This window comes from Chenopodium album, chromosome 21 (assembly GCF_948465745.1).
Source record: "Chenopodium album chromosome 21, dcCheAlbu1.1, whole genome shotgun sequence".
Classification (NCBI taxonomy): domain Eukaryota; kingdom Viridiplantae; phylum Streptophyta; class Magnoliopsida; order Caryophyllales; family Amaranthaceae; genus Chenopodium; species Chenopodium album.
In genome coordinates this window covers 26,066,213-26,138,301 of record NC_137854.1, presented here as the reverse complement: position 1 = coordinate 26,138,301, position 72,089 = coordinate 26,066,213, and the positions used below count along the sequence as shown (strand labels likewise).

The window sequence follows — 72,089 nt, the reverse complement described above, 5'->3', positions numbered from 1 at the left end:
GATGCCAGGCGTTAACCCGGATCTCGTTGTCAACAAACTCGTCGTGGATCCCAAAAAGAATCCCATCCGGCAAAAGAAAAGAAATCACGGCGAGGAAAGAAGTTAGGCGGCAGCTGCCGAAGTCAAAAAGCTGTTAGACGCCAGGTGCATTCGGCCTTGTAATTTCCCCCTGGGTGGCCAATGTTGTTCTTGTAAAGAAGCCGAATGGTACCTGGCGCATGTGTGTTGATTACACAGACCTCAACAAGGTGTGTCCAAAGGACAGTTACCCGCTACAAAGATCGACAATCTGGTCGACTCTACAGCCGGTCACGCCTTGATGAGTTTTATGGATGCCTATTCCGACTTCCATCATATGCCCATGTGGAAGAAAGATCTAGAGAAGACGCCCTTCGTCACTGACTTGGGGTTATTCTGCTATACTGTGATGCCGTTTGGCTTGAAGAATGCGCCTGCCACTTTACAACGGATGATTAATACGGTCTTCATTAATCAAATTGGGAGGAATGTGGAGGCATACATTGATGATAGTCAAATCCAGGCTTCAGGCGGATCATCTTGTTGATCTCCGAGAAACGTTCACCACCCTCAGGCGACATAAGGTCATGCTGAATCCTAAGAAATGCGTCTTTGGTGTTGAGTCTGGGAAGTTTCTCGGATTCTTGATTGATCAAAGGGGGATAGAGGCTAACCCCGAGAAGATACAGGCAGTGATTGACATGAAGTCACCCCGCACTATCAAGGAAGTTCTGAGAGTTATCGGTTGCCTGCCTGCATTGGAGAGGTTCCTCAGCCGGTCAGGTGACAAATGCCTTTACTTCTTCCAAGCAATCAGGAAGAAGTCTAGGTTTGAATGGGGGGGATGATGCTGAGACGGCCTTCCAGATTTTGAAAGAACAGTTGCACTCTCTGCCAAGGCTTGTTAGCCCTTTGCCCAGGGAGAAGTTGTACATGGACTTAGCCGTCTTAGATTATGCTCTCAGTGTCGTTCTCCTTGCTGAGCGAGACGGTATTCAGCTTCTGGTTTACTTCATTAGCCATGTACTTAAAAACGCTGAACTCCGGTACCCCATGGTTGAAAATTTTGGCCTTGCTCTATATATGGCATTCAAAAAATTGAAGCCTTATTTTCTGGCACATCTGGTGGTGATTTACACCGACCAGCCACTCAAGCGGCCAATGTCCACCTTGGAGTCATCCGGCAGGATGTTGAAATAGGCTATTGAAATGCAAAGTCTTGAAATCATTTACGAACTGAGAAAGGCAGTGAAAGGTCAGGAGTTTGCCGACTTCATTGTTGAAATGACCCGTCCGGTGGCTCCACATAATCTTGACTAGGTTTGGAAAGTGTATGTAGACGGGAGCTCTACCAAGAACGACTGTGGTGCAGGCGTAATCTATGATTCTCCTGAAGGAGACAAATATGAGTATGCCCTGCGGCTCAAGTTCCAGGCCTCAAATAATGAGGCGGAATATGAAGCCCTGCTAGCCGGGATCCGCATGTGTAAGGCGGCAGAGGCAACAAAAATTGACGCCTATTCTGATTCACAGTTGGTCGTTAGCCAGTATGAGGGAAAATATGAAGCAACTCATCCGGCTATGATCAAATATCTCCAGGCGGTCAAAGAGGAGGATGGGTCACTTGAAGAGTTCCATTTTAGTCAAGTGCCCAAGTCTAATAACAACTAGGCGGACGCGTTGTCCAAATTGGCATCTTCCGCCTGCTGTGACACGCCTCGGTCAGTCTTTTGGGAAGTTCTTGAAAAGATAAGCATTTATGAAGAGCCTATTGGAATTTTAGACCTAAGTTCCACCTGGATGGATGGCATCCGGGCCTATCTTGCAGACGGCACACTTCCTGATTCGCCACAGGAGGCAGCCGTCATGAAGAAGTGAGCTGCAAACTTCGAGTTGAGAAACGGAGAACTCTTCAAGGCAGGGTTCCTGAAGCCTCTATTGAAGAGTGTTACCCTAGAGAAGGGGAAAGAAGTTCTCGAAGATTTGCATGCTGGATACTACGCCTCCATCATAGGCGGCAGGTCTCTAGCCGTCAGAGCCAGACGACACTACTTTTAGCCTACTCTCAAGGCACACGCCAAAGAGTTGGTGAAGAAATGTGACAAATGCCAAAAATTTGGCAAACTTATCCATCGCCCGGCTACTGATCTGACGGCCATCCACAGCCCAATCCCGTTTGCTAAATGGGGCATGGACATTCTAGGTCCTTACACGGCCGCACCAGGCGGAAAGCACTACATTCTAGTGGCTGTGGATTATTTCACCAAGTGGGTGGAGGCCGAGGTGGTCAAGAACATCAAGACAAAAAATGTCATCTCTTTCATTTGGAAGAACATCATCACCCGATTTAGGGTACTTATGTCTACGGTGTTTGATAACGGCCCTCAAGTTAAGGCTCCTCAAGTCAAAACTTGGTTGGGAGATCAAGGGATCTCACATTGTTTTGCATCAGTCAACCGACCCCAAGCAAACGGCCAAGTTGAAGCCTTCAACAAACTTATCTCAGACGACATTAAGAAGAAAATTGAAAGAGCTGGTGGTTTATGGGCAGAAGAGTTAATCCATGTCCTATGGGCTATCTGGACAACAGCAAAAGGGGCAACCGGTGAAACCCCATTTCTCAGGGTTTACGGTGCTGAAGCCGTCTTGCCCATTGAACATTACGAGCTGACCCTCAGAGTCATGCTTTATGATGAAAAGGCAAAGTGGGAGGCCATGCGCCTGGCATTAGACTCACTCCCAGAACGCAGGGGCAATGCCGCCTTGCGTCATGAGATTTACCGTCTGAGAATGACGAGAGCCTATAACAAAAAAGTACACAAGCGTCCTTTGAAAGTCGACGACTTTGTGTTACGAAAAATGGAGGCAGCCGGTAGGGCCAATGAGCTTGGAAAGCTAACTCCAAATTGGGAAGGCCCCTACCGAGTCTATGAAGAAGTAAGAGACGGCACCTACCGCCTGGAAACTCCAGACGGCAGGCGCCTGCCTAAAACATGGAATGTAGACAATCAGAAAAAGTACTACTTCCGAGATTTGTAATTTTTATAAACAGGAAGTCTATTAATGAGAAATTGCTTTTTGTTTTCAATTATGTTTGTCTTTTTAAATTTTATACAGTCTGAGCAACGCATAGATGGGCCATTTGCTAAACCGCTTAAGTTTGAAACTTGGAAGCAAATTCAACGTCCAAGTGGCGTGAGGCCAATGGTCGGATAATAAACTAAGTTCGAAGCTTAGTAGCAGATTTTACGTCCGAGTGACATGCAGCCAATGCCCAGATAACTAAACTAGGCACAAAACCGCTTAGTGGCTATACAGCCGGTCTCCATCTAGACCAAAGGCCAATGGCCGGATGGTTGTTTGTTTTATAAATTCGCCTGTCCCAACATGGACAAAGGCGTCCGGCGACACCCCTCCGGGTGCGATCGTCGCAAAGAGAAGCCAACCTGCTTGCTCTACGTACCCATGCAGACGGCCAAGATTGAACGACGAAATTGGTCAACTCATAGTCGTCTAACCAGAACAGTCTAAAGAACGATCAAGTTTTTGAATTACCGGATGTCCTGAGACATCAATCGGTGACCGACCGAAGTTCTTACTTGGACTTTTCATTCCAAAATTGCACAAACTCTCCCGGTTGGGGTAAAAGAGCTGTACAACGGCTATGGAACCTTGCCATGCGGTCAATTACCGTCTGGTTAGTTGGCTGGAACGCCTGTTGGATGAACGGCTGTGCACTTGGTTTGGGGCAATCACTACTATGGTTAATTGACTTACAAACATATCATGCTTTTTAAAGCACTAGACGTTTCCAAGTCAATCAATCAACTTAATTTGAAACCAACCACACGGCCGTCCAGGGGCAAGGACAGCCGAATTGTCAATCGCCGCATGCTTTCTATAAGTTAGATAGGCAAAAATATCAAGCATACATGCAAAATTGAAAATGCAAAATTCAAACACTAACGCAAAATGATCAAAACCAACTCAGTCGGTGCTTTCATAAAAGTTCACCCAACCAAACGGTTGCGGTGGAGCAATGTTGGCCAGACCCCATCCGGGAAAAAGAAAGTGAAACATACTGTCAATTAACTCGGCTCCCTAGCCGATAAACACAAGAAATTCGGCACGCAAGCCGGAAAGAAAGTTAGGTGGCATACTGCCGCAGAAAAAAGATAAAAAAAAAATGGCATACTGCCAATGAAAATCAAGACTGAGCCGCAGACGGGTCCTCCTGGTCATCTTTCTCTTCATCCTCATTTTCTGAGGGAATCTCGTGTTCTTGACCAAGGGCGGGAAGATCAGGCTCTGGCAGCTCCGTGTTGGCCCAGACCTCGAATGACTCTGGCACCGGCTTGCCCTTCTCTTGCAATTATACCACTTCTTAAGCATACTTGTAAGCCAGTGCCCAGACTCCATACTCCTTGTCTGGGTACAAGGCATTCCAGGCACTCATCATCTGGGCATCATTGTCAACATCACTCTCGGAGACCAGGCGGTCTTGATCCGCCTTCAGGGTCGCCGCAAAGTTTGTCTAAGCTTTGGCAGCTTCATATTCCAGACGCTTGACCTTAGCCTTTAGATCGGTGTTTTCTTGGGAGATACCCTGAAGTTTGCTAAGGTCTGTCCGGGCCCGTTTGAGATCCGTCTGAGCCTTCTTGAGCATTGTCTCCGCCTCAGTCCTCTTCTGCTTGGCCGCCGACAAGTACAGCTTGAGCTGCTCAATCTCTGCCGCCTGCGTCATTATGGTGGCTTTATTTTCAAGTTCATCCATGATAGAGGAGTATAGAACAACGTTGTCAGCGTCTCTAGCTAACTTGTTGGCTTGCTTTACCTCTTCCCACTTGCGAGTGCAAGGACGCTTGAGACCGTCCACTAGCAGCAAAGTCTGGAAAAACAAATCGAGTTAGTACTTGTAGACACCTAAAAATGTCTCCCCAAAACCAAATCCGATGATGAACAACTTTTCACCGCCATTATTGGTCGGGTTGAGTATGTAATCTTTAGAGTGCTTAAATCCATTTTCATCTCGATACATTTCATAACCCAACCCAATTCCTAGCCCATTTCTCCAAACCATAACTTAATTTTCTCGTTTCGTGCTTTTAAACCGAAAATAATTCATTTCGTGTCCATTAAAATCATTCATTTCGTGTCCTTTTTATAAAACGTTTATATCAGTTTATTTTGGTCCATAATCTGGGTCCAATTGTTAAATATTTGGATGGGGCTTTAAAAGATCTTTCCAATGATATATTATAAGCCCAAATCCAAGTTATAACGAATAAGTTATGGCTAAAACACTAGACTGGATCTAAACCGAACCTAAGCCCACCTTACCTACGACCCAATGATCATGTGGAGGGTCCAAAGGATTTAATACCACTCCTAATCCAATTAGGATTAATTGGAAGCTTCTATAAGTTTCTAAAAGATCCTAATTATCCTTTTTGAAAAGATAAGATTAAAGAGTTTGAAATAGAATAAAACTTTTCTTTTTGAAAGTCCTAATTCTATTCGAATTGAAAGACGTTCAAAGATTGTCAGAAATTGTTTTCGTGCCACACTGTTTTTATCTAATTTTTAGATGGTTGGATAGTTCTTGAAATTATCTTTCCAATGATATATTATAATATTAATTCCGAGCTATAACGAAAAAGATATGAAAGAAATACGAAACTCTATCCAAAACTGACACCGTCCCACTATTAAGGAAAAAAGAGGGGTCGAATCAAATCACTCTCTCTTCCTGTCTTCTACACCAAAAATCATCCTCTCTCCCTACACCAAAAATATTCTCTCCTCTCTCTCTTGCTCTAGCCTAAATTCTAGCCACCCTATTCTCTCATTTTATATCCCTTAAGCACTCTAAGGAGTCCATACAATACCCGAAGTTCTATACTTAAACCAAGGCGTGAAAGGTAGAATTAACTGAGGGTTTGGACCAAATTATTTCTAAATTTATTTAATTTAATTTTAATTTGATTTATTTTTATTGAAGTTACTAACAATTTATTCATGATGTAGCAATTTAAAGGAACGCGCGGAGTGTGAGTAATTAATTTAATTACTTATATTATTTTATATTGCTAATATCATGATTATTATTATTATTATTTGATTTGACTAACGCTATTATTGTTGAATTGCTTTCAATATTAATGTTTATTCTATTATTATTATTATTATTATGATCACCATATTGCATGTTTAAAGGGAGTATGTAATTGAAAATTACACTTAATAAGATAATTTGGACAACCGGTTTAGGTTCCTTTTTAATCTTGTTGTTTAATCAAGTGATCACTAATATTTTAGAATTATGTGTGCATTAATATTCAACCAATTTAGCTTAATAATAGTTTGGAGCAAATTGAATATTTTTTTTGTATGCCTTTGAGATCACAGGAATACTTTTCACAATAAGAATCGAGTAGAGGCCAATACGGGCGAATGTGACTCCATGACTCACTTCGTACCATCATCCCCGATCCTCCTTTCGTGGTTCCGAACCATATGGAGTTAGTAATCTCATGGATTATGAATGGGGTGTAACCTTCACGGGTCAATCGTTGTTGCCTATCGTTGTCCCTTTTCGTGGTTGCCTTTTATGATCCGTGAACGGTTTACAAGTTCCTTAAAAATTTGTTGGCGGCCCCCTACTTTGCTTTGTCCCTAATCGTTGTCCCTAATCGTAATGTCAATTCCCACTTCCTATGAGTGCCAAGCATACCACTACATGCTTTAACGTAGGCGCACTTCAAACGACACCTACAGTACTGTAGGCGGAATAAAACACTTAATAATTTATTTTGTTTATCTCACCTCAGCTAGAAGGGACAGGATCCGTTCCTGATTGAACGTCTCTATCCCAGGGATAGCATCCTTGTCCTTCTTGTTACCAACCGCCAGCATCGCCTTGGCATGTCTTTAGACATCTGGCCAACGGGGAGATTGATCTGCACCATAATCAACATTTGATGAGTGCGAAATTAAGGCGGCACCAATTCGTTGCCGACCATCTGAGGATGAAGTCTGCTGGGAGTGGGATTTCACTCACAAAGGCCACCCCAGCTCAGGCGGGTATTCAAAGGGGTTTGCCTTACCTTCAGAGGCGGCTTGCCTAGAGCCACCAGCAGGCGTGGAGAACCCCCCGGTTGTGGATAGGGGGTTGGCGAGGTCAAGACCTAGGCTTTCGCCTATGTTCTGGTTCTTCCCCCCAATCCGCATCTGAGTCTTCCCGGCTGAGGCGCCAGGAGTCATTGTCAAGGAAGATTTTTTGGTTTTGCCGGGTGTGGAGGCGGAGTCCTCCCTAGCCCGTTTAAGACCCTTCTCAAACGTCTTGCCTATCTCCACCCTGCAAAATAATTCAAGTTAAAATCATATCCAAAAAAATGAAATTGTGAAGCCTGCTAAAAGAAAAATGTCAGGCGTTTTTACCTTGGCCCTGATCTCGACCGCCTACTTCTCAGCCAGCTCCTTGCGGCTGGTGGTTGAGGATCTCCTGGGTGTCTTGTCTTCCGGCAGCATATTTAAAGCTTCTTCTGCAAAAAGTAAAGAACAAAGTTAGTATTTGTACAAATCCAACACAAAGGCATTACAGACGGTATAAATGCTTAGACGCATACGTTTGGTTAAACATGTGCCCAAGCCCGCAGGCGGACAAAAAGCATTCATCCCTAAAGCAGGAGCTTTTGGGGATCCAGTTCTTAGGAACTTTTATTTTCTCCCCGGTTGAGATGGTAGCATCGACAAGTTCAAAAAAGTTGGACTCAATTATTTTTTCGTTATCCTCCTCAGGAATCCGGGGAAGGACGCATTTTCTGCCCAACAGCTCGGGCTGTTTATTATACCGGCGGAGTTTAGCATTCTCTCGCCGGGTGGGGGCAGACAGCAGGTAGAAGGGGTTCTTCCAGCCGTCAAACTTGGACACCTTGTCCAAGGTCATCATGTATTGGGGGAGAGTGGTCGAGGTGTAACACGCCCTCCAATCGCCTGGGTTGCGAATCAAATAGTGCATATGGGCAAAGACCTCCCAGCCGGGATGCAGCCCTTGAAACTCACAAGCGGCTACATACCCCAGAATGTTTACCCAAGATTTGGGGGTAAGTTACCACACTCCGATAACCTCTCAAAATTGCCTTCACCGCCTCATGAAGGGGAAATCTAAGACCGGCTCGGAACGCCGCCTCATAACAGCCAAAGTAGGCGTTGGCGTTCCGTTCCTCATCTTTCCAGGAGACGGTTCGTCACCAGCGGCACCCGGATGCTGTACCCGTCTCCCAGCAGGTGCATGAGTTTAAACTTCTCCAAGTTGTCATCCATGTATGCCCTATCCTTGGCAGAGATGTGGATCTTGAAGGGAGCGTCCTTATCTTTCCATTTCTTCCTCTTTTCCACCTCGCAGTCCTCAAGCGGTGACATGGGCTCGTCACTGCTCTCGGAGCTAGAGGCGGAGCTGTCGCTCCCAGATAACCCCTCATCTTGAGAAAAGGGTACAGAGACGACTTCCTCGCCGTCTTGGTCGCATTCCTCCAAGAAGGAATCCGCCGGGGTTGAAGGGGCTCTAGGCAAAGATCTTTCAGCTACAGTCTGGTTTTCCCTACAAGACGTCTCGCGTATGACCGCCTGAGCCCTCACTCCTAAAATCTGGATCTGGGGTCGTCTGCATTGTCCGAGCCATTGTATCCTGCACAGACACATAAATGGTTGGATTCCAAGCATAAGGGTGGTCCCAACAACCCGAGGCAGCACTCCTAGTCCTAGACTCAGCCGAACCAGGAGACCAACTAGACTCTAACCTAGGCTCTGCCGTGTGTGTTGGTGATGCATCCATTTATTGCAAGAAATATGTACAAGCGGGAAAAAATGAAAAGAGCTGAGAGAGACAGAGACAGCACCTTGAGATTTGATATCTGAACGTAGACGAGACCGGCTGTGTAAGGCAAGAACGAGCTTGAGGCTTGTGCTTGACTCAGACGGAAGGCAAACTCTCTCTCTCTCTCTCTCTCTCTCTCTCTCTCTCTCTCTCTAAGTTTATCTCTAGTGAAAGTTTTTGTAAGCGTACGAAAAAATGAGGGGTAAACGGCTATATATAGAGGGTAAATTCGGGGGCATCCCCATAATTTTCTCGGAAGGTGAACAGTTAAATTTTGGTGGTAAAATTACCACCAACCGGAGCGTGACGCGTGTCACAGATGCCACGTGGCGTGCCACGTCCCATCTGTGAGGGGCAAATGTTTAGGGTAATTTTACCCCGCCATGTGGCCCAATCAGAGGATGACACGTGTCAGCCCTGGGTTAGTCCAAAGTGGACCAATCCCTGCTTGACACGTGGCACTCTAGATACATGGGAGAAAAGGCGGCCTTCATGGCCTAAATCCCGAGAAAGCCGCAAAGCGGCGCAGCCCACCAATGATTAGGGCTTGATGACCTAATCAGGGGCACAATTCCCGAAGACCCTATAAATAGTGAGATTCCCCCTCTTGGAGGGCATGTTTTACCATTTATTACACTCAGACTCTTTGATATAGACATCTCGAGCTTGGAATCCGAGCAGATACCCACCTAAATTTCCGCACCTTTTCACCCCTTTCAACTTACTAACTTGATCGTCGGTGGCGGAGCTCCAACCACCCGGGGTCTCTGTTGTTTTTGCAAGTACAGCTCACGCCGGACCAGTCGTTGTGACATAACTCTCCCAAGGGACAAAAAACACCCAAAACAAATTGAGTCCAACTTTTTTGGTCTCGATGATGCTACCATCTCAACCGGGGAAAAAAATAAAAGTTCCTAGAAACTGGATCCCAAAGAGCGCCTGGTTCAGGGACGAGTGCTTTTTGTCCGCCTGCGGGCTTGGACATATGTTTACCAAACGTATGCGTCTGAGTATTAACACCGTCTGTACTTCCTTTGTGTCGGATTTGTTGTGCAAATACTAATTTCTTTTCCTTACTCTTTTGCAGAAGAAGCTTTGGCAATGTTGCCTGACGACAAGATACCCAGACGGTCCTCCGCTACCATCCGCAAAGAGATGGCGGAAAGGCAAGCGGCTGAGATGTAATACCCCGTATTTTTATACGTATTTTATTTAAAATATGTATTTTATGAAGGTATTTAAATAAATTTAATATTTTAATTATGGTATTTTAACCACTTATTCCATGTAAGTTGGAAATATATTTATAAAAGGAAAGTTTATTTAATTATTTTATTTTATAAAGTTGGGGTTTTATTTTAAGAAAGTATGGTTTTGGCAAATTTTATTAGGGAATGGAAGAAGAGGAAAATTTAGGGAAAAAGGATTGGTAGAGAAGGGGTATAAATATCCCTCTTAGAGGCAAATAAACTTTGCCTAGAGTGGAGAAAACCCAAGGTAACTTCTCTCCCTTTTCTCTTTATTTTTCTTTTCTTTTTCTTCCTCTTTTCCCTTCCCCTTTTTGCACGGTCGGACCACCACCTCACCAACGCCCACCACCGGCGCACTGCCATCAGTCGCGGCGGCATAGGCAGGGGCGGCAACAGCCCAGCCCGTGCCGTGGTGGCTGCTACCGCCACTTACGGTTCCCGGAAAAAAACCCTAAAAATCTAATCTTTCTCGCTTTAATTTGATCTATGCTTTAATCTAATTGTAAATTATGAGTTTTGGGATTAAATTTTGATGTGTGATTATAATAATTATGTTGATTAATTTTTAGATTTGGTTTTTAATTAAAAAGCCCCAATTTTTAAAACCCTAGGTTCTTGATTGATGAATTATTGAAAGAGTATGATGTATTATGGTTTAGATCTTTGATTAAAGTATTTTAAGACTAATTTACAACAAGTTTTAATTAAAATAAAGTGCTGAAGTTTTGTGTAGAGCACTTAATATTATGTTTCTCGAAGAATTTTCAATTACCCATTAATAAGGACTTAAGTATGGTGTTTTAAATATAATTTCAGCTAAACGAACTAGCATGATTCACTCTTCACTCATGTGTGTGACGTGGGGAAAACTATGTCGTTGAACTAATCCTCCCTACGGTCAAACAAATTTATAATCACTCAACTACCTAAATACAAGTATAGAGGTAAGTCAAGGGTCAAACCACTAGGAACGGTTATGTTCAAGTATTTCTAATTAACGCCTAAGCTAGGTCGAAGTCCAAGGTGAAAGTTAACGCTATTCTACTTCCTAAATCAAGAACCAAACAAATGAAACACTAGGGAATGGGGATCAACATGCATTCATGATAACCAAGGTAATTAGGGAGTCAAGCAATCCAAGCAATGCAAAGACAAATAGTAGGAGCAATTAGGGGCATTCAACTAATCAACCTCACACTCTCTAACATAGATTTCTCTAGTGCTAAACAATATGAAGAAACATAATCAAATACTCAACTAATTATGATCAAATCGATATCAAGTGGTCATGTCAATCAATTCAATCATGCAATCAATGCTAGCAATCATAGTTAGCTACTCCAATCAAACTTATGCAACATGCAAACCTCTATGAATCAATTTAATCACAACACAAGAACTACTCAAATTCCCAAATCAATCTCAATCCATCAATCACACATGTTTACCCAAACCCTGGCAAGTAAACTACTCAAGAAACATGATCAAATCTACTATCAACTATAGAGAACAAAATACCAAGAACAATTACTCTAATCAAACATCAAATAACAAAATCAAACCAAACAAACATCAAATTAAACAAAGCAATTAAATGAGATAGAGTTTAGAAATGCTCATTGATAATAGAGAAAATCTCAAACACAATTGTCACACTTGCATCTTCAATCTCTCAATCACCATTGAAATCTCTCACTTTCTCTCTCTAAAACTACTCCTAAAATAGCCTAATTTAGAGAGAGAAGCTCTCAACCTAAGAGAGAGAAAACTAAGCTAATTCAGAAAATAGAATAGAAGTTGGTCCCTAATTATCCCCAAAAATGGGTATTTAAACTAAGCTAAGAAAAGTAATAAAAGAAGGAAAATAAATAAATAAACTAAGAAAAGGAAAAATAGAAATAAGAAAGGAAAAATAAATCAAGAAAAGAAAATAAGAAAAGAGAAATAATAATAAAAGAAAAAGGAAAAGTAAAAATAAAGGTTAAAAGAAAAGGCAAAAGAAAACAAAAATAAATCAAAGGAAATCAGCTTTGATTTATTTCACTGCTCATCCTCCATTGAAGGTCATCACCACCATCACCGTCCACCAATCATCATCAACTTCAATCACCGCCACTCATCTTCATCATCTATCATCAAGCATCAATCAAGGCCGTTGGATTTTCATTAAAGTCACGTGAGGAGCTTGTGATACGCTTCAAATTGAACCCATAAAGTCGCGCTCGCGGTGGTCTAAGCCGCGCCCTCTCCATAGCCACCGCGTCCGCGGGAAGACCTCGGGACAACCGCGGCTACTTACTGCCTGATTTGTGACATTGAGCCCGCGTCCGCTCCTCTCTCACCCGCGTCCTCGGGGAAATCCAATTGAATTGGGGGAATGATTGATGTTTGCGTGGAGAAATAGGGAAGTGCGAAGGTGGCTGGTTGTGGGTGGAATTTATGGTGCGAATTGGAGTGTAAGAGGCTGAATTTCGTGGTTGTTGGTGGAGGAAATTGGTGGCGGAAATAAAGGGCAGCAGGGGCTGCTTTGTGTGGCTGTTTTTGTGTGGTGGAGATGGAGCAGGGGCAGCAGGTGGTGGCGGTTTGCTGGTTGTTTCGTTGGTGATTGGAGGTGGAAGGTGCGGCTGGTGGCTGCGGTATTTGGTGGTGCAAAGGTGTGGTTGTTGCGGGATGTTGGTGGTGTAATTTAAGTGCGTGGCTGCTGCTTGTGTTGGCTGGGAGCAGGGGAGATCGGTGAGTGGTAGTTGTTGTTGTTGGGGTTGGTGTTTGCGTGGTGATGAGTGTGTGTGTTGTGGGGAAGGTGCTGCCAAGGGAAGTTGCTGCTGTGTGTTGTTGGAGCAGGGGAGCTTGGAGTGGTGAAGGATAAGAAATGGTGGTGTAGGTTAGGCTAGTAGTAGGGGTTGGCTCAAAGGCAGCAACTTGACTTAATTCTCGGACGTTGAACTCGATCGACCAAGGACCCGAAAACACCTACAACCAAAAAAACACGAGGAAAGGATCGGGACATAATAAAATAAAAATAAATAAAATAAAAATAAATAAAGTAAAATAGAATATAAAGGAAATAAAACTAAAACTACGAATTATGGACTAAAAAATGAAAAACACATAAAAACTAAACAAAACTCAAAATGAGTTATTAAAATGGAAAACCAAATAAAACTAAGAAAAATATAAGAACATAATGAAAGAAAATAGAGAAAAAGAACCTAAATCTTATTCTTTTGAGCGCCATAAATGACGCTTATCAGTGTGGTACCTGGTTTTTTAGTGGACAAAGATTAGTCTATAAAGGTTCCACTAAGGTGTCTGATAAGACTTATAAACAAAAATTAGAGTCGCCACCTTATTTTTATCCGAATAAGGACGGATTTTAAAACAGTCAATTTTAAGAAATAAAATTAAATAAATAAATAAAATCAACTGCTAACTCCATAAAAAAAGGCACAGGGTTCGGGGTTTAAGTTAAGAGAATCGAACGTCTGGAACTCGTCTTCTCTTCCGTTCTAAGGAACGGGCTCTTACTATTGCGTTGTTAAAAAAAATAGAGTTTTAAGACATATCAACCACAAAAAAATAATTAATACAAGGTAGGTTTGAGCACCAAAGTTGCACTACGTACCGATCATAGTGAGATTTTGAATTTACTCACGGATCAAAACCTTCGTAGTTCGGACAGATGTCATGTTTTAAATAACCAATTCCATTGGGTTTTTAATTTGGGTTGTTGACATAAATGTCATTTTTGTAAGTGGGGTTTTAGTGATCTTTGACGAATTCACTCATAAAAGTAAAATGAACCACCTTGGTTGAGGAAAATCACCCCGATTAGTGATCACCAAAAATGTCTTTTGAACAAGACAATTCAACAAATGCGTCCCAATTGACGACTTTTTAGTGGGTCAAGGTATTTTTTTTGGAGCGAAACTGTAAGGGTTCACTATATAATCTCACTTTGGGTTTAAATTCACTCAAGGTTAATTTTTGTAAGGTTTTAAGGGTTATGTGTTTAGGCTTAATGGAATTGACCAAGTAAAACACGACACCTGTCAAGGCCTTACTTCCAAATAAAAGGGAACAACAAACTATTTAATTATATCCGATTGTCAATTAATCCATCGGGTAATTATAATGGGATGTAAGCTTATATTCATGAGGATGGATAATTGTTACAACCTTATATGACTAAATAATTAATCTTAACCTCATGTTTGGAAATGAGGCCATAACCCCATATTAACTATTATTACTTATTAAAAACAAACAATCAGAGTTATGATTCATTCTTGTTCACAAAAGGGTTTGAAATAAGAAGGTTCACAAAATTATAAAATAAAAATAAAATTTGTTAAAACTTTTATTTCTAAAGTCTTAAAAGAAAATTAAAATCCTTAAGACACCATTTATTTCAAAAGTCATCTTATAATAAGATTAAAGTTTTTTAAAAAAAACAACATTTAAAATTAAAGACTCTTATTTCTGAAGTCATCTTTAAAATAAGATTAAAGTTTCTTAAAATAACATTTAGAATTAAGGCTTGTTAAAACTCTTATTTCTAAAATCATTTTTAAAATGAGATTAAAGACATTTTTATTAAAACTTCATAAGTTAGGAAGTATAAATATAATATAGTGTAATATAGGTTTCATACCACCATTAATAAAAATTTTAAAAAGCAATTAAGAGAAAAATGTGCATATTTCAATTTTTTGATAGTTTAAACTAAAAAAATCATTAAAAATCATAGAAAAATCAAAAAATTATTGTGAGATATGATTGGAAAGCTCTTGAAAAGTTCTATCATTTGAGCTAAAGAACTGGAACTGATTCTGGTTGTAAAGGTTCTTTCATAGGCCATCTTTGGGACGTGGTAAGTAACTCACTACTCTTGAACAACCTCTACATAGACTCTTAATTCATTAGGTCTTTAAACTCACTTTAAGAAATAAATCATCCTGAAAAATATGCTTTAGGCAGACAAATGAATGTATTAATCTTTCATATTTAAAATGCATTAGAAAGAGATGCAATGCAAAATGCAATTACCCCCCTCTTTTAACCTATCACCTCGCCAATAGGCTTGGCTTTCTAATGTGGAGTAATGAAAGATTTAGGGCTAATTTAGCACCTAATATCATCATTACCCCTATTGGTAACATCACATGGAAACAAACATGTTAGTTAGCATAATAATAATAATTAAGGAAATTAAGAAAAGATTGAAGATAATACCTTGAGCTAGATGTAGCAATTTTTGGATAACCACTTTGGTTTAACAAGGATGAAAATATGATCACTCCTTAGTTAAAATTAAATTAAAGAGTCTAAGTAATTTTTTTTTGAGTTTTGATATATTAAAGAAACTAAATCAAAATGAAGCTAATGAACTCTTTTTTTTTTTTTTATTAGAGAAAATAAACTTGAAAAATAAAGCTAAACTTAAGAAATAAACTTTTTTTTTGGTTTTAAGATAGAATAAGAATACTTAAGCAATTAAACTAATATTTTTAACAAAGATAATAATAACAACAATACTTGAACTTGAAATATTTTTGTTTTTTTTTTATGGGAATTAAAGATAATAACAATACCTAAATAAAAATAACAACTTAATTATTAGATGCTTTTTAATAAGCTAATAACTTAATAATAAAGCTAAATTAGAGAGATTTTAACTAAAATTAAGATTAAAGGAGAATTTTTTGAGAGAAGAGTTGTAAGAAATTTTTGGTGTGTTAAAACTTGAGAATTAGGGGGGTATTTATAGGTAAATAAAGGGGTAAATTTATAAATAAAAAAAAGTAAATAAGTTAAAATTCAAGGATTACTTTGGTAAATATTAAGATCTTGGTAATAATGAGAATCTTGATATTAAATTCTCTTGTTTTACATGTAACAAACTTGCTAATCGGTTTTGCAACGCTTAAACTGATAAAATAAAGAAAACCGTAATAAAATCAACTCTAATATTCACATAATAAAAAGGTTCTAAAATGCCATGGTATATGTATATATAAAAAAATATGTATGACCAAGTCGTGTCATAACTCAAAAAAATAATAATAATACTCACATGGTATATAATAAAAGAGCATCTAAATTTAATTAGTCACTATTATACTTACCAAGGTGTTAAAACAACACTTATATAAAAAAAAGTTAGCTCTGAGATGTCAGCTCTAAAAGATATACAAAGACGTTAGGTTACAATACTAAAAGGGTTGGACAAAATATCTCAGAGTTAGTAAAAAAAGTAAAAGAGAAATAACCCCTACCCTTATTAGATAGTACATACAAATTTACCCAAGAATATCTGAACATACGACAAAACCTTATACATACGAGCATTTCAAATAATAACCCTTACTAAAAAAAGTGGATCATATAAAATCATAAGATTGACATGGTCAACGTGAAAATACATCATACAATACTAAGTTATACAACATAAATTTAAGGTGGTCAAGAGTAAAATATATTCCCTTAACCGAATGACCTTAAAAAAACGTGAACTCTTATCTTGCTTTACTCTACTAAAACGCAAATTTATATTTACCATAGTCGTAAAAAACAAAGACAAAAGATACAAAACTAAATCAAAACAACAGGAAAACAAATAAAACAGGAGCCAAATATATGTCGGCAAAATAAAGTATAACAGAAATTACTATTTGGAATAGTGACAAATAGTGTTTGCATAGTGTTAAATAGTGTTTGCATAGTGCCAAATAGTGTTTCGAATAGTAAAATACAATACATGACGCGTATGAAATCCTGCTATCCCAATTAGCGTCGGATAAATATTGATACAATTGATCCAAACTGAAATTTATTGGCACCACATTTACCGCAGGGGATAAAAAAAAAGGTAACGTTTACTTACTATTGACAATTGCTTATCAAAATTGAAGAATGAATACACAAACTAGATTGAGTAAACAAATCTGAGAAAGAAAAAGGAAAGAAAAGAAAGAAAAAAATAATAATAATAATAAAATAAACAATAAAGAACACAACAAAAAGAAAAAAACAAAAACAAGTAAAAGAAAAAAAAAACAAAAAACGTAAAGCAAGTAACCAAATTGTCAGATTGAAATAAAAACTCAAAGACATGATCCGTAATATACGCTGCATTCAATATATGATTGCTTCAATATAATTGCTAAAATACGTATTGCACCATTCATTGTACGCGTAATATTAACCATCAAAATCCCACTTACTCACATCCACGTATCTATCATGTTAGATAAAATTGGTACAATTGGCCTGAATTGAAATTTATCGGATCCAAAATAGATTAAAGGAATATAAATAGATTAAAAAAAAAAGTGGTATTATCTTAGTCCACAGCTCATAATGGTAAAAAGTGCTCATTCAAGAAAGAGAATGTTTGTCATTTCCCTACCTTGGTCGAATATGAGTCTTTAGAGTATTGGACTTTATAGCTTAGGTAAACTGGTCATATACTAGGGTAGTGCACAAAACACAACAAAAATACTAGATAAAAATAAAAAGGCACTCTAACAGTCTAAGTGAACATATTAATATGCTAAGTATACTCTAAAGGGTTAAACAATGCTTGTTTATAAGGAAAATGACATATTCCCCTGTCGAGACAAAAAATATTGTACTTTATACTATACGATTATTATACATATACGTATAAAGATACGGTCTAAAATACTTACTTTTACTATAAAAAGAAATTACCCTTATCCAAAATCTCCACTCACCACTTAATTCTTATCTTCTTCCATCTTCCTCTTTACCCGAAAAAATCAAACAAAAACCACCATTAAACTCAACCACCATGTTTCAAGAAAACCAAGAAGATCAGCCTGTCTTTACATTTGAGGATGATAAGGGTGTATTTCATGTACATTGTGGGGTTAGTGGTCTTCCTAATGGCCATATTAATTTACTTGTTAATCCACAAGTAAAAACCCGAAAATTACTTCGGTGGAGCAGGGTAATAATGCATGTAATGTGAGCTTGTACTGCAATATTTTGTAATTTAGTAATTTAAAAGTACAAATTGTAACATGTATTTTGGAAATTATTAATAAAATCATTATTACTACTCGTTTCCTTCGTTTTATGTAATAAAACAAACACTATTAAGTTTATAAAAAATAATTAGCAAAATAATAATTATTATTTGCAAAAAAACAATAATTATATAAAAAAAAATTATTAGTGATAATTAAAAAGGTAAGATCAAAATTTGGTGTCTACATCATGCCCCGTCATAAATATGCTTTAATACTTGAAAAGTGTATCTCTACTTGTCCCTACTACTCTCCATTAAAAATGGGTCATCATAGGGCTAAGATAAAAACGTGGTCAAACACACACAATCAGCAAAGCTGAGTTCATAAGCGTAATTAAACACACTAACATGCTTTCACCTATCAACACACGCACTTACCTCACATGTTTACAAGCACTCACAACAATCAACAAGACACTTTAACTAGACACTAAACAATTTATTTAGCGTTGATTACGCATCGAACGGATTTCCAACTCTACCTCCCCCAAATAAATTGAGGTTAACTAACACGAGAGCTAACCGTGCCAGCGACAAAACCACTCAAAGGTGGCGGAATTCCTGCGCATAATAATAACTAAAAAGGAATGTACAGCGTCCTGTACTCCATTAGAAGTTATGGTTAAATATAAAACCCAATAACTCCCCCCATTGTTCATACTCAAGGTATACACGTTCCAAGAGTTTTAGTGCGTAATCTCTTTCACTTTACGTTATTTACAAGTTATTGGACTTGGTGATGACTCTCAAAGCATAATAAATCAATCAACAATAACTATTAAATCAATTAAACATGCCAATTTAATTCTTGGATATTTAATGACCACATAATATTTAATGTTGAACCCTTTTTAATTCTACCTCAGTGTCAAAGACACCTTAAACACATAAAGCGTCAAAAATCATATCCCTCGGTGTTAAAAACACCTTAAGTGCACAAAGGCACCAACATACAATTTATTCCTTGTGTACATAGACACTTATATAGCTCCTTCCTCATGCTTAAAGCATCAACAAAAATTATTTGAACCATAATAAAATTCTTTTTCAATATTCCAAACCAAATTAAACAATTAGTTTAATTAAACATGCTCTCTATCATTCCAATAATAAATATGTGGTTCATAAATAATATTTCAAGCTATTATTTTCCATTCAATAATCCATCACAAATAATTTTTGCACGGTGCCGCGCAATTGTTGCATGGTGCTGCTGTTGCTGAACTTCCGGACCCGAGTTTCTGACCTACCGCGCCCCTCCCTCCGGACCACCTGCAGTGGCAGCCGCCGTGGCTACACCACCCAGCCGCTGCTGCTAAAACCCCCCCTTTTTTATTGATTTTAATTAAAACAAAACCCTTTTGTTAAAATTAAATTAACTTAATGTGGTCCTTTTAATTTCAAAATTAAATCATATTCAATTTTAAAATTAGGGTTCTTCATAAATTTTAATCCCCAATTCAATTTAATTCTTAAAATAAATAATTTAATCATGGAAAATTCATAATTTATCATGAAAACAAATAGATTAAAATCATTAATTACATAGTTTACGAATTAAATCAAAACCAAAACACAAAATTCATAATTTAGGGTTAGAGTTTAGGGTTTGGGGGGGTTCGAAAATTTCGAATTAATTAGGCAAAAATCGGATCAATTGAAGGCTAATTCGGAGCATATTAAACAACTTTTAATGATTCTATATTGTTAAATCACATTTAATATAATAATTGATCCATAATTAAATTATTCTCCCTCCTAATTGAATTAAAATTGTGGATTATCAAAGAATTGATACTCAATATATGTACAAGCAAGAGGCTAACTGATACCACTGTAGGAGATTATAGGTACTAATTGCGGAATAAACATGAATCACATTCTCACATTCATAAAGCACCTAACTAAGAATCTCAATTAAGAATTAAACCTTTGAAGCGTGATTCCACGTGTGATTGAACAAGAACAAGGGAGACAAAGAACCTCAAACATGATTCCTCTACTTGGTCCACAGGCACGGATTAAGACCTCCACTAATGCTAGTTAGTTGCAATTGAACCCTTCAATTGACCTTCTACCGAGAAGAACGAACAACGAACCAATCACAAACCACCACGAACCACCATACGCGCCACTAGGGTTGGCCGACCGTGAGTCCAAAGGGGGGGGGGAAGAGAGTGTCGTGAGTTTAGAGAGAGAATTAGGGCTTTTTGGGATTTGGTTGCTTAGATTCACAATTCACTGTAAGTTAATTGTGACTTAATTAATCAACCCTAGGCATGACTCTTATTTATAGATTTCATCTCTAAATAAGAGTCCATGACAAAGCCCAAACCTAATTCTAATCAAACTACATTAGCCCAATCCTTTTCATGATTAGTTAATTGCTCATAAGGCCCATTTTATGGGCCTTTAACTAGCTTAACCCAATACTGATATGTCTATTTTATATAGTGATTTACCCCCGTCCCTTGGTCATAATTAGTAGTGTTTTTGGCTCTTTCGAGCCACTTTTATTACTGATTGGTGTTTCCTAGTGTTTTCCTAGTTTTGGTTGAGTTTTGTAGGAAATTGTGCTTTTGGAGCATTTTCCCGGGTTTTCATGGAGCGAATACGGAAATTAGAGGAACACGACTGTAATCCCCCATATTTTAATTTAATTATAATTTATTTATATATTATTCTTGTAATTATATTTATGGTAATTTCATTAAATAAATTATTTTATGGAAGGATTTAAAATAAACTAGTGTATTTTTATTGATTTACAAATAATTCTAATCTAATTAGAAATACTACTCCTAATCTAATTAGGAAACTAAAGCCCAAATTAAAAAAAAAACCCCAAAACCCTCAAACCCTTCTCCTTCTCACGTAAAAAAAAGAAGGGGCTTTCATATTTTCTTCCTCCTTTCCTCCTACTGCTTTCACGAAGAGAAGAAGAAAAAAAAAACCACAAACCTGCTGAACGTTGTTGCCCCTGCCGCCGTCCACCACCACCACCACTGCCGCCAGCCGTCCACCACCACCGCTGCCGCCAGCCGAGCCACCTGCTGCCACGCTGTTTGCCTCCTCCCTTTCTCCTTCCCCTTATTTCTCCTTCTCTTATTCTTGTTATTTTTATTTAAAGTTTTAATTTTTATTGGTTTTCAATTATGAAATTATTATTATTAGGCTTTGATATTATGTGTAAATTACAAAAGCTTATAAATTTATGAGTTTTATTATGTTTAATTTATTGAATAAAATTTCAGATTTGGTTTAATTAAAAATTAAGGGTTTAAATGTTGATTTTTCATGGTTTTAGAGTTTAAAACGTGCTAATTAAGTTATCTAATTATATTATGTGTAAATTATGTTTAAGTTCAATTATTTTGATTATTAATAAATTTTCAGATTTTGTATCTTCTATTTTGAAGCCTCTAATTGCATTGAATTGATGTATTTTTGGGTTTTTAACACTCTAAATTGCTATATAATGACTATTTCAAATAATTATGCTTATGGGATTATTTTATATGCTTAAACCAAATTTTCTGATTTATTTAACCACTTTAAAGTTTCTGTAATTTGGTATAAAACACTATATTTTCATGATTTTAACACATAAACTTGTAGTTGGGATGTTGTACTACTAGTTTTGGCTAATGGGATTAATTTAAGGGCTTTATTTTAATGGTTTGAGAGGTTTTTAAATGATTTAGTATTGCTGTAATTTTAATTGTTTTGGTATTGATTTATTCCTTATTATTTGGTTTAGGAGAGGACTTTGTAGAAGGTGATTTCTAGTCTCTAAAGTGGCCAATCGAATTGTTTACTCAAGGTACGTACAAGTTACAAAACCTTGCTTTTAGGTGCATGTTTAAGGATGGATCGAGAACTTAGTATCATGTCTAGGGATGACTGGGTTAAATTGTTTGGTTATACATTGTGAGTTCCATTTGATGTGCACTCCTTATTGCGATTATTGGTTATGTACTAATTATGCAAGGTGCGCTTAGAGGCAAAGGTATGTGATTGGTGAAATGATTTAATTATTACTCATTCATGATTTAATAAAATAGGATGAGTAAAGGAATGGTTCATGTCTTATAAGACAAGGTTAAGAGTTTGGGGTGCCTTATGCACTCAAGGTGTTTATACACCGAGGTAGTAAAGGAATAAATAATAAATGTTGCTTGCCACTAATAAATCAAGAATTGAAATTGAAAAGTTGTTTTACTTGATTGAATTGATATTGGATTGATTGAATTGATGTTGGATTGATTGAATTGTTATGCATATGAGTCATCACCAAGTCTAAACCGGTAAATCACGTAAAGTGCAAGATGGATGAGCAATAAAACTCTGGATTGGTGCACTTCTGGAGTAATGACAATCAGGGGTTGGGATACATGGGGTATTAGCCGCGTACTTTTCTCGAGGTCGTCTGATCTACGAGTCTCTTATTTCAAATATTTTTCAAAACTAGGAGTTAGGTGAAATCTCATACTAACTACGGTCACGGAGTCGCGCCCGTGGTCGTTGGATGTTTATTGATGTTTCCGAAAGGAGGCATGGGGTTTTCTCTTTATTGATGTTCCAAATGGGACATGGGTTGGACAACCTTGTCTATTGCTAAATCCAATGAATAAATTGAAATGAGTTAGCTACTATTAACTAGTGGAGTCTTAATAAATTGGATAATCGAGTCGTGTGTTGAGTTTGTTATTTAATGATGCGTATGATTGATTATTAGTAGCATGTTAAGTATAGTTTGATTTTATTTTAACTCGATTTTATTTGACACTATTTCTTTTGGTTAAGTTTGTTTAAACACTGAATTTAAGCACTTACTATTTCTTTTGGGTTTGAATAAGGGCCTTAATGGTTCCAACTTGTAATACTTATTTTGATTTAAATACTTTGTCTTGAGATTTATTTAAAACTGTTTTCGAGGTAGTAAAGGAATAAATAATAAATGTTGCTTGCCACTAATAAATCAAGAATTGAAATTGAAAAGTTGTTTTACTTGATTGAATTGATATTGGATTGATTGAATTGATGTTGGATTGATTGAATTGTTATGCATATGAGTCATCACCAAGTCTAAACCGGTAAATCACGTAAAGTGCAAGATGGATGAGCAATAAAACTCTGGATTGGTGCACTTCTGGAGTAATGACAATCAGGGGTTGGGATACATGGGGTATTAGCCGCGTACTTTTCTCGAGGCCGTCTGATCTACGAGTCTCTTATTTCAAATATTTTTCAAAACTAGGAGTTAGGTGAAATCTCATACTAACTACGGTCACGGAGTCGCGCCCGTGGTCGTTGGATGTTTATTGATGTTTCCGAAAGGAGGCATGGGGTTTTCTCTTTATTGATGTTCCAAATGGGACATGGGTTGGACAACCTTGTCTATTGCTAAATCCAATGAATAAATTGAAATGAGTTAGCTACTATTAACTAGTGGAGTCTTAATAAATTGGATAATCGAGTCGTGTGTTGAGTTTGTTATTTAATGATGCGTATGATTGATTATTAGTAGCATGTTAAGTATAGTTTGATTTTATTTTAACTCGATTTTATTTGACACTATTTCTTTTGGTTAAGTTTGTTTAAACACTGAATTTAAGCACTTACTATTTCTTTTGGGTTTGAATAAGGGCCTTAATGGTTCCAACTTGTAATACTTATTTTGATTTAAATACTTTGTCTTGAGATTTATTTAAAACTGTTTTGGTTTTCCGCTGCTAATTTCTGAGATAGCCTTAACGTTTGAACACGTGGCGGTAGCACACCAGTAATTCTCTTGAATTTTGTTCAGGTTATATACAGGTTTCTCACAGGTTTTTAAGAGAGAATTATTGGGGTGTTACAACGACCATCTTTGAAGCCCAAGGCCGGTTAGTGTCATCAAGCCGGTGATTAAGGGCTCGGTAATCGGAATACCGAGGTATTTAGACCAAGTATGCAAGACCCGAAGAGGAAATCCGGATTGGGCCGAAGAATCGAGCCTAATCGATGTCCAAGCCTCGAGGTGAAGCAAGGGCTTGATCGGGCAAGCTTAGCTCGATCGGGCGTGGTGTGCAACAAATGGCTGGTGCGTGGCCATAGGCGCGCCCGATCGGGTGAACTGCTAGCTCGATCGGGTGTGGCTGTTGTGTAACACCCTAGAAATTCCTTTCCTTTAAATACACACTTTACTCTTTTAAAATACGTTTTAAGAATATCTAAGACATTACCGCCACCGTGAAAACGGCTAAGGCAACTATCAAAGATACACAGCGGAAGACTTAATAATCAAAACTATTTAAATAAATCAATTCAAAAGTCAAACCAACAAAAGTAAAGTTGAAAACCAACAAAACCAAAGTCAAATAAAATCCACTACAACTTGGAACCATTTAAGGCCCTTATTCAAAATCGAATCAAACCAAACTTTTTCGTTAGTCCATAAAATAAACATCATCAAATAATCAAAGCATAAAACACATCGTAACCTAATGGAAGCTAGCATGATTCTCTCTTCACTCATGCCCCGTCATGAATATGCTTCAATACCTGAAAAGTGTATCTCTACTTGCCCCCACTACTATCCATTAAAATGGATCATCGTAGGGCCAAGATAAAGACATGGCCAAACACATACAACACACACAATCAGCAAAGCTGAGTACATAAGCGTAATTAAACACACTAACATGCTTTCTCCTATCATCACACACTTACCTCATTGCACCTGTTTACAAGCACACACAACAATCAACAAGACACTTTAACTAGACACTAAATAATCCATTTAGCGATGATTACGCATCGAACGGGTTTCCAAGTATACCTCCCCCAAATAAATTGAGGTTAACTGACACGGGAGCTAACCGTGCCAGCAACAAAACCACACATAGGTGGCGGAATTCCAGCGCATAATAATAATAATAATAATAATAATAATAATAATAATAATAATAATAATAATAATAATAATAATAATAATAATAATAATAATAATAATAATAAAAAGGAATGTACAGCGTCCTGTACTCCGTTAGAAGTTATGATCAAATATAAAGTCACATAACTCCCCCCATATGTTCATACTCAAGGTATATACGTTCCAAGAGTTTTGGTGCGTAATCTCTTTCACTTTACGTTATTTACATATTATTAGACTTGGTGATGACTCTCAAAGCATAACAATTCAATCATCAATAATTATTCAATCAACAAACTTACCAATTTAATTCTTGAATAATTAGTGACCACATAATATTTAATGTTGAACCCTTTTTAATTCTATCTCAGTGTCAAAGACACCTTAAACGCATAAAGCGCCAAAAATCCTATCCCTCGGCGTTAAAAACACCTTAAGTGCACAAAGGCACCAACATACAATTTATTCCTCGTGTACATAGACACTAATATAGCTCCTTCCTCATGCTTAAAGCATCAATAAAAATTATATGAACCATAATTAAATTCCTTTTCAATATTCCAAACATAATTAAACATGTAGTTTAATTAATCATGCATTCTAACATGCCATTAATAAAAGTGTAGTCCATATAATCATGCCAAAATATAATTTTCCAATCCATAAACCATCACAAATAATTCATGCTTCATAATTCAATTTTCAACACCAATAATTCACAATTCCATACATAGACCTTAGCATGATACTACTTGTAATTGATTGAAACCAAACCTAGCATGATTCTATATCATCAAAATATGCTAAGTACGTGAACGTACCTTGAATATGATCTTAAAATCGCCACGACTAGTAAAAATTGCTCACTTTGAAGTCTCCTACACATTAAAATTATAATAGAGCATTAAAATCCACTCTAAACAAATTTCTAGCAATATATACTATTTTAAAACCCCTCATAAAATAATTAGAGTAAGCTGAAATTATGATTAAAACACCATAATTAAGTCCCACTTAATGGGTAATTTAAATTTCCTTCAAAAACATAATATTGAGTGCTCTACATAAAATTCCAGCACTTTATTTTAAGTTAAAACTTGCTGTAATTTAGTCTTAAAACACTTTAATTGAAGATCTAAACATTAATACATCATATTCTTTCATAATTTCATAAATCAAGAACCTAGGGTATCAAAAATTGGGGCTTTTTAAATTAAAACCAAAGCTGAAAATTAATTAGCATAGTTACAACATTCAAATGTCAAAATTAAATCCCAAAACTCATAAATTACAATTAGATCTAAGCATAGATTCAATTAGAATAGGAAAGCTAAGTTTTTTTATATATAGATCGAAAAAGGGGAACAAAAAGGGGAGGAGGAAATGGCAGCCACCGGCTGCCGGCTGCCGGCAGCGGCGGCCACCAGCTGCCGGTGGTTGGCAGTGGTGGGGGAAGGAGAGCAGCCGAAAAAAATAAGGGGAAGGGGAAAAAGAAAAATAAAGAAAAATAAGGTGGAGAGAGAGAGAAGTTTACCTTGGGTTTTCTCCACTCTGGGCAATTTGCCTCATAAGTGGGATATTTATACCCCTTCTCTACTAACCCTCTTCCCTAAACTTTCCTCTTTTAGAATTTTCTAATTCCTTCCCTAATAAAACTTGTGAAAATTAAACTTTCCTAAAATAAAACCCCTACTTTTAATTAAAATAATTAAATAAACTTTTCTTTTATAATAATAATTAAAATACTATAATTAAAATAATTACAACTATTTAAATACTTTATAAAATACATACTTTTAATAAAATACGTATAAAAATACGGGGTATTACATGTTAAGAAAGGGATTGCGAGAAAAAGGCGCGCCCAATCGGGCGACCTTTAGCTCGATCGGGCGCGTGTTTCTGGAAGGGCTCCTTAGTCGAGCAGTTAGTTTCTAATTAGGAAGTTGTTTTTAGTCTTTGTTTAAGCACGTTTTTAGGATTATAATTTTCACTTACCTTCTCTCTTAAACTTTCTCTCTCTACTTAGTTTATTTTCTCTCTCTAGATTTTCTCTCAACTCTTTTCCTTGTTCTTAACTCCACTTTGTAATTCCGTCGATTCGGTAACGACTTCTTCCTTATTTATTTCAGTAATTTTATTCTTTTAATTTCTTATGGCTTATTTAATTGCTTTGCTTAGTTTAGATTTAATTATGTCTGAGTAGTTTAATTCTAGGGTTTATGGGGATCCATGATTAATATGAAGGGATAATTTGTTATTATTGATTATTGATATTGCATGATAATTTCTTATTGAGTTGTTTTAATTCTTTGCAATTAGATTATGAATCGAGCAGATGTAATTTGATTGTGAATGTTTAGCAATATTGAATTGATGAATCGAGCAGATGTTAATTTGATATTAAAGGCTATTTTCAATAGGAACTTAGATCTAGTAAATTGCGAGAGCCTGTTAGATCTATGTTGATTAATAAATTGCGAGAGCTTGTTAATCGTGTTATTTGTGCAATGTTGATTATTGATTGTTATGTTTTATCCCGGAATATTAATTATTGGTGAACCTGTGACCCTAGTCCTCCTTATTATTATTAATTTTCTCCCTAAACTTGATCTCCGTAGTATAGTTCCTTTTTACAAACAACAAATTGGTTACTTTAATAATTTAGATTATTTTAATTAATTAGGAATAGAAAGACCAGTTTCCCTATGGATTCGACCCTACTTCCCTATCTACTTTATTTAGAGGACTTAGGTATTACTTTTGATTAGGGGATACGACTTTACCCTGTCAAATACCCTTGTGTGTGACCTCATAGGATCCATTCTAGCGGGTTTGGACTATTTGACTAGTCCAAAGATCATCGCTCATAGTCTAGCAACATATGATGGCGACCCAAGAGAATGAACTTATTATTTCCATAATAGTGATCCTTGATATATCGAGTAGTTGCACTTATCGAAGACACAATTTCTTCATTTAAGTGGTGGTAAAAGCCAATTTTTAAAATATTCTGTGGTGTTAAATATTTTTTTTTTTTTTTTTTTTTTTTTTTTTTTGTAGTGTTAAATCCATTTTCAGACTTTTTATGGTGTTGAAATTCCAAATTTGCTTATTGTTATGAAGAATTAGGGTTCATATGTACTTTGGGATTTTCTTTACTTCAATCATTTTTCTAAATTATGATCTCTAATCCTAAATTGAGCTTATATATTAGGGTTTTTTTTTTTTTTTTTTTTTTTTTTTTTTTTTTTTTTTTTTACATTAGTTCAATATTAAGTTAATTAATGTAAATTACGCTTACTTTAGAATATTATATCAATTTGAAAAATTCCCCAATTTGAGATAAACCCTAAACTAAATTTGGAATAAACCCCAAATTATCTCGTGTGATCTTGAATTATGTTGAATCGACTAACAAATGATTTCCTTAACCCAATTTTAACGTTTGTTGAAAGAAAAAAAAAGAAAACACTCGAACATGAGAATCGAGGCCTCAATGGAGATGAAAACCACAATGATGTCATGGGTGAGGGATTGGATAATTTAATTTAGGCTTTGTTCTCTTCACCTTAAAAAAAAATTAAGTAAAAATAATTTCAGTTTAGTAAAAATAATTTCAGTTCAGTAAAAGTAATTTCAGTGTAATTTCAGTCTAGTAAAAATTAATTTAAGTTCAATAAAAATTATTTAAGTTCAGCAAATATAATTTTGTTTCAATAAAAATAATTTCAGTTTAGCAAAAAAAAGTGAAGAGAACGAGTCCTTAGTGTTTTTAGAAATAGTAGGTGATAAAACTCAAAAAATTATCGGAGATTATTTCTAAAACGAGAAAAATAATTAGTACTTATTTATAAAAAAAACCCTTAAAATACCAGTGTTATTTTCACACGGCTAAGTTACCTTAACGGCTTAACATAATTAGCAACCCTGTAAAATAAGATCTGCTCCGTCAGCAACTTGGTGTTGTTGTTGGGTATATTTGATCACAATCACCGCACCTCAAAACTCTTCCATCCCCACCCCTTTAATCTGACTGAAAAACTTCAAAAAAGTTTGAAATTCCAAAACCCCCAATTTGAATTTTCTCTCTCTACCGATCTCCTCCTCCAAAATCAAATCTCCCCCCATTAGGGTTTCTCTCTCCCCTCTCATTTCTGGATCTACTCATTTTATTCGATCTCTTCAACTTTGCTTTTTCTTAGATTCGATTTTATTTTATTTTTTGTTTTAATTTGAAGAGGAAAGAAAAAAACTCCAATGGAGGCGATCGAAGAATTGTCGCAGCTTTCTGATGCGATGCGTCAAGCAGCTTCTGTGCTTGCTGATGAAGATGTCGATGATACTTCTGCTTCGGCATCGTCGTCTCGTCGGAACTCTACTTTCCTCAATGTTGTTGCGCTTGGCAATGTCGTAAGTTGCTATTCGATTTCTTCGATTTGCTGCTTTTGGCCTCGCTTTTTACTTGCTAAATGCTTGAGATCTAGTTCTTGATTTGCCTTTTTGGATTCTGATTTGAAAAAAGTGTGATTTTGATGAATTAACTGTCAGTTTTTTGGATTTTTTTGATGATATGATCTATGATGATGCTGACACTATGATTTCGTGACTGAATGCAAGATTTGAGATAGTGTCGGTGTTTATTGCATTATGCAAATTGGTTAAGGATTAATTGGCTGTCTTACAATTGATAGAGAATCGTAGTTAGGCATTGCGTGCGTGCTTTATATCGTGTCGAATGCAAATCATTAGTAATGGATAGTAGGCGGCTTATCGGCGTTAGTGTTTATGATGCTACTTCTGTTAGCTGAACACGAGCTTTAGTTTAAAGTGATTCAGCTTTTGATCAAAATTGCCTTCTCTTTTAATTCATCAGAGCTCAATCTATTCTCTATACTATAGAATTATAAAATGTGGTTTATGATTTTGTTTCTGAACCATGGATCCACTTGGCTGCACTAACATAAGTGTTTATAATTTTTGGCATTGGTTATATATAGCTTTTTTTGTTTTAATTTTTGTTTAATCCTTTTTCCATTGTTTAGAGCTAGGAATAAGAGAAATATCTGATTTAGGATTTCATTTAAAAATGGGGTTATGATGAAATGGGGTGGAAAAGGCACATGTATGTATATGTTTTTTTTTCATGTACTACCTCTGTTTCATATTATGTGCAACATTTACTAAAAATGGATGTTACACATTATGTGCAACAAATGCTTTCTTTCCTTTTTAAGTTGTCATTTCTCTCCATCTCTCTCCTCATCACATACATATATATATATATCTTTCTCTCACCATCTATCACTCACAAACAAATTTTGCCTAGAAGTCAGCGTAAATGCCTTTGTTGCACATATGAAAGAATGAAACAGAGGTACTTTATCTTGGCAGTGTACAGAAGTATTTTAGTATATTCATCTGGATCAGCCAGTAAATAAGATATTTAATGTTCCTAATAGAATGGATCATCTATGTTTCATAACTTAATTAATGTTGATTTGCTCCTTTCGGCGAATTTGTATTCCTTCCCAAAGTTGATGGGCATTTCATGCAGATACGGCAGGAGATTATTGTAAGGAATATTTAATCCTCATTAAAGGGACAAAGAACATTTGGTTGAGTGGTAGGTAGAAACTGGTATTTGTATCGTCATGATGGTCTGACTGCATCTTTATCCTTGAAATTCAAGCTTAGAAATTATTTGTAAAAATATAGATAATTGTAGCAAAGGTTTAATAAAAAGCGAGTGACTTAAGATGCATAGTTGATTTTACATGATTATTTTGAAACATTGCATGCGTTTTTGTTAGAGATATGAGATATCGGAAAATTTATCTAAGGACTTTGTATTGCTTAATTATTATTCATCAATAGGTAGATTATTTATACAAAACCTAAGATCATAAGATAGGAAACAATATTCCTAAAAGATATACTAGTATTACTATATATCCTAAAGATATATTCACTTAATAATATCTTAATAATATATTCACTTACAAATATCGTAACATAAATAAACCTAAATTTATTATATTATCTTACGGATATCTACGGAAAATATATCACACATATATTTTACGATATCCCATACCTCTAATAGTTTTGTTTGAGGCATAATTAAACAATTTTACTGCTAGCATTGAACGTGAACTTATGATATATGATGAAAATAAATGAATCCATCACCTATTTGATTCAAAACACTAGCACTTGTTGCCTTAAGTTATTTATTTTGTTTAGTAGCACCACCATACATTGGCTTCTACCACCTTATGTTATCACAAACTTTCACTAGTTCAGAATCATCTTCTTAAAACTCTATTAAAGTTTTTGCTTTTCATCTGCTTTAGTAGTTTTTTGATTCTACTCAAGCTGATGTCTCTATGAGTGTGACTTGTTACAATATTTGCTATTTCGGGTCTCATGTTTTTTGAGATTCTAGAATTATAGGAATTTAAGCCTTAGATGCTGCCCTTAACACTAATGACAACTCGTCTTGCTCAATGGATTTCAAAAAGACCTCAAATTTAGTGAGGACTGGAGTACCTTTGGACTTTAATCGAATGCTAATGACTCCTGTTAATTTTAAGTAATTTTCATTGAGTGTGAATGTTCCCGGAATGAGAAAATGAAATGAATGCGATAATTGAATTAGGAAACTCTGTATCAAGATTTCCATTTTATCTTTCTGCACTGTGTGATAGAATAAAAATCTCTTTTTATTTATTTTTTATTTATTTTTATTTTTTTTATATTATTAATTACTTGTGAACCACCATATATTAGATGCTTTTTAATTATTTTTTGCCAAGATCACACATGATGATTTTGATGTTAGTATTTTGATGGTTGAATAGTTAAATTTGTTGCTGGTTTTTCCCTTTTCTTTTGGGGTGTTCACTGAGTACAGATTTTATCTTCTTATAATTGTCCAGGGCGCAGGTAAATCAGCAGTCTTGAATAGTCTGATTGGGCATCCTGTTTTGGTAAGAAATTTCAGTAAGAAGTGATTTATTTATTTAATTAATTTTCCGTTCAAAACTAAGTGCATGTTTGTTAATCTTTATATTTATATATATATATTTTTTAATTTTTGGATAGCCAACTGGTGAAAATGGAGCTACACGGGCTCCCATAAGCATTGAATTAAATAGAGATGGTTCTTTAAGCAGCAAATCCATTGTTTTGCAAATTGACAATAAAACTCAGCAGGTGTCTGCAAGTAAGGCTTCTCAACCAAATAAAACCTGATTGCTTACTCTAACTTATGGTTTTAGTATATAAGTCATTATAATAAACAAAATTCTTGCAATTAACCTTTTTTTTTTTTTAACCATATTGGTTCTTAACAGGTGCTCTTAGGCATTCTCTTCAGGATAGGCTCAGCAAGGGCTCATCAGGAAAGACTCGTGATGAGATTTACTTGAAGCTGCGTACGAGTACAGGTTATGTTTACCTTTGGCCTCATCTTCTGGTTGGTATCGAATGTGTGTTGTGTTTCATGGCTTTTGTAATTTTTAGGCTACCAGCCTGGAATTGTTTTAGTATTTTAGTTTTCTGTTTCTTGGCTTTAGTCCGTGTCAAATTTGTGAAGGTGAACTTTATTCATGTGGTAATAGAGGCCCTTAATTATAATATATCCTTTGGGCCTATGTTGCAAGTTCAAGAGACTGGGCTACTGAAGTATGGAGATAAGACAGTTTTGATGTCATGGGGATTGTCCTTTGGTTTTTTCTTGTTGGGCGCCTTTTGACGATTTTGTATTTATTCGTTCAGCTCCACCTTTGAAATTGATTGATCTTCCTGGGTTGGATCAACGGATTGTGGACGATTCTATGGTGAGTCGTGTAATGTTTAAAATTATGTGTTTGAGCCAATAATTAGTAGTACTATGCATCTTTTTCTAACTTTGTTACTCTGTATTGGGTGAATGGTCTTAATCTCCTGATCTATCTTACATTAGGTCAGTGACTATGTGGCGCACAGCGACGCAATTTTGTTGGTGGTAATTCCTGCTTCTCAGGCACCAGAAGTATCTTCAGCAAGAGGTCTTAGACTTGCCAAGGAGCATGATGCAGAAGGTGAGTTTGAGAATAGTGCTGCATTAGACACTTACCTTTTATGTTGGTCTTTCCTTGTTATATAGCTCAGTCTTTCAATTTTAATTGATTGTAGGAACGAGAACTATTGGTGTAATAAGCAAAATAGATCAAGCTGCCTCAGAGCCTAAAGCCCTTGCTGCTGTCCAGGCCTTGTTGTCGGGTCAGGGACCAAGAAGCACCGCTGATATGCCATGGGTTGCTTTAATTGGTCAGTCAGTGTCAATAGCTACCGCTTCTGGAACTGCCGGGTCCGAGAACTCCTTAGAAACTGCTTGGCGAGCTGAAACTGAGAGCCTCAAGTCTATCTTAACTGGGGCTCCCCAAGGCAAGCTTGGTAGAATAGCTTTGGTAGAATCTTTGGCTGCACAAATACGCAACCGTATGAAAGTCAGGCTTCCTAGCATTCTTTCTGGGTATACTCTTTCAACCATTGCTTATGGTCCTCTTTGTTAAGGAAACAAACTAGTTTCTTAATTTTCAAATACTAAGGGATCAGTTAAGGTTAAAACATCCAAAAACAGAAAGTGAGTACAATATTTAGGAACTGCAGAAGTAAATAGTTAAGTAGTTACAAAAAGCTGCTTTACCTCCTGAAAGTTGGCCTCTGTATGAGGGTAAAAAGCTAAGGAGGACTGTAGGCAGTTTTTTGTTGAATAATTTAGAAAGTTGATTATAGCGAGTACATAGAGCAGTGATGTTATCAACAAGTGCCTCTTAGAGCCGACTAGCAGTGGAGCAGTTCCATGCCTTAATTGACCCATTATTGTGTTTATTATTATCTATTTATTTATTATTCTGGTTTATTAAATTTCATAGACTTCAAGGCAAGTCCCAGATAGTTCAGGATGAACTAGTGAAACTTGGTGAGTCAATGGTTTCTAGCCCTGAAGGTACGAGAGCTTTGGCACTGGAACTTTGTCGTGAATTTGAAGAAAAATTTTTGAGGCATGTCACTGGTGGTGAGGTATAATATAATTTTCATTATGCTGGAGTCAATTGTATTGCATGACATCACATCCCTTGGTATCTGTTGTGTTGACACAATTTCTGACGTAAATATTGTTAGAGCTGCCTTCTAATTCAAACTGTGTTGTTATGTTCTTAGGGCAATGGGTGGAAGATTGTTGCCAGTTTTGAGGGAAATTTTCCTAACAGGATAAAGCAGCTTCCATTGGAACGACACTTTGATATTAACAATGTCAAAAGGGTATTGCCCTTCACTTTAATTTGGTTTACCAAAAAAAAAAAAAAAAAAAAAATCTTTTAGTGTTTTTATTTTGTGTAGAATTTAGATATACTAATTTGTTTTTCTTCTATTATTTCTGTTCTATCAGATTGTTCTAGAAGCAGATGGTTACCAACCCTATCTTATATCTCCTGAAAAGGGGCTGAGATCTTTGATAAAGAGTGTCCTTGAAATGGCTAAAGAACCATCACGGCTGTGTGTTGATGAGGTGAACATGCTCATGAATATTATGTATTGTCTCATTAGTGCTAGGCAACATATACCCTGTTTACTTCTATTTGAATAGGATTCACTTTAGTTTGAGGTTTTCTATATGAATTGTCATGTAACAATTCCCCCTCCCCCCCCCCCCATTTCACTTTCCACCTATCCATTCTGTTTTATTGATTCATTCGTAATATTTGTATTCAAAGGTGCATCATGTACTGGTGGATATTGTTTCTCAATCTGCAAATGCCACACCTGGTCTTGGAAGGTACCCACCATTTAAAAGAGAGGTAATGTGTGCCTTTGTGTTTTATTATAATTTAGATTTTTAGACATTCCTAAATTATGTGGAAAATATGATGGGTGTTAACAATTTTAGAAGTTATAGGAATTGACCCACACTTTCTCATTTTAATAATTTTGGAACAGGTAATCGCTATTGCAAGCTCTGCACTTGATGTGTTTAAAGGCAAAGCAAAGCAAATGGTAGTTGACCTAGTAGATATGGAGCGTGCCTTTGTTCCACCACAACACTTCATTCGTTTGGTGCAGAGACGGTATATTCATGACATCAATATCAGTTTCATTCTAAAGACTGTCTAAACATAATGTTGAGAAAAGTGTCTGGGCAATAAAGGCCCGCTTCTTGATATGGAGGTTGGGAGGAAAGGGAAGTAAGGGGAGAAAGCACTGAAATACAACCCTTGGATGAGATAGCTTGGCTGTATATTGTTATTTCATTGCAAGGCTCTATAGGCTATAGCTATGGGCACAAACTATGAGAACAAATGATCAGTGTTGAATCCGTTTTTATTTATTTATTTATTTTTTAATTTTGCAAACTGTGTGGTATGGCTCATATGCATGGTTTTGAAAGAGAACTTCAAGCTATATAATATGACCATCTTTATCTGACCAAGTGCTAAGACCCTTAATACCCCATCACTACCTTCATTATAGAATTTCTCTTGAAGCCATCAAATTGTATTGGGTCTATAGATTAGCCACTAGTTAATCACTGTTCGTATGGGTGGGTAGCTTTTAGCTGATAAGTGATTTGCTCTATACCCTATCCAGATGTTACGGTCATAACCATTTACATGATTTCAGGCTAAGATTTACTAATGACCTTATTATAATTTGAATGTAGTTCTGGTCACTAAAGTTGAGCTGATATTTGCATCCACACATTTTAGTCTATCTTGACCCATTTCTTTGATTCTTTTGAGCTGCTAGGATGGAGAGGCAGAGACGTGAAGAGGAGGTAAAGAGCAGATCTTCCAAGAAAGGGTCGGAAGCAGAGCAATCAATGTTGAATAGGGTAGGAACTCTATCTGGTTTGATTTTTCGTTTTGTATTTTATTTATTTATTTTAAAATTTTCATGATATTTGAGCACAGATACATGTTTTGTTAATTTAAGTGTGCCAATTTTTGCCTTAACATTCTGAAGTCTTTTCTTATTTAGGCAACAAGTCCTCAGACAAGCAGCCAACAAAGTGGAAACTCTAAATCAATGAAGGATTCAAAATCTGATAAAGAGAAAGACAAAGACAAAGAGGGACAAGAGGGTTCTGGTGTGAAGACTGCTGGGCCTGAGGGAGAGATAACTGCAGGTTTGCCCCGACATTTATTTTTGAATAAACTTGATTAGCATGAGTTCTCGAGGTGTTCACTTCAACTAAAATAAGTTATATTGAACTGAAATTATTTTTGCTTTACTTAAATTATTTTTACAGAACTGAAATTAATTTTTACTGAACTGAAATTATATTTGCCGAGATGAAATTATATATTTTAGATTCCCTATTAAATTTCTTCTTTAAAGTTGCTGGTTTTTATTGAGCTGAACTTAATTTTAAGTTTTTAACTGATATTGTTATCACTGAATATTGTTTTTAAGGTTAACTGAAGATGGCCTAAGTTTAAAGAACATTTAAGAATGGTACTAGTAGTGTTTAGGGTAAGAACTAAGAAGCAATTGTTTGAGATTAGGAGGTTGGAGTTGGAAAAATTTGATAGTACTTAGGGGAAAGCAGTAAGTTGTTAATGGAGGTGTGTGTGTTGGGGGGGGGGTGGTTTGGCGCTTATTTTAGGATTTGATAGATGTGCAGAGGCAAGGCAGAAGGAGAAGATGGAGGATGAGTGGATGATTTTTATTTTGGATTTTGATGTTTTACGAATGTGGTTGGGTGGCAGGGTTGGAGAGATGTGTTAGGAGGAGGGCAATTTGGTTCCTTGCATATACTATTTGATGTTCAAAGGCCTTTAGAGAATAACTTAATTCTGCAAAAAACAAATTAATAAATAAAACAGTGTAAGAGGACAGCAAAGTTCATTCTATGTTTGGTTATGTTTAGTTCTGCTTATATAAGCTATTTATGCTTATTTTCATAAATTATTGGGTCAGATCAGACCTGATTAATTCTTTTAGTTTGTGTTAACTTATTGCTAAATATCTTTTATTCCGTGAATAAAAAAAAATTGAAAGGTACACCATACATGTTAATACAAATTTAGACTTCTTATTTGACAATATTTTATTTTAAAAATTAGTGTACATTATGCTCTAACTCAAAGTTTAGTCAAATCTGGAAAGTAGATCATGGCAGAAAAATTCAGATCATGATCACTGAACATAGCCTTTGGCCAATCTAATAGTTGAATGCTTGGAAGATAAAGACATGTTGGATCAAGTTAGACACTTTTGGGGGATTAAGAAAAGAAATTCTAAGAATTAGTTCTCTTTTTAAAAATTAAAACCTTTCTTGAATGCCATACCATTTATACCATTGATCATGAAGAACATGCAACAACTTCAATAGTTGAATTATCTTACATGATCATGACACTGTACCCATAGCATGCATGCACTCTGTAATGCTTTAGATTATATAATGTGGTACTTAAATTAAATTGAAATTTCAGGTTTCTTATTAAAGAAGAGTGCAAAGACCAACAGTTGGAGTAGACGATGGTTTGTGTTGAATGAAAAAACGAAAAAGGTTGGTATATCCATAACTTCTGTCTTTGTTGCTGTAGTGGTCTTTTTTTTTTTTTTCTTTTTTTTTAATTATTTTTATTTTTATTTTTTTTTAAAATCATGGAAATAATCCTTTCTATATTTAAAGTAACCTTGTGATGCTAAATGTAATTTGGTTTTCCAGTTCTGGCAAATATTTAATGTACTTTATTTTTGTATCTGAAGTAGCTCTTTTCTAGCTTTAATATTTAATCTTTTATGTTCATTTAATGTGACCCTATATCTGTTTAAAGCGCCCATTTTCTGGGGTAAGTAACATTAACTCATATTTCCATAAATGTAATTCATTGTAAGTTGGAATTTATCTTTTATTCAGTATATGTGATCTTGTTTACAGCTTTTAGTAGTAGGATAATTTTGGTGAATCTTGAGTGTTAGAGTCTTGATTGCATACATATGCACATATGTTAATTCAATGAATGGGCTGATTGATATTTTATGTCTATGTCTTGCAGCTTGGATACACAAAGAAACAAGAAGAAAGACATTTTCGTGGTGTGATCACTTTGGAGGTAAAAGAAGCACTGATACGATTATTATGAACTGTTAGTATTTTTTATACTTTTGGGTAGGAATCTGCTTTTGAATTTTTGTGGTAGTCTCCGGGCTATTTTTTTTTTTGCCTAATAGCTCCTTAATGGATAGTCTATATATATATATATATATATATATATATATATATATATATATAGAGGAAGGCTCATGTAAGAACCCTCCTCTATATAAGAACCCAATCTTATATAAGAACCAATCCCCTGGGGAGGGATCCGGTGAGAACCCCGCCTTATATAAGAACCCTTTCTTATGTAAGAACCCTAATTATGTTCTAAACTTTTTCCTATGTTCTAAATTTTTTTCAACTTATGTTCTAAAGTTTTTCCTATATTCGAAAAATTTTCTTACTTATGTTCCAAAAATTTTCCAATGTTCTAAATTGTTTTTTAGATTATGTTTTAACTTTGTTCCTATGTTCTAAATTATTTTTTTCAGCTTATGTTCTAAATTTTTTTTTCAGCTTATGTTCTAAATTTTTTTTTTAGCTTATGTTCTAAAGTTTTTCCTATATTCTAAATTTTTTCTACTTATGTTCCAAATTATTTTTAATGTTCTAAATTGTTTTTAGATTATGTTCTAAATTTGTTCCTATGTTCTAAATTATTTTTTCAGCTTATGTTCTAAATATTTTCTATGTTCTAAATTATTTTTTTCAGATTATGTTATTAATTTTTACCTATGCTACGATTATTTTATTCGACTTATGTTCTAAATTATTTTTTCTTATGTTCTAACTTTTTTGGTTGTTTATGTTCTAAATTTTTGCTATCTTTCAAATTATTTTTCTTATGTTCTAAAATTTTCTGCTTATGTTCTAAACTTTTTCTACTTATGTTCTAAATTTTTTTTCTATGTTTTAAATACGAAATTTTCAAAATTACAGAAATGCCATTACTAAAGGATCATTTTAGATGGTTAGATCAAAACTAATAAAGGGCTGAGATTGGTTCTTATATAAGATTGGGTTCTTATATAGAGGAGGGTTCTTACATGAGCCTTCCTATATATATATATATATATATATAGGGGAGGGATCCGGTGAGAATAACTTCTTATGTGAGAATTCATACTTATATGAGAACTGATTTAAAATTTAGAACATGTGAGTAAAAATTTAGAACATGTGAATAAAAATTTAGAACATGCGAGTTAAAATTTAGAACATGCGAGTTAAAATTTAGAACATGTGACTCAAATTAAAATTTTGAACATATGAGTAATAATTTAAAACATTTGTGTGAGTAATAAGTTTAGAACATCTGATTTAAGAATTAGAACAAGTGATTAAAAATTTATAAAATTTGCTTTATGAAATTTTAAACATACTAGTAAAATTTAGAACATCTGATTTAAGGTTATGAACATGTGAATAAAAATTTAGAACATCTGATTTAAGATTATAAACATGTGAATAAAAAATTAGAACAAACTAATATAGAATATAGAAAGTGTGAGTAAAGTATTTAGAACATACGAGTAAAAAAAATAGAACATATGCTTTGAAATCTGGAACATATAATTAAAATTCTTAGAACACACGTTTTAAAATTTGAACATGTAAGTTAAAATTTTGGAACAAGTTATTTAAAATTTATGACATCAAACTTAACTAATTTATGGTTTTGAACATGTGATTACTAAATTAGAAAATTTGATTTAATTTAGAACACCTAAGAAAAAGTTTAGAACATCAGATTTAAAATTTAGAACATATGAGTAAAAATTTAGAACATAAAGAGTGTTCTCACATATGAAAAATTCTCGCATAAGAAAAATTCGCATAAGAAAAATTCTCACGAGAGCCTTCCCCTAGTACCGCCAAAAGCATTGGAAATGTTTTAAGTAATTTTTTAAAAGCCATCAACATTTGTACATAGTACATTGTCATTCCTAAAAGAGTAAAGACTCAACTAAAAGTCATATTTTGTAGAATATACAATTTTTTGGCTATGGTGGTTGTTGTTGCAATAATGGTTGTTGATGGGTGAAAGGGATTGATGTGGCAGGGTAGTGGAATTCATGGATGAGCCTGCACTCTCAAAGGTAGCTAATTACATAGGTTTAGTTACATAACTTAGGTTGAGACATATAGTGTTAGAAATGAAGGCAATAGTGCACTATTATTGAAAGCATAAAAAACTGTGCATACAACGTTTTACTTTAAGAATTAATTCAGCGCCTTATAGGGTTTTGAACCCAATACTAAGGTATGGGGTTTTAAGGTGGAGTTGGATATGCTCATACCGAAATTCTGGATATCCAATATAACTAAATGTTACAGATCTGTGCTTATGATTTTGTTTGGACTTACAATGTATGAAATTGATGTATTATTTCAAGATGCAAATTGTATTTTTATATATAAATTAATAAGGATAAAAGAATTAAAAGTAGAGACAATAACAACGATGAGGGTGAGTTAAAGTAGTACTAGAATCTAGAATCAAGACACCCTCATAAATGGAGGTAAGGAGATGTCCGAAATGCATTGACGCTGCTACTAACGCTTCTAGAGCACCCCCATCTACCAAACAAACAGGCCAAAAGGCTGCAATTACTATATACATAATAAAACGCAAAGAAAGAAGGAAAATAATAGCTTTCAAATTGGAGGGTACATTAAGCTTCAATTAAATTGGCTTGAGTAATTTCATTAGAAGATGTAGAGACCATCACTAAGCAATTTTGTTTCCAAAAGGAGCTTCTAACTGGAACACCTGCAACAAAAAGGACATGAAAATTTCAAGTGTAATTATAAAACTTCTCAAATTGACTCAAGGGGTTGAATTTATCAAAATTATTCAAACAAATTACTAGCAAAAATTGTATTTAAGTGCAAATAAAAATCTATAGCTGCCACAGTAACTAAATTAATATTTTGCAAAAATTGCAAAGATGAGATACAATTTTCTTTCTCACATGACAACATACTGTTAAATCTAGAATGTGTCTACTTAATATCATATAAGCCCATCAAATGATAAGCTAATGAATTTTCAGGAGTGTCAAATTGAAGAAATTTCTGACGAGGAAGATGCACCCCCCAAAAGTTCGAAGGATAAAAAGTCAAATGGTCCTGATAAAGGTCCCAGCCTAACATTCAAGTTGACGAGCAAAGTACCATACAAGACTGTTCTTAAAGGTTTGGAAAGCATAATATGTTTGTATTTTTATTTGGTTGATTGATCAAGTTTGGCTCTATAAGAATCTGTTCCTTTGCTGTGCAGCACATAGTGCTGTGTTGTTGAAAGCGGAGAGTGTGGCTGACAAGGTTGAGTGGTTGAACAAGTTGAAGAACATTGCAGTACTTAAAAGTGGTCAAGGAATGGGTGAACCTGGACTACAGATGCGTCAAAGTCATTCTGATGGTTCCCTAGTAAGTTTTACTCTCCATTTTTCTTCCTTTTCTTGTATTGGTTATCTGGGCTGGGTGTGTGTGTGTGTGGGGGTGGGGGGGGGGGTGGGTAGGGTTGTTTTGCATTTTACAAGCTGGTGGTTTAACTTTTATTTCCCTGGAAATCCTTGCAAATCATATGTTCAGAAAATTTGACACTTGTTAGAGCTTTAGGCTTTGTTAGGCTGCCTTATTCTTTTTATGAATCATTGTATTGTAAATGAAGGATTCGCTACTATTCACCTAAGAAAGTGACCATCAGTGTACTTTTGAAGTATGCTGGGTGAGAGGGAAATAAATAGGGTAATTCAAAATCAGAAGGATTTGTTGTGAAGAAGCTTATCTCTGGAAAGTTGTATTGAAGAAGCTTTTAAGGCTTACTCAGTAAGGGGACATTATTTCTCTTGTTTGCGCGTGACGGAGCTGTGATACTTCATGATAAACAGTGACAGAATGAGTGAGATGTGTTTGCAACTTGGAATTCTCCCCCATATTCCTTGGATTATCTAGCCATTCGTTATGTGTAGTTTTTGAAAAAATATTACAGTTTTTAGCTGCTTGCTGCAGTAATTAGATTGTATAAACTTTGCTAATTCATACAATGGTGTAGGATACAATGGCAAGAAGACCTGCAGACCCTGAAGAGGAGCTTCGCTGGATGTCTCAGGAAGTGCGTGGATATGTCGAAGCTGTTCTAAACAGCCTTGCTGCAAATGTGCCAAAAGTCAGAATTTATCCCTCGTTTTCACTTATTTTCCACCTGGCATGTTTTCATCCCCTCTTATTGACTTTTTGTCTATTGAACAGGCTGTTGTTCTTTGCCAAGTGGAGAAAGCCAAAGAGGACATGCTTAATCAATTGTATAGTTCCATAAGGTTAGGCCTATTTCGTGGTTTCTAATAATATACATCCTCTGTTATTTATTTATTTATTTATTTATTACTTGCAACACTTCTCTTTTCGTGGTTGTCAATGCCTAATTTCAATCACTAATATTTCTAATTACCAATACATAAATATTTTAAAATTTGTCTATTATCAAAATTTGAATCGAGTTGAATCAAACAAGATCCCACATGACTATTTTTTCTTTACTACTTCCTCCATTTCTTTTTAGTTGCATCACTTTCCAAAAACGGAAGTATCAAATTAGCTCCATCACTTTTCTTTTTAGTCAGTAAACACTCTCTTTCTCTCTATCTCTCTCTCTCCAATAATTTCCTAGGAGTTCGCAATTTGCAAAGTGATGTAACTAAAAAAAAACGGAGCAAGTTTAAATATTCAAAGCTAGTCAAAGTGGGATATATGAACAATGTGAAAGTAAAACTATTGCAAGTATAAAAAAAAAAAGAGGAAAAATAAAGATGTAATATTTTGCCTTCAGGCTTTCTAAAACTTAATAATCTGACTTGTGATTTCTGTTGAGTTATAGCTGTTAAAATTTTTACTTGAGTATTAATTGGAGATGATTAAATGAAGATGTGTGAGCAATTCTATTAATGGCTAAGATACCTGGCTTTATTTGAGACCCCAATAAAGGATGGTTAAGTATACTAAAGGTTTATTAATGGCTAAGATACCTGGCTGTAAGGCTTATTCTTGTCGGATAGGTTGAAATCTCATACTCCTTTTGTCTCACAATGTTACTACTTTCACGGTGATCGTCTCAGAAAAATAGTCTAGATAAGAATTTTTTTTTATTTTTATTTTTATTTTTATTTTTATTTTTAATAGATAGTGGAGTATGAATTGTAATATAACCTGGAAAATAAAGACAATGAAGTGGATCAGCTCTGACTGGGTATGAATTTCATATTATGGTGGACAATGGTGACATTTTTTAGAGGATTCTTGTGCTCTTAAAGAATATTAATGCCCATCTAATAGATGTTCTCTAGACTACTACGATGGAACAGTTGGTTGCTTAGGTATATAGGTTCTGTGGAGCCTGGGCATCATGGTAATGTATGATGACCAGATACTGTCATAAAAGATGTAACCTTGAATTAGGAATTTGGAATATAACTTTCTAGTTTCTAGGACACTTGGTTTTTTTTTTTTTTTTTTTTTTTTTTATTATTATTTTTAGTTGATTTTTTTTTATTATTATTATTATTATTATTTTTTTTTTTAAAAAAGGGCCTGAATCCATTTATTTTTATGTGAAAATACAAGTGTGTGTGTTCAATTCTATTATACTACCTCGGTTAACAATTATATGCAACCTTTTCCAAAAAAGGGTGCTACCTATTATTTGCAACAAGACTTTCTTTCCTAATATAGTAACTTTTTTGTGGTAAAATGACCAAAATTCCCTCATTTAAAAATTATTAACACATAATGCTACACATAATTACAATTATAACCCTAATCTAACTTAATATCTAAGGTCTTTCCCCAAAAAAATTAAATTAATCCCTCATTTTTTAAAAATTTCTTATGGCTAAAGAATTGTAATGTTTTTATTTTTATAAAACAATGATTCATTTATGAGGGAATTAGTGGACCATAGGTCCCTTTGTTGATCTTTTGGGTGAGAAAGATAAGTTGTTTTGAGACATGCGTACTATTATAAGTGGACCTATGTTTAGAGAAATGAGTATGATGATAACTTTTTTGTGCCATAAAGGAATAAAGAAAAAATAAGATCAATAAGGAACCACAAAATGGAAAGTAGAAAAAATGAATAAATGAATGTACAGAAAATTTCGATGGTTAGTGCTAAAATCTATATTCAGACGTTCTTTCTCATTTATCTCTCATTAAATTGTTGTGTATGTATATGTTTGTTTGCGGTTATATCTATTATAGACCTTCCTTATACTCTTTATATCTTTTATGGGTTTGTATTAAAAATGCTTTACTCACAGTGGCCAGAGCTCTGCAAAGATTGAAGAGCTCCTTCAAGAAGACCAAAATGTGAAGCGTAAAAGAGAACGTTACACGAAGCAATCAACTATTCTATCAAAACTTGTGAGGCAACTAAGCATCCATGATAACCGGTCAGATGGGTGGTCTGATGGTGGTAGCGGTGCAGGTAATTTATGTGTTTCTTTTATGATAGTATATTAGTTTCCAACATACTGCATCCTCTTTCCTATAAACCTTGTTGGAAACCTGGGAAGCTCAAAAAACCAAATCAACGAGCTGTTCTACACTCTAATTACTTGCAAGCATGTCAAATATGTATATCAGGTAGCTATTAAAAATCACATCAATGAGGTATTCTATAGTCTAATTACTACTTTATATGGATCGAAAATTATATCTTGAACTTTTACTTCCTCACATAATTTAGAAAAGTTCCAAAATTGTGATAAACCCATATGTGAAATCATAATGGGTTGGTACTTGGGTTAGGGTGTGGATACCACCCCCACCTGCCCTAATTTTGGGTAAGTGGATGGTGGGGTAGTGGACAGCACTTGTGCCATACCCAACCTGGCCCATACCATACACACTTTTATATTAGTTTCCATTTTGCAAGTACTTGTAGTGATAATCAGATCTATGTTTGTATTGAAAGTCCCATGGCGATGACCTTAAAATGGTTACACAAAAACTTGCATTGTCATAGAATTATCAATTATTGAGCCCATTATAATCAAACCAAAATTACTTCCCCATACCTGAAGTTTAATTACTCTACCTGAACTGAAATTGATCTTCTAAACCAAGCTGATCCCAAATTTTTGTTTTGACGAATAATTATTGGTTTTCGTAAAAGATTATTAATTATTGACCTGAATCAAACTAACTCATCAATTATCGATTATGATCCAACTAAAGCTGATTTGAGAAACCCATTTTTCCATGCTCAATTTGAATGGTTTTGCAGTTGCAAACTTTTCTATTAGGCGTATCTGCGTGTACTGTGATATAATCTGAAACATGTCTGTGGGAAGGTTCTAACTCAACTGTCCCATATTGTTGTGATTAAATTTGATTGCACAACCTTGGAAAACTTCGTCATTATCGGATTGTGCATTTTGCCTGTCATTGCCCCCATGACATGTTATGACATGCTTCCAGCGCACTAATTTGCTCTTTATTTTCTTGAACATTTGTTATTGTGAACATGAGTTTCTTCAGGCTATAAGAATATGTAACGTCACTCAAGTTTTTGTTTTACAATTCTGCAGAAAGCAGCCCCAGAGCAGGGGGCTCAGGGGCTGGGGAAGATTGGAGAAGTGCATTTGATGCTGCTGCTAATGGACCGACAGATTTCTCTAGGACACACAGTCGGCGGTACAGTGATCCAGCCCAAAATGGTGATCTAAATGGCGGATCTGGCTCAAGCTCAAACAGTCGTCGCACGCCAACACGATTGCCCCCTGCCCCACCTTCATCTGGTAGATACTAGATGTATGGACATGAAAGTAGACGGAGTTTGTGACGACTAATATTATGATTCGTGTAATTCTTGTTGGGGTGGGTGTTTTTATCTTGCTCCCTGATGTTGAGCATTTCTTCTGCTCTCCTTACATGTTATAATTAGTTTTGTAGATTGGGATAGGTGATTCATGTAGATAGATATTGGGCGGTGCTTCCTTTTTATCATTGATGACTGAATTTTGAGATGTATTAAATTTTCCTTCATTCCCTTTTCTTGGGGAAATGACGTCTTTGCACGATGTTTGTAAGCTTCTTTGCGCGAGATTTAAGAAATTACAATTATAACAATTTCTTCATTCTAAATTGTCGATCGGGGTTTATGCAGGGATTTAATTACTTAATTGCCCATGTGATTTGATAAAAGGTAAGCGAGAGAAATAAACAGAGGGTGTTGCAAAACTTAATTTTTTTATTTGAAAAGATGGTCCAAGGTTAGATAGCATAGGAGTATTATACTAGAGATTCTTAAACAAGATCAGTTAACGGTTAGAAATTTATTTAAAATAACCGTCTCTTTTGAGTTGCACTTTTATCGATCCATTATTGTATCAAAAATTTTGGATACGATTATTTGGGCATTGAATTTTTCAATTTGCTCTGGTTGGATGTTAGTTCAATTTGATTTGAAATTTTGCTAAATTATAAAGCCACTAAAAGTTTCACTACGTAATTAACTTTCTACATTTATCCATGGATAAAAAGAGTCTAATAACAAGTTTACATTTCATGACCTTAAATTCTTATAAGAATATTTTATCCATAATAGGATTCATGTTATGTTTAGTAATTGCACAAGTCCATAACACAATTCCTTCATTTAACTCATCCAATCCCATACTCATAATCAATACAGTACAATTTACATCTACAAACCAAAATGAGATTATTTTAATATTCCCTCTGTTCCTAAATGATTGACACATTTAAATTTGACACACAAATCAATCCACTAGTTTAACCTTAAATATACACAAAGTATTATTAAATGTTTACAAAAAAAATATATAAAATAATTTGATATCATGAAGCTTTATATTAATATCTATTTCACAATTTGATAAATTTATTTATTGTATATTATTAAAAAAACGATAGTTAAAATAATTATATAAATAATTAAAAAAAAAGTCAAAACATCACAATAATTTAGAGATGGGGAGTGTGAAACTTCACAAGTCATTTCAATTCATAAATACATTTATACATATTGAACATTTTTTCACACATCCTGAACATGAAGCATTGAGGAACCAAAGAACTGATTCTCCAGGCCACATGAATAGGTTTCATGGTAGTATACTTTTTTTTAGCAATGTACATATTCTAAAGAATAGGTTTTATGGTACGTTAATGGTATACAATGTTCTCTTTTCTGCATATCTGCACCACTGCACGTAGTAGTTCTCTGAACTCAGCTGTATCTTGCCCCCAATGAATCTAAAGGAGAAGCGCGTATTTATTCTTTAATGTCCCATTTTATATCATCTTTGAAGGGCCCAGATTCACGCAATACCTTCATCACAAGCATCATCTGAGGAATAATCAACAGATCATTAAACCCAGAATATAAATAACTTCATCACAAGCATCATCTGAGGAATAATCAACAGATCATTAAACCCAGAATATAAATAAGATGATTTCGTATGGTTGTGGCCATCAATTCTTTATTCTTGTAAATTATTACATAATAAAATTACTACATCCGTTTCATAATAATCGCACAATTTCTATATTTTTTTACAATTATGCAAAAAACATTTGTTAACATGTAAATATTTTTTGAGTATTCTTTAGGTATATTTTCATTACATCAACCTTCTACAATTCTTAGTAACATATCATTACAAGTATTAATGGTCAAAGCTGTAACTTGACATATTTATCTGTCAAAATGTTATAAAAATATCATAATGTTTTGATTATTATAAAATGGAGAAAAATATCATTTAAAACCATCAACCCACGTTTACCGTTCTACTATTTTTTTTTTATTCTCAGCCTCTTTACTGGGGGGCATTTTGTTCAACTCATTCTAAATTCATGCTCCCTCAGTATTCTTTTTTTGCACCATGGACCCACTCTATGTGAGATTTATTAGTCAAATGGGGCAATAAAAGAGGGATGGAGCGACTGCTTCATACCTTTTCTTAAACCAAATACACCCTTAAAGTACTTGATGGTAAGCAATGGATTTCAAAACCCTTCACCCAACCAAGATTCCTCATCGGCAAGTTTGTTAAAGGACCAATTCAACCAAAAGCTTAAGCTTATGGTTGAGGCCCAGGAATATGTTTTATACTCTATCACGCCCCCTCACACGAGAGCCCGTTGGGCTAGAAGTGTTGATGCAGCATGGGCCCTCCTCATACCCTGTGCTTAATATTCCACTCGAAAGTGGGGGATGGATGAGATTCAAACCCGTGACCTTTGTGTCACGCTGGCTCTGATACCATGTTAGCGGACCAACTCAACCAAAAGCTTAAGCTGATGGTTGAGGCCCTGAAATATGTTTTATACTCTATCACGCCCCCTCACACGAGAGCCCGTTGCACTAGAAGTGTAGATGCAGCATGGGCCCTCCTCATACCCTGTGCTTAATATTCCACTCGAAAGTGGGGGATGGATGAGATTCGAACCCGTGACCTTTGTGTCACGCTGGCTCTGATACCATGTTAAAGGACCAATTCAACCAAAAGCTTAAGCTTATGGTTGAGGCCCAGGAATATGTTTTATACTCTATCAAAGTTAATTAAATAAATTGGTGCAAATCTACGAGTCACTATAGTACACTTTTTACCTCAAAAATACCATAGTAGACTTCTCCAATATTCTCATGGCCAAATTTGCTAAAGGAATACTGGGTATTTTTTTTTTCAATCCCTAGTTAGTGTGGATAGTTTAAAAAGACATATCACAGATTAACATTGTTTTAAATTCTAATACAGTAACTTTTTTTAAAGATGTTACAACCAATAAATCCTGTGAGAAACTACAGAAACTATGTACACTTTTATCCTCCAAAAGGGAGAAGATAACTTAATTGTTTGGATTGAGACAATTGGGAGTGAAGAGAAAAGAAGGGACTTATCCACCCTTATATGAATGCCATTTGGTAAGAGGGAAAGGGAAGAAAATGGAAGGATCATATTTCCTCCCTCTTTAATAAACTAAATCCTTCCAATGTTAGAAAGATAAAAAGAAAATGTAACCTTATGTTCTCCCTCGTCCCTGCCTTCCTTCCCACTCCCCCCCCCCCCCCCTCTTTTTCCCTCCCTTTCACTTTTCTATCCAAACCAGTGACAGGGTAATTGGAAGAATATGACCATCCATGGTCTTAATCATGGTTTAAAAAAAAAAAAAAAAAATAGGTAATGAATCTAATGATATAGGCTGAAAATAAATGATGCAAGAGTAGCTTTCACATCCAATTCAAACTCTGAGGAATACTTTGTTAACCCACTAACAAATATGAACTGGTGAAAATATAAGCCGAGATAATCATATTAAATGTGATAATACCTGGTCTGTTTCCCGCACAAGAAAATCTTTGATAGCTTTCCGAAATTCTTCGTCAACAATGTAATGGCAGCTGTAAGTTGTTACAGGTAGGTATCCCCGCTGGATTTTGTGCTCACCCTGAGCTCCTGCTTCCACCTTGTCCAAATTGAATTCAATAGCAGCTTCTATTGCCTACAATACCAAGAAAGTGATGGACAGACAAACTTTAATTACTGAACAAAATAATAGAAACATTATCAATAAGGTCAAAAAAAGTATACATCCAATGGTGGCTTAATAAAAAGCGGCTAAACAATTTATTAGCTTTATATCTGAACAGTCTAGCAGGCCGATGTAATCAGCCATCGATTGTACACGTTAAGTTTCATCAATATATCACTTTATGTCCCCACTTGACAAAAGTTTGAACTTCGATATGGAAAAAAAAAAAATGCAACCTACAGGATCAACTTTGATGGCATATATCACATATTCACATGCCAAATAATGTTAAGCAAACCTGGTAGTAACATGCTTCGAAATGCAAACTTGGATAATAAGATTCTGGAAGACAACCCCATAGGCGTCCATATATGGTGTCACCACCAATAAGATTGAGAGCCCCAGCAACAAGTTCATTCTGTTCTTCAGCGATAACTAGAAGCACTTGATCTCCCATCTTTGATGCCATGTTGTGAAAAAAATCCCTTGTCAAGTAAGGAGTACCCCACCTACATATTTACAGTAGCATAAAGATGACTTTTTCCTTATTTGAAGTACAATATTAAATGAATTAAAAGTTTAACCTGCGCAAAATTATTTTAAATAGAAAAGCAATTCCTGTAGGAAAAATGCAAGGTCATGAACTCTACTTGTTGTCAGTAGTATTCTTGTAGAATTGATAGAAAGTGTCCCAGTGTTTTGCCTGAAAAAGCAGATTTTAGTAACTTAAAGAAACCAGCAATAACAGCAAAGGAAAATTTATTATATAACTTAAAAACTACCACAATAGTTGCATTAAGTGTCTTAGTTTTCTGAAAAACTAACATTTTTCTCCATTCATTGACAGAATAAAGCTATGTAATAGTAAGAATTCATGAAGTAGAAAATAAAAAAAAGTCATCAGGCCCCACCATGATTACGTTTTCAGCTTTTGGAACCTGCTCCCCCCCCCCCCCCCCCCCCACCGTCTGTTCCAGAAAAAAAAAAAAAAAAAAAGAAGAGGACAAACAGAGATAAATTGTGGCTGAAAGTCCCATGCTTTTAAGGCTTTTTGATCTCACTCAATGTGCACCCAGGTGAATTTTTTTTAAGAGACCACCCATCCTATGATCCTAAGGCCAAGTTATGCATGCTTAAACCGACAACCAAAAATGAAGATATCAGCACAAGGGCTCCCAAAATAGTAATTGTTTATTGATGCATACACTGCCATCAAAACCCTTAAGCACAATGTGTCCATAAGCCCGAGTATCATACACATCCAAGATACATTAAAATTTTCATAATATTTTCAGCTGTATCATGCACATAGTTAGCCCACACTCAGTTTTTGATCAATTGCTCATATGAAGACCTCCAAGTGAGCAAGAAAGTAGCTTTGGGTGAACTATACAGTATACACCCTGGTATATATCAAAATTTGCTTTTATAGATCCATATGTGGTGTTCTAATAGCACTTGGAAACTTAACCACTAATATGAATGTTATATTGTCACACATTTAAAGCAGCCAAGACTCATCCCTCTCATAAGGACTAGTTAACCAAAAGAATCATTCTCAAAGGCCCAACAATTACAAACTATTTTAATACCGTATGCAAAACACTAACCACCTTTAGGGCTACAAGTAGTTATTAGAAATTGCAACAGAAGTGAAGACTATTTCACTATCAATTCGACCTGCCCAAGTTATCATCTATCATAAAAACATTATCAAACTTCCTTAGAGGCCAAGTCAAGCATGCTTATAAATGAAATACTTAACACATTTTAAGCTTCCTGATAGAATGCAGCTTGTTGGTATAGTTAGTTTATTAAAAATGTTTGTAAAGACAATTTACCTCTAATTGGGATGTTACATTAAAAGGTCATAATAAAGCTCAATGGTACAAATTCTGATTTATGTTTTGTTCTCTCCACCTTATTCTTATTACTTGTTCTTGTTATAAAAAGACCACATCAGAAAATTTTAGACCACGCCACATCAAAGTTTCTTAATTCTGTTTGCTTGTGGTGATATATCTTTAACAATGGAATTGTAAAAATAATGAAAATTATATAGTTGAAAAATACACATTGACACGAATTTAACAAGATCCTATTTTATATATTTTATTTTTCTTATACATTGATATACAATTAAATTCAAAGTTTAGTCAAATTAGACAATCAGCTCATACAAGACCTTAATTAACTTCATATTGCAGTCATTTTTATCACAAAACATACTTCCTATTCTTTCACCTTTTTTTTTTTTTTTTTTTTTTTAATTTGCAACATTTGGGTTCGGCACAGAAATTAAGAAAGGAATTAAGTAACAAAAATGCCCCTCCAGTAACTTTTAATGTGGGTAAGGGTAAGATGAGTATTTGGTGTGCAAATACAAGTAAAAAGTTTATAAAAACATACCTAAAAAAGAAATGATGCAATTAATATGCAACTTACTAAAAAGGAATTTGGTGCATTAAAAAAAACGGAGGAAATTTTTTTTTTTTTAGGTCAAAGTGACCGATTTTCATCCCATTCGAAACCTTAAGGTAACATAGAATGTAAATTGGGGTTTTTTTTTTAATTTATATTATTTTTTAAAATTCAAACTTGCTTAATGTTGCGAATAGTTATGGATTATGATTTTAGGTTAAAAATCGATTAAAAACAAGGAGGTGGGTGAATTGAAGCTCATATCGCATTATAGATTATGTTTTTCAGTTTTGGGTTTAAATTCATCATATGGGGTTTTTTTTTGATGTCCTTATCATTGAAAATCAAGCAAAAAGGGAGAGGAAAAATAAAACACGGTGAGTAGGTCCTATGTGGTCGGGATTTGGCCGGAAAATGTGCTAAGGTAGTAAAGTTTAGCGAGTTACAAACAAAAAGTTTAGAACTAAAAAAAAAAGGTAGTAAATCCTAAAGAGTAATATTTAAATGGTTGTTAAAATCAAAACATCCAACATTTTATATCAATTGTAGTTCATTTTTTCAAATTTGTTGTTCATCCAATATATTTGTTATATTTCACAAGGCTCCAAATTAATAAACAAGAAAATATCCCCACTTTAATTTCATCCACAAACACCACAAATAAATCTTTAGAATTTCTTGTGTATAAGGATAAGTATGAGCAAATAACACCTACAATGGAAAATATATAACAAATGCAGTGAAACAGTTGTTGCTAACATATAACAAATGTTAGTACCTTTAAGACAAAGATTCAATTTTGAGGACATGGTAAGCATAAGGAGGGAGAAGTGGTGATGCAATGCTTCTATGACAATCATGTGGTCTGAGTGGCTGGAGTAGAATTCAAGGATGTTCTTAGAAGTCTCTTTATCTTTTCAAAAGCCACTTATTTCGCTTTGCTATTAGATAAGGTGGCTGGGGTTTTTAAAAGTTACACAATCAGGCAAATTTAAAAACAATAGATTAATATGCAATTTTATTTCTAATGAGTACCTTAATCTCATATCCTCGAAGACGCTTCATAGTCAAGTTTTGTGCAGAAATCTGTAACAAATAGAAACAAGAAGTTAAAATATTGCAAAATTCATAACCATATTCAACAATTCAGTTGAATTAGCACCCTCCTAAACGTTTTATTTAAACAAAATACTACTTCTATTTCATTTTATTTACTACTTTGAAGGGCACACATACTCCCCGGTAAAATTTGTTTGTGAGTAAGATAGAGAGAGAAACTTAAGGATGCATGTGATGAGGAGAGAGAAATGACAACCTAAAAGGAAAGAAAACAATTGTTGCAAATAATGTGTAGCATCCATTTTTGGCAAAATTACAGAGATATGAAATAAAACCTATTACCAAAAGATAAACACAAGGAAGAATAATCAATCTAACAAATAGTACAAAATAGGGGACATATTTACACGAACATATCATTCCAATTCTAGTTACCATGAAATAACTGATAACAAAACCTCATTAGCAAGACACTAAAATCCTACTTGCTATTAGAGATTAAAGGGATAAAACACCAAAAGAATTGTTGTGACCTCATTCCCCCGTAGACCTATCAAATGGCAGGTCATGACGGGTTCAAGTAGGTTAATTTGGGATCAAGTCCTGCATGACGGCAATATCCACTCCATGGCGGCCAATACGACGAGACACTGACAAGACCAACTCACTACTTTGCCTGGATTTCGAAATGGGTGTGAGTCACAGAAACATAGAAGGAAAAAAATTGTAAGATGTGAGACTAAGGCAATGAATATGGTTTTATAATTGGGTCATTTTAAGTCACAATGGGTAAAAAATCTTCTTTTTTTCAACTTATGATCATCAAAAGTTTGATTTTCAATCAACCGGAGTGCTGCCTACACATAATTGATTTTTACAAGTGGTATAGAAAAGTGAGTGTTTTAAATATATTGAGTCGAAATGCTTGTGCATGCCCTCAACCTATGATCAATCACCCTTTCCCATAACTTCATAGTCTAGCTTGATCCCTTGATAGTTAGAACAATTTTGAGTGTCTCTTTTGTTTTTATAGACCGGGACTAAGGTGCTCTTCCTCTAATCTTGCGGGATCCTTGTAGCCCACCATATTTTGTTAAAGAGGGTTGTTAACCAATAAATACCAATTTTACCCAAACACCTCCACACCTCTACATCTTGGTTTTAAAAAGCGCGCCTAGGCGCGACTCGCTCCCACACTCTGAGAAATGGGCTTTAGCTAGGCGAGGCTCAGTTACCTACGGAGAAACCACCCCAAAGCCAAGTCAGTATGCTATCTCCTACTACAGGAATAGCGCTAGCTAAGCTTGTAATTACTGTAACTCCCCAAAAGCTCATCTGACCCCAAGGTAGTACGTATCCTATAAAAGCTGTCACAATCATTAATAAGAAGATTACAACTCCGAGACACTGAACAAATTCCCTAGGAAGGCGCGTGCCTCAAAGCGCCTTTAGTAAGGTGCGCCTTTGCGTCTCAAGGAAAATAACTAAGATATAAGCTTTAATTGAAGAATGATGGGCTCTTTTTCAAATTTAGACTACCTTAGCTTTATATATATTATTATTTAATTTATTATGAATTTTTTTAATTGGTAATAAGTACAATCAAAGTAAAAAATAATTTGAAATAAATATGTAAATACATGCGCCTTGCATACAAAAGGCGCGCGCCTTCGCGTTGCGCCTCGCACCTAGGCTGCAAGGACCATTTGCGCCATGGTGGGCCTTGCGCCTTTTAAAACTAAGCTCTACATGTATACCATCGAGACCAACCAATTTCTTAAGGTTCATCTTCTTTAGTGTAGTCTCCACCTCTATTCTCTAAATCCTTCGCACATACTTCACACTGATTTATTTATCATTCAAAAAGTTATCTCCTCTCTAATGTAAATCAAGAGGCTAATTCTTTTGAAGGGTTTAATACACTTCTAGAAGGTCCAAACAACTCCATTGTAGACTGCCAAACAAGAAAATAAACAAGGAAAGGTTCAACAGCTTAAATGGGGAAGAAAGAAGCATTATTTACAAGGAAGACAAAATCGGTGACTTGGCGACGACACTGACTGCCACGCACTGGCTTCCTAGCTCCGGCTTGGACTCTTCTTGACGTGCTGGTGAGGCGTGTGCCCTTCCTTGGTGGCACAGAAGTTTTTACCTTTCACTTAAAAGAGTTTTTCTTGGTTTAAGCACTTAGGATTAGCTTTATTTTCTATTATTTAATTGCTATAAACTTCCTAAGGTTATTAGGAAGTTTTGTAGTTGGTTAGAGTTTCTTTAGGAGTAGTTTTTCTATTCTTGTTAGAAGTAGTTTTTCTATTCTAATTAGGATGCTTAGAGCACAAGGTTAGGGGTTTGTCCTAGTCCTTGTAGGAGTAGAAGTAGTGCCACTTATGACTATAAATAAGGGGAATTTCATGGCTTTACGAAAGATATAAAATATACAAAATTTCTAAGTTTATTTCTTAAGTTGCATACTTAAGTTTGGTTGATTGCGATCAATTGTTGTTTTGCTTGTTTTAGTTTAAAACATTCGTTTAGATTGATTAATTAGGTGGATTCTTAGTTGATTAGTCTTAGTTCTTGTTTAGTTCTTGGTGGATTTCCTGTATAGAATTAAGCTCGAACATATCCCTTGTGTTTTGTTGATTTTTGGATCAATAAATCACATCATCTTAGTATAGAGCCATGTTGGCGTGCTTTCGGTAGAAGATAAACTGGTAGCGTTTGGCTGCGTATCTTTGGCTGAAATTTTGAGAGTACACTCTAAAAACGTCTAGCTACCACGTCGTAAAATTTCGTAATTTTTGGATTAATGACGAGTTCTGCACAGCCTCAAACTTTTGGTGTTGCTCACTGATTTGCGGAATCATGCATGACGAAGAGAGACCAGTAGTTCTAAGGAATTTAACCTTAGAACAAGCACATGAACTTCGAAGAGATCGACAAATAGCTGATTTGGCAGAAAGGTTGGATGAAGTTTTGAAGAGGCGAAGGAGGAGAGATCGGCCAAAGGATGATGGTCGAAATTTGAGACTAGATCTCCCTGAATTCAATGGGAGTATGACTGAGCCCGAAAAATACTTTGAGTGGGTTAAAAGAGCCGAGACACTCTTTGATTACAAGGAGTATGGCGAGAGAAAGAAGTGCAAGATAGCCAAGTTGAAGCTCACTGATTATGCAAGCCTATGGTATGATAATTTGAAAAAGAAGAGGCGTAGAGAGGAGCATTCTAAAATCACAACCTGGGAACAACTCAAGAAACATATCCTTTGTGTTTTGTTGATTTTCAAATCAATAATTCACATTATTATCACAACTCCTTGACTTCTATTAAACGATTTATCGAAGTACCCCTTCCACCTTTCCATCATGTCATCATCTTGTACCAGAATAATTTGGTTCTTATCTTTGACACACTTTACCATGCCAATATCCTTTCTCGTCTCTTGTCTTCTCTTCGCCATCTTATAAATGACCTTGTCACCCTCCACTGATAAGTTTTTTCTTGCGCTTGGTGGACATATGCCTTTTCTTTACTCATAGCCTCTTTATGCGCTGCAAAGGTTTTGTCGCTGCTACATTTATTTAATTGATTAAGGATTTGGATTTTTTTTGGATTGAATTTGATAATGTGGTTAGAATTAATGAAATTTATTGCGTTTTGTTTTAAGTATTTTTATTTTGATAAAATCTGAATATTCATCTTAGCTTAGATATTTTTTAGAATAAAGTATAAAGTTGTTTATGTAAAATATCACAATTACCTTTGACTATAACCATTGTATATTTAAGTTAGCTCCTAAATAGGCTTGTAGCTCCTAATTTGTAGCTTTATCGTTAAGTGTAATCTAGCTAGTTGTACATTCTCTAGACTAGAACTACGTAACTAACTCATGAATATAAACACACTTATGCATCATGAAAAGCCATTATATCATCTTTCATTTACAAATACTATACTGACTATCACCAAGGGGAGATAGATAAAAATTCTCAACAAAAAAATTGTTAAGTTTATTTTCACGCTTAATTCTTCAAGTAAGTACATACACTTTCCTATAATTTTATAATATTATCGAAAATAAAAATTTGAAAGTTTTAGTATATACTATGATAAGTAGTTTTTTTTGTGATTATCACCTTAACACATGTATATAGGATTATTGTTAATTTACATGTTTACTTATTAGTTTACAATAATTATATAACTAGGTATTAAATTAGCAGACACCAATTTATCAAAATGTATCTTAGTTGTCAAGTTTTTTTTCATTTGCAATTCATTGACATGTATTGATATATGAATTTGTGATGACAAAATGGTGTAAAATTTCCAAATATTTAAAAAATTAAATGCCAAATTACTCGTATATCTTTGTGATTCAAGTATAATAGATTTGATGGTAAACGACCTGAATATTTGTAATTTTCATGTTACGATATAAATTTTCAATATATTTAAAATTAATCTTTATTAATACTACTACTAGTATATATTGATAGAGATTAATGAGAAAAATTAGTATTCAAGTAATTAAGCAATGAGTACAATACCATGCTATTTAGGGATGTGTAAGTGTGTATTACTGTGGTCAGATTGACTTGTAAGCTAGCATAGGGGGCTAATAGCTCATTTTTCATTAAAGTTTAAACATTATAATCTGCAAGGTTTTATAGCATAGATGGAATATAGTTTATAGTACAGAGTAATTACCAAAGACGTTTGTTTAGCCTAACTAATACAATAAGAACCTAATTTTATTTTAAAGTAATCTATTGTCTGCCATTTTGTGCTAAAGAGTGAAGAATTTAAGTTCTCATTGTTAAGCCAATTTTAATATGACAAATTAACGAGTGGATTGCTGAGTTTCTCAAAAAGGCAAAAGATGTGCTACCACTCTCTAGCAGTAGTATCAATTTAGCTACTCCATAATCAAATTTAAAACACTTGTTTACCAAAATTTAATTTGAATACGAGTATATGCACTTGACTTAATATTCCTATTGTTTTAATAACCCAATTCATTGATAATACTTGTGTCTGAAATAATATGCAACATGTGTGTACATTTAGCCAAAGACAATGCCTCCTAAGGAAAGGGCTACCCCTAAAGTGACGGAGAGCTTTTGGATTTGTGCCTTGAAAGAAAAAAGCATTGGTATTGCTAAGTTTGATTGGGATATTGTCACAGCCACTTTGGCCGACCGAGGCATAAGCGTTGACCAACCGGCATGCAAGGCCTTCGGGGATACCGCTTGCTCGCAAAGGCATTCGGATGATCAGTTCAAGCAGTATGAGCCAAGTGAGGCCAAAGTGACTCTCACTCATTTCTTTGAGAGGTTATATGGAACTAAACTAATTGGCATCTAAAACTACTGTGGAAGAGAAGCAATTGCTTGGAAGCCTCACCATTGAAATCCAACGTTGAACCATTAATGACACTATTAGACATTCTTTTATTAAATCAATTTTTTTATAGCCTACGAGAATGAGAAAGGATATCCCAAGTATCATGGGTCTGACCTTTTTACGCTCCTGGCGAATATTTTTTCTTTTGCTTTGCTTCAAATCCATCAAAAATCCATCAAAACTGTTGCCAAAGAAAAACAATTAAACCCTCATCAAAGCTAAGAATTCAATGCAATGATAATTATGTTTACAAGAATTGTAGACACAATAAGTTAGGTCAGGGGATATCTAATATTTACAAGTTTCTCTACTAGGATAACCTTTATAGTCTTTAAGGCCAATGCATATAGTGGTTATACTTTTATTATAGGTCCACTACATTGAGATAATTGAATGAATCTCATTTTCTACTTTGTCATTTTATCTATTTTTGTGTGTTTGCCTTTTTTTTTTTTTGGGTGTGTGTGTGTGAGTGCCATTGTCGTTCTTAAACCTCGCAAACATGTAAGGGAGAGGAAAGTGAATATCCTTGCAAGTTTTAGGTACATATCACTATAAAAGAACATAGAATATAGAAACTGTGCATTGTAGTATCAATCCTAAAAGACTAGTCAAAAAAATTAAATGTCCAAGATGCAAACTATTACATTCTCGCATTGTTATATCAATGCAATGAAGTTTTAATGATAGCTACTATTCTACTAACATAATTCTTCATTAAGCTATTCAATAAATTAATCTGAATATTAGTTAGAGTAAAACTTTATTTTAAAACACTAACCACATGTTTTCATTTTAAACTCTCTTCTATCTCATAGAACACTTTCCTTTCTTGACTAGAGTAAGAACATTAGCAGGTAGAAGGGAAAGTCCATTATATTATTTGTATTCATTTTATATTCCAGTGTCTTTACCACCTGTATTGAGTGATTTTGTTGTTATGTAGGTTGATAATGAGTTTACCAAAATTTTCTTGTTGTAGGTAAACATTGGCTACATGTCCTTTTAAAAAAATTCACCATTACTTTCTGAAGTATTTCTACCAATACTTCTCTTCCCTTTTTATATTTACATTCCCAATCCTAGGATGATTCTAGACTATGTTTTGTCTCATGTGCATAGGTGGCAACTCTTGGTTCATTGCATATTTTCCCTTATGTACTACATCAGATGACTACCAACAATAATAACAATACTAAACTACCCATAATGCCCCTTCCCTAAGTAAATTCATTACACATTTTGTTCGTGAGGGTTTCACATCCGCTGCCCCAACAAATGGTTGCAATATTTACCACTTAAGCCAATCCTATGCTTTACCAATTGTCAGAATATCACAACTACATCCTTTGTTCTATTTTCCTGGTTAGATGTATAGTTGAGGGATGCATATAGTAGTAATTGTATCAAGTATGCTTCACTTACTTCTTGTAATTCCGGTTTTTCCAGTGGTATTGCATGCCTATTCTCTGAAGGAAGCCCTTCTCTTTCATCCTCTGCCACTGACTTTCATTTGAAAACGTAACATGCATTGATGAGACCTGGAACTGGAAAAAGAAGTATAGAATTAATGACACTATGCAAAAAAATCAACACTTTGAGTGCTCATTAGTGGCCTCTTGAGTAAAATTGCTTGTACTCATCAAATCCAAATTCTTCGATTTTTTTCAGGTCTAGTTTAGTGATTCCATTTTTCCCCTTTCAATATTTCAAACCCCCACCCCAAGATTTAAGTTCCTCCTTGGAAAAAAAAACAAGAAAACAAAAGGCTAACCAAATTATAAAAAAATTATTAAAAAAAATAAGTGCCACTTTCAAACTTAGAACTGCCAAGGCACGAAACCCAACCTAAACACCAAAACCATCCTAGCCAACAATTACAGTCACATCTCACTCACCACTAGTCCACCAAAACAACACCACCATTTCAGCCACTATCAACACGTCCACAACAGTGAACTTGCTCTGAACCACCAACTGCCCCCATTGAGTAGGTGACAACTATGATTCCTCTGTAAACACCGTCATCCCTAGACCTCATCTTCCAGCACAGCCGACACCATCCCCTCCACTGAACCACAATGACAATTTGATGTCCTGCCATAAAACATCTCAACCTCTCACTAAAATATCACTGCTCCTTCGACTTCTGAAAAAACCACAATAGCCAACAAAATCTAGTGACATATACTTCCTCCGTTCTTTATTACTAGACTTGTATTCCTATTTGGGAAGTTTCTTTTTACTTGACCTGTTTCCTTTTTTGGCAAATTTAACACTACACTTTTACTTATTTGCCCTCACAATTTCGACATAATTGAAACCACTATCCCTTTGTTACCTTACCCCCTCCTTTCTCACCTTAGTCAGACATTCACTTAACCCCTTAGTTCTTCATAGTTCACCACCATATCCTCTCTCCCTCCTCCAAGTTAACCATGGCAGAATGGCAGCCACCCATCTCCACCACCCTAACCATATTTTTGAAACACCACCGCAACATCAACTATCACCCTTATATCTCTCTTCACCGTCGATGGTCTCCACACTCCTCTCCTCACCTCCACGTCTCTAGCCACCGTCGCACCGTCACCGCCTTAATTTGTATAAAGGCCTAAACTTCATCAAAATCGAAGCCATGGTGGTCGAATTTGGCCAGCAATTCTAGATCTGAAACCACCATAGCCAATTTCGACCACCAAGCTTTCTGAAAAATCTGCTCAAGGACGGTGGTGGTTGTTGGATTGGTCGAATTCGGCGGTATTTTCTCTTTCCTCATTTATTTAATTCAATGGTTGTAATTGTTGTGGTGGTTGTAATTGTTGCGGTGGTGGTTGCATTGTGGTGGAGGCTATATAGTTGTAGTGGAGGTTGTTGTGGAGGTTGTAGTGGTGGTTGTAATGGTGAGATGTGTGATAGTGACGGGAAAGGTAAGGGTAATGGGTAAGAGCAATATAGTCTTTTAGCTTTCTTTTCAACTTTTCCTTGATAATTGTGCCTAAATGGAGTATGTCAAGTAATAAAATACAGAGGAAGTAAGAAGCAAAGGGGGGTATCTCTTGTCAATTCCCTTTCCTTTAAGTAAACCAAGAGTAATCTTCATTACTTTCCAAATAATGAAATTGATTTCCTGTATTTATGATTTAAATCAGGACTTAACCAGTGAGCCACATTTCCACAGTTTCAAAACCAACCTCAAAAGACTCATAGCGTCAAGCCTTTTGAGTTTCTTTAATAACTCCTTCCAGTACAAGAAAGAAAGATAATCTGGTGTTCTAGTTTCAGAACCATTTCATTTCTGTGTTTCCTTACTAACAACAGTCCTTTTTCACTAGGCTTGGCGGGTTATCAGAATTCAGTAAGGCTCGGCACATAGGAAGAACACTGGCCACTGGCAGGATCCCTACTTAGTGTTGTCATGGTCTACTGGGTACACAACAGAGGTTTTCCTTTGGCAAGTCGCCAATAGTAGTCTTTTAAGACAGATAGTTTCAGATAAGACAGTTAATATGCATTGAAGAGAAAAAAATCATAGTAAAAAGTAACAACTAATAATGCGCTATTACTTATATCAATTTGCAAAATTTTCAAAAAGTAGTCATCTCAAAACACTTGTATTTCAGTTTAGCAAATGTCAGAAAAAATGGTATCTATATGAGACCATGTTTTTTCAGTTTGATTCCCCCACTTAAGCATACAATTAAGTTAACTTCAAACTTGGTACTCCGTATCTAATATGGTTTTCGAAATATTAGTAAGGACTGGCACATAAATTTATCTTCCTTAATGGTTTTCTACAAGGAAAGTGTGGTAAGCTTGGTAGGATAGACATTGTAAAGATAAGTTTGCACAGGAATTTTATGGTTGCTAACAAGTCAATATTCAATCATAAATATATACATGTAGCACTATTGACTGCATATATACATCATACAGACATGTACCTTCGTCGTTAGATCTTTTAATGCTGAGACAATAATATCAAAAGTCTCATCTTTGCAGGCTGTATTACGAAGTAAGATTCTTGGACCAGTAACTGGAGTGAATGGAACACAACTTTGTAACTTGGGATAATACCTCGAACCATAACTATAGTAAGCGTTGGCCCATGAATGATCAAAAACATATTCACCGTAGGAATGACTGCACGCCCATTTAAGGAACAAACGAATCAAAATGACTACATTAGCCAAGTAATCAATTGAGAAATTCTCCTTTTTCAACGGCTTTGCATGTTACTACCTTTTAAGGTATAGGGGAACCACACCAATGACATTGTCAACTTCATCCTTAGCAATAATGTGCTTTGGTGCCCATCCTGTTTCCTGAGTAATTTTTAGTCATAAGAACAAGTTCAATGAGATACTTATGCAAATCTGGATCAGCTATAGATAAGTATTTAGAAGACAGCACAAAGCAAACGATGAAAAGAGGGTGGAAAATAAGTATTAACTTGTAAAATGAAAGCTTTCAAGTCTACATAACTTGTGAGATCTTATGATAAAAAGCCCATCCATTGAATGACACTTAAGAATAAGTAGCAAACAATATACAAAAACATACACTTCTCTATTTTACAGGAAAACCCACACTTTCAAGAACTGGCATGTAAAATCCCAGAAAACATGACCGTAAGATTTTTTTTTTTTTTTTTAATCTAGCTTGCACAATAAACCCTTGATAAGCAAAAATGAAGGAAGTCTTAATTGAATTTGTGGATCAAATCCATATTTTTGGTGGAATTTGACGTGTAAAGTAATATTCTTGGGATTTGTGGTTGTACATAATTTAGGAGGTGCCAGGTGATGTGGGGAGCATCCATGAGACCTACGGATTAAGAGCTTATACTCAAATGTCTTTGTGTTTATTTTGATTTGAGATCATCCTTTGTGCTTGATTCTGTTCAACATAGTCCTTAAATTATTTGACTCAGGTTCATAACTTTGATTTTGGTTCAAAACCACAATATCCACCCAAAAAAAAAATAAGTACATAAAAAATAAATAAAAACTACATTTAGCTCAACAAAATTGACATTTCCCCATTTTACACCAAGCTACAAAATTTCTAGCCTCTATGAAAGTGATGGATGAGAAAAGAAAACAGAGCCATATGAATGGGTAATGAAAAGGAGCACTCGTACTTCTTTCATGCAAAGAGAAAGTGATGGAATGAGAAAAGAGAACAGAGTCTTATGAATAAGTAATGAAAAGGAGCACTCGTACTTAATTCATAAAGCTTTAATTTGCATAGAAGAAGCAACACGGAATTAACAAATAAATAGTGCATTCACTATAGAATAAATTATAGTGTTCAAGAGATTGCCAGACCTTCACAGAACAACGAGACTCCTCTAAGCTTGAAAGAAAACCATGAGAAAGAAATGGATTTAACTTTTCAGGTCCATTCATATCTACAGCACATGCATCCCATTCTTCAGATGAAACCTCAGAGATAGATGAGATAGCAGATATAGAAAGCTTCTTGGGTAATAAAGAATTAGTTTCAGCACTCTGTCAGCAATGAGGCAGAAACAGAATCAGATATCAAAGTCTGAAGTGCTTTTCAGATTCTGAGATCATATTGTTCTATTTTCACATTGAAAAGACCTCAAATAACTCATATAAAAGACCAAAACACAAAACACCTCTGAGCCTGACCCTGTCAAAGAGAATTCTCCTAGTGAAAGAGATGTGTCAAATTCCTCGACTGCCTTCTTGGATCCCCAAAAAAGAGCATTAATTTTTGGTCTGCATCTATAGTTCTGTGCCATGTTCTGAAATGGTTTTTTTTCCTACATTTGCATTCAAGATCACAATCATACAGCATTTAGTATCTATGCTGATAATATAACAGACACAATAGAATGATGAGATGAAACACAGTAACACCAAGCAGAACAATTACTAATCTTGAAATTTGCAAATTGTAACCTAATTTAACGGACTAGAGGAAATAATAAATGTCTCATCTTTCACTCTGGATCCACAATACTACTTTGTTCTTTCCAATGGCTATTCACCTCTTTCAAAGCTTTATCCTTCTTTCAATTAGGAATGTAAAAATGAAAAAAAGATCTTCAAAAAAAGAGGGAGATAATAGTAATGCAAAACAATGGCAAATTACCTGGTTGAAAGAAAGGCTAAAGGAGTAATAATATAAAATTTCAAGTCATTAGCATTAAAAATTAAGCGTCTAATTCACTTAAATTAGGAATTGATATATATATTTAGTACTATAGTGTTTGACTATATTTTCCTTTTTAACACATATTTGTTCTAAATTTGTAATATCAACTCCTTAGATCACGAAATTAACTATTCAACAACTAAAACATATAATTTCTCAGCTACTATATATATCACAGAAAGAAAAAAAAAAAAAAAAAAAAAAAAAAAAAAAAAAAAAAAAAACAGAAGATTTTAGGAAGTTCGTATTAATATCACAATCAAGTAAAAAGAAAAGTTAGCCACGTACTGTGAATGCACCATATCAAGATGCATTTAGCGTTGTCGTCGTTGTATATACTAACCTTTTTTGTTAACTTCATTGTTGAAAATTACCCAATTTCTAAAAACCAATTTGGTACAGCAACACTATAGAGGAATCCCTAGTCATGCTACACAGAAGGTATTAGCTGCAAAATAAAATACAACTGCCTGTAGCCTATTAATAAACAGGTGTTGCAGAGCATGACCAACAAAAAGAATGAGATTAATGATTGGTTGTTGCTATAAACTGCTTATAGTATACTGAGGCTTTGTCCTCTTATCCTTATTATTAATTCTTCACTTAATTTTTATTACTTCATATTACTAATCATTGTTACAATCAGAATACTAATCATTGATTGATTGTTACAATCAGATCAAACTGGTCTGCATCAGAAAATTTCAGACCAGACGAAGTGAATTCAACCTTAACAAAAATGAGGCCAGACAAGACTAGAACTTCAAATTTTTTTCAAATTAGAGAATATAGACTAGAACACTAGATCATTCTCTTTAGAAATGCACCCCATATAATCTATCGTTGGTGAGAGACCTTAAGATGCAAACACAATTCAATTGACAAGGATCAATATTCAATAACCCGATGCACATGTAAACAAACTTGGTCAAATATCTTTCAAACGTAATGGTAAATAAATGAATCTGAACAAAGTTTCAAGATCATTAAATAAACGAGCCAAGCTAAAACTCTATTGTCCGACTTGCTCAAGAACAACTTGTTTGTGTTTGCTTATAAGATTATTCGTGTTCTTTTATAAATTCATTTAAAACCCTTTCAAGCTTGAATTTTAACAACAAAAAAACTAATGAATAATATTTATTGTACGTTAGAAACAATGCTTTTATAGTAAATATTACTAAAGTATTCAGAATACATAGCTCGGCTAGAGCTTGAGTCCAATTTACACGAGCTACTCACGAGTCAGCTCGAACAACAAAATGCCTAAACAAGCCAAACTTGAACAATCAAATTGAAGGCTTGGTTGAGCTTGAGCTCATGTATTATCTATCAAGCCTAGCTCGAACAAACTAATATTTTGCTCGTCTCAGCTTGTTGACATCCCTATCAGTTGACAAACAAAACTTCTGTAAGGTCATCGAAACAATTTAAATTCTCAAATCGAACTCCACAAAAATTAATTCTAGAGTCTAGTCTACAGTAGTCCCTCTCGCAAAATTTATAAGCCATATACAACATTTGTATCAGCACAATTTTAATCAAATTACATTAATTTCTGCAATTATAAGCAAGTTTTCAGATAGTCACACGATTCATTTCAATGCATATAGCAATTTCAGCTCTAAATTATAAACAAACTTGCAAATTTTATGAATTTCACCAATAAATTTGTGAAACGACTACAAAATGACTAGAACTAATTGAAATTAATAGTTTTGACAAGATAATTCAGATAATAAGTTAATCAGCAGCATAAAGTTAATTTGGGCTTACGAGAAAAGAAAGAGTTCGACCCAGAAATTGCGAAGGTTGAAGCTCGAGTGGGTAGTAGCTGAATACTGCTGCCATAGCTGCCTGATTTGTTTGCTTGAAGATTTTCTCTCTCACTTCTCTCAAGTCTCAACCCAGTTAGTTTGTAAAAGTGACAAGTGACAAGTGACTGACGAGTGATGACAAGTATACAGCTGAACTACAACCGCAAGGAATATGTACATGTCAAAAAAGGAGCGTTAGAGGATCGTGATTTAGCGATTCACTTTTTATTTTTAATTATAACACGAGGGTATCTAGGTTTATCTCCTTGATAAACCAATCTTGTTTATCAAATGGTAGTATTATAATTTTTTTACATTTGGTGTTGTGAAATTAATAAATAATTTTTTTTAAAAAGAAAATGTGCTAAAATTTCAATATTCGTTGAACTAACGACGTTAGAGTGAATTAAGATGTTTTCTTCAAAATTAGAAAGTTGATGAAGTTAAAATTTTCTCAAAAATAACCCAAATCGTTAATTAAAAGATTTTTCTAGAAATTAAAAGCTTCCCGATTATTTGAAGTTTGAGATTAATGGAAACGGTGGAATTGAATGAAAGGGGTTTTCTTGCGCAAATTCTATGCTACCCCTAGAGTACCATGTGCATGATACTCCAGGTTTATAAAATTTATGCTATTTTAATATGAACTTCTTGTTATTCCAATTTATATATATGTCATTTTAAAATAAGTATATGTTACTCCAGATTTATAAAATTTATGTTATTTTGATGTGAACCTCTTATTATTTCAAATGTTATTTTTTAAAGGCAAATTTGTTAAAAAAAAACCTTTTAAATAATGCACCATTTTGCGAAAAAAACCTTTTAAAAGCTTTATTGTATAAGAAAACCCGAAGTTAATTTTTTTTTTTTTAAAAAAAAACAACCCAATCCCACTAATACACATAATAACCACTAAATTCATCTAATTACACTATAACTTCCACTTAACTACTATAATTATATTAATTAATAGTTTTTTTTAAAAGAAAAAAACCACCACCACCCCCACCACCAGTCAGCCACCCCTCTCCCTTTCCCTTTCCCTTTCCCTTTCCCCTTCCCCTTCCCCTGGCAGCAACCCCTCATCCAACTGAGCCACAAACTTGAATTATTCACCGTTGGCGACCCATCTCCATCGCCAGCCACTCCCTCACTTTCCCTCTATCGGCAAATCAGAGGTGCTAGCATAGATCATCTGCTTCGAAAGAACATCACAAGGCTCGAATGCATCATCGACATCAACATTATTCCCCAATTTCGACATCTTTTCCTCATTTTCCATCAAACACCCTTCCAATTGCAATTGCATTTGTCAACACCAATTGCAATTGTTGTTCCAGCCCTTCCTTCTCATCCAACATCTCTTTCAAGCCCTTATTAATCTGCTCCTCCCGCTGTCTCAAATTCGCTTGGGCATTAAATTAACCTTCCATTTACGGCGATGACGGGACAACCCTCGGACCCGCTAGTGAAGGATGCCCAACAGACCCAGAACCCAAATACCAGAATTCGGCAAAACCCCAGAATCCCCGTGACTATGACTATGATTCTGATTAGCACTCGGGTTAGGTAAAGGGAGGAGGTCGGACGGCAGTGGAGGTGGGTCGCCGACGGTGGGGGGTTTAAGGTGGCGGCTTAGTTGAGGGAAGGGGGAAAGGGAGAGGCCGGGAGGGGGTGGCTGGCTGGTGGTGAGGGTGGTGGTTTGTTTTTTCAAAAAAATTTATTACTTAATTTAATTCTTAAATAGTTAAATGAGAGTTATAGGGTAATTAGAAGAAATTAGTAGATAATTAAGTGAATTAGTGAGACCAGGTTGTTTTAGACAAAAAAATTTTAACTTTGAGTTTTCTTTTACAATAAAGCTTTTAAAAGGTTTTTTTTTTTTTTTTTTTTTTTTTTGCAAAATGATGTATTTAAAGGTTTTTTTTTTTTTAACAAATTTGCCTTTTTTAAATAAGTACATTTTATTTTAATAAATGAATTTTTTTTTTTTTTTTTATTTTTTTTTTATACATGATGTTAAAGTAAATAAGTGAATAACATTTTTTTTAGCAAAATAACACAAGGTTTTAAGCAAAATAACATTAGACTTAGGCCCTGTTCTTTTCACCTTAAAAAAATAATATTAAGTAAAAATAATTTCAATTTAGTAAAATTAATTTCAGTTCAGTAAAAATAAGTTCAGTTCAGTAAAATTCAGTTTTCTTAAAGAAGAATTATAATAGAAAATCAGTAAAAATAATTTATGTTCAGTAAAAATAATTTAATTTCAGTAAATATAATTTCAGTTCAGTAAAAATAATTCCAGTTCAGTAAAAATAATTCAGTTCAGCAAAATTAAGGTGAATCAAACAGGGCCTTAGGCAAAATAACTCAACTATATTGGGTATGGAGTAGTGGAGTATCATGATCCAGGAGTATATAATATTAATTGGTCTTCTTGATTAATTACCCCTTTTTATTTGCTTGTTTTCTTGATTAGCTTTAGTTTATTTTCCAAACTTTGATTCCGGATTAGCTTATGCATTAGTTATTTACAATTTCCTTCCCCTTTCATTGTGGATCGACCTTTTGCTTATTATCACTATGTTAGTGTTTGCTCGAGTCTTAAAAAGTTTTCCTTTAAAACTAAGAGTTAGAACATGTTCTCTTCAACTTATTTCAGGTACTTATTACTTATTGCTTAATAAATTCAAATCAGACTAGAAACATTCAGATCAAGCCAGATCAGAACTTTTTATTATCATTTACTTATTGCTAAATATCATTAATTGTGTGTCACAAAAAATTATGAAAATTAACATATTTGAAAAGTTCATAATGAAATGAATTTAACGAGATCCATTTGATAATGTTTTTTTTTATAGATAAGTACTAAAATACAGTCAAAATTTAGTCAAATTATTTTATCAAATCAGATAAAAAAAATTTAGATCAGACCAGATCAGACCTTATGAAAATCAGACCACACGAAAGTTTCGATTTGGTCAGCCATACAAGATTACAAGACATACACTATCAATATAATCTGTGGGATTTGTAGTTTACTGTGATAAAGTTATGAAAAAGAGAATGTTGGAAAGCTTAAATTATATTGTTGTGATTCCATGAGTATATATAGCACGTGAGTAAGCAACGACTAGATACATTGGAGTACTTTTCTGGACACATTAGCCAAGAATAAGGGATATCTTTTACTATTAATCTAAAGGGTAAAAAAAGGAATTACTAACTATAAACAGTATTAATAAAGATAATTATGATTTGATCAAATCCTTAACACACTGCGCAGTTCACATACTAGTCTAATGCATAGCAATTCCAACTGAAGAAAGAAAGAAGCATTAAAAAGACAAATTTTGATATTAATTGTCTTTCCAATAAAAGCAGCCACAATAATTTTTTGTAAAAAATGTTGTACTAGTATAAGAAATACGTAGTATAGTAAATACTACGTACCAGTGAAGCGTTATACTCCCTATCAATGCACAAGAAAGACTAGAAGAAGCTCTTCATCCACAGCAAAATGATATGAATACAGCAATAATTTATAGCTTAACTAAAAGTTTTCAAAATCCCATTACCTTTGAACTTAAATTGAGCAAGGGCTCTAGTGTACTTGGAGCAAACTTGCGAGCAAAAAGGTAACATACAGTTGTACTCTTAGAATTATACAAACATTCTTTCTTATAATTTCTGATATTCTGTATAAAACCTTCTGTAATATTTTCTCGTACAAAGGTTGTGGGATGAGGTCCTCCCAAAGACCAATCTACCCAAGTCAAGGTGCGATTAGAGTTAAGCGGAGCATGGAATATGTTGAGGTATGTAGCAATGTAATGCTCATCAGGAAAGCAAGGTGGATGGCAGTATTTCCTAAACAGATCATAGTACTTGTAATCTGATATAATTTCAATACCCAAATCTCGTCTAATCTCGAACCACTGAGCCCCTTTTCTCCATTGTTCAACTGTGATGTTGGGTCTCATATGTCGATCATAGCGGCCCCTGCCAAAACGGCTTGTATCATCATATGACTCCACAAAACTGTGTGCAGATTTAGTGAGATATTTGTAAACTGTTTGAAAATCGTAAACTGGGATACAACTTTCAGAGAGGAGCACAAAACGCTCATTTGAGAAGTCTAGGAGAGCATTGGCTAAAAGCCTCTTCTCTGCATCTGCTAGTGATACATCACCCCAGGAAACTTCCTGTATGTAAATTTAAATGAAATAATCATGTCATCTTGTTTTCAGAAACTGCAGTATCAATTTAGACTTGAGAGGAAAAACTATTGAACATTAAATTAATCAATATCTGTTGCATAGAAAAGAGGATAACTTGAACATAGTTATTGCACTTCAATGTTTCATTACCATTCTATCTTAGTTAGTCACCAATCTTCAGTGCAAGAAAACATAACTCCAACAATGGAAGCGTATACTCAGTCCTGAATTAGTTGTTACCATACCATTTGATAATATCCAAGAAAAAAAAATGTCAATTCCTTTTAAAAATGTTAAGGTTTTATGACCAAATTTCTTAACATGCCATCAATTGAATCAAACAATGGGATAGAATCAAACAGTTAAACATTACACGGAACAGTTGAGCTATGCCTTCGAATTAATAAACATTACACAGAACAGTTGAGCTATGCCTTCGAAACAGTTGTAGACTTTTTATACCTCATGTCTCAGAGATGAACTATTGAACAACAATAAAATCATAGCCTTACTCCAAGATGGATTATATACAACATATAGTAACACTATATGTGTATCCTAGCATGATTGATGATATACTAAACCAATTATAAGTCCTGCATAACTGAGCTAAGCTCAGTAACATACTTCAATCGTGTCTTTATAGTTGACACATTTATTTAGTCATGTTTGCCAATGTAGGAATTAGAATCATAATATCTTCAATTATGATTCAAAAAAAAAAAAAAAAAAAAAAAAAAAAAAAAAAAAGGCTCCATATGAATTTTTTTTTTTAAAGTATAAATCTAAGTATTAAAGTAAATAGTGCTCAAAGTCAAGATGTGGAGCTAAAATAGAAACAAAGGAAAGTTAGGAAAACATAAGCACAACTCTATTAGTTAAGCAAAATTAAGTTAATTTGACAAAAATAAGCTAAGGAGAATAGACTCGTAGATATTTCATTTCCATAACATTCCACTTGGATACTCGGTTTACTGCACCAAGTGAATGATAAATTAGACAAACTCTTCGATTTTTTTTTTTGAGCAAGCAACATGATAGGGTCTACAATTTATCTAGATGCACAAGCCTTGCTATTGGGAATTTGCAAGCTAAGATGAGTGAGGAAAACGACTGCTATACTCAGAAAAGATACAGTCCTGTACTTCTACCGGGACATCTCTAATGGAATGGTTGGAGTCA

The 72,089-nt window shown here is 34.8% G+C and overlaps 3 protein-coding genes across 4 annotated transcripts in view; 1 reads left to right on the top strand and 2 right to left on the bottom strand.

Moving 5' to 3' along the window:
- The first annotated feature begins 29,106 nt into the window (after positions 1-29,106).
- Positions 29,107-46,365, top strand: LOC145601005 (dynamin-2B-like). The gene is made up of 22 exons (XM_081656903.1): positions 29,107-29,528; positions 32,057-32,107; positions 32,223-32,343; positions 32,474-32,566; positions 32,898-32,959; positions 33,085-33,202; positions 33,297-33,636; positions 34,040-34,187; positions 34,329-34,430; positions 34,558-34,677; positions 34,883-34,966; positions 35,106-35,233; positions 35,913-35,997; positions 36,144-36,291; positions 37,604-37,680; positions 38,174-38,230; positions 41,274-41,415; positions 41,501-41,649; positions 42,278-42,391; positions 42,475-42,542; positions 44,538-44,704; positions 45,810-46,365. Exons 1-22 carry the CDS (start codon positions 29,376-29,378, stop codon positions 46,028-46,030), a joined length of 2,748 nt encoding a protein of 915 aa, XP_081513029.1. The 5' UTR covers positions 29,107-29,375; the 3' UTR covers positions 46,031-46,365.
- Positions 46,366-47,241: 876 nt separating this feature from the next.
- On the bottom strand, positions 47,242-66,841 carry LOC145601946 (uncharacterized). 2 transcript variants are annotated; one of them, XM_081658036.1, is made up of 12 exons: positions 66,638-66,841; positions 64,320-64,466; positions 64,003-64,185; positions 62,915-62,997; positions 62,617-62,815; positions 60,098-60,219; positions 58,787-58,853; positions 53,242-53,292; positions 50,436-50,488; positions 50,084-50,294; positions 49,585-49,755; positions 47,242-47,593 (listed from the first exon to the last, which is right to left on the bottom strand). In XM_081658036.1, exons 1-12 carry the CDS (start codon positions 66,710-66,712, stop codon positions 47,519-47,521), a joined length of 1,437 nt encoding a protein of 478 aa, XP_081514162.1. In that variant the 5' UTR covers positions 66,713-66,841; the 3' UTR covers positions 47,242-47,518. The 2 variants fall into 2 exon arrangements, with proteins under 2 accessions (XP_081514162.1, XP_081514163.1); XM_081658037.1 differs by lacking the exon at positions 66,638-66,841 and having other exon boundaries at positions 64,333-64,467.
- Positions 66,842-70,139: 3,298 nt separating this feature from the next.
- Positions 70,140-72,089, bottom strand: part of LOC145601628 (glycosyltransferase BC10-like) — a 3,504-nt gene continuing 1,554 nt past the window's right edge. The window contains exon 2 of the mRNA XM_081657682.1: positions 70,140-70,892. Within this exon, the coding sequence (XP_081513808.1) occupies positions 70,251-70,892 (642 nt within the window). The 3' untranslated portion in view covers positions 70,140-70,250. The remainder of the gene's footprint in view (positions 70,893-72,089) is intronic.

Excerpts from the sequence above, each read along its gene's own strand:
- LOC145601946 (XM_081658036.1), bottom strand. The coding sequence starts at position 66,712 with ATGGCAGCAGTATTCAGCTACTACCCACTCGAGCTTCAACCTTCGCAA. Across the intron at positions 58,854-60,097 it reads AAAAACCGGAATTACAAGAA|TTTTGATGGATTTTTGATGG; the intron begins GTAAGTGAAGCA and ends CTTTGGCAACAG. Across the intron at positions 53,293-58,786 it reads TTCGCCAGGAGCGTAAAAAG|ATTTCTGCACAAAACTTGAC; the intron begins GTCAGACCCATG and ends TATTTGTTACAG.
- LOC145601005 (XM_081656903.1), top strand. The coding sequence starts at position 29,376 with ATGGAGGCGATCGAAGAATTGTCGCAGCTTTCTGATGCGATGCGTCAA. Across the intron at positions 33,203-33,296 it reads CAAGGAGCATGATGCAGAAG|GAACGAGAACTATTGGTGTA; the intron begins GTGAGTTTGAGA and ends AATTGATTGTAG. Across the intron at positions 34,967-35,105 it reads ACCCACCATTTAAAAGAGAG|GTAATCGCTATTGCAAGCTC; the intron begins GTAATGTGTGCC and ends ATTTTGGAACAG.